At 43.4% G+C, this 72,089-nt stretch overlaps 1 protein-coding gene across 1 annotated transcript; it reads left to right on the forward strand.

Moving 5' to 3' along the window:
- Nucleotides 1-11,437: 11,437 nt before the first annotated feature.
- On the forward strand, nucleotides 11,438-55,178 carry TYRP1 (tyrosinase related protein 1). The gene is made up of 8 exons (XM_029605464.1): nucleotides 11,438-11,531; nucleotides 23,497-23,899; nucleotides 27,009-27,331; nucleotides 30,336-30,540; nucleotides 40,114-40,281; nucleotides 49,360-49,539; nucleotides 50,365-50,511; nucleotides 54,912-55,178. Exons 2-8 carry the CDS (start codon nucleotides 23,518-23,520, stop codon nucleotides 55,115-55,117), a joined length of 1,611 nt encoding a protein of 536 aa, XP_029461324.1. The 5' UTR covers nucleotides 11,438-11,531; nucleotides 23,497-23,517; the 3' UTR covers nucleotides 55,118-55,178.
- Nucleotides 55,179-72,089: the final 16,911 nt, after the last annotated feature.

Raw genomic sequence — 72,089 nt, forward strand, 5'->3', positions numbered from 1 at the left:
GAGGCCCATCTAGCTACTCAAGGTAAGGTTTAGGTATTAGAGTAGGGGTTAGGGGCCACTTTCACATGCAGAGTGCAACGTACCAACAGAATAGTGCACTCTTGTGAAGATTTAATGACCTTCAGAATGAGGAAACTCACCCAAAGATGAGATTTGTGCAATGTTCTCCCAACCTAGCATGTTGTTCATACATCTCACTCTGTATGTTAAACTGGCCCCAAAACCCTAGACCACCACCAAATCCTCACCTCGAGTTACTAGCTGACGCTCCTATAGCAGTTTAAATAGTTGACTACTATGAAAGCCTCTCCCACCCCACCCCCAGGGTGTGAAAACTTTAACACATGTTGCAATAGAAACTACCTACTCAAAGTGCTATGATAGTGCACAATGTGGTAAATCTGAAATTATCATTGCTAAACCACTTATCATGGGCATTATTCATGTGGAAATTATTGCATTTTGATAAATCTAGGCCATAAGTTGGTTAGCAAAGTTCCTGCTTTCTCCTAGTCTTGTCTCGGGCTCCCCCTCCTCTCTGGGACCTGCCCTTTTAATCGTCCCTTCAGGGGAAATATCCTGCTACCAGGATTTCCTTGTGGACCGTCTTATTTATTTTATATTTATATTCCACCTTTCAGCCACTTCAAAGTGGATTATGTTCAAGTACCGTGGGTAGTTCCTTGTCCCCAGAGGGCTCACAATCTAACAGGGTCATTCATCAGTTTGTAATAGGCCGTTATCACTCGCATTACGACAGTATCGCGTGCATTACTACCACGACGTGCATTAAAATGGGCTACTGCAAATTGCGTATGCAAATGCAAAAATTGATATTCAAGTGGGAGGAGTTGGGGCAGGATAAATGTAAACTGGGGGGGCGGCAGCGCCGCACGTTATCACATGATAAGCAAAGCATTTTGATGAATCTAGGGGTAAGTTTTTCACCTGAGGCAATAGAGGGTGAGCTGATTTGCCCAAGGACTCAAGGAGCAGAAGTGGAATTTGAACTATGGCTTCCCTGTTTGTGGCTTCCTGTTCTAAACTCTAGGCTACTCCTGTACTCCAGTATCTTTGATGTTGTGGTGGACAATCATCTGGGATCAAATTATAACCAAATGATGTAGTTCAATATTAGAACAAAAAAAAAAAAAAGAAGAGCTTAATCTTTCTCCATCCAATTACGCATGTATCCAAAAAATGAGGAAAAATGCCAACAATATTTTTTCACACTCGCTCGACCCCACTCAAAAAACTCTACACAAGATTTAAACTGTATCTATACCGCGTCAGCAAGCCTGAAGACGTGCTTCAGTTCCTTATTCATTTATAAAGGAAGCCGTCCAGTCTTTTAATCATCTGCGGTGCAAGGTCATTTGCAATGTTATTTTTCTATTCTTTTTTAAATCAATGTTTTCCATTTTTATATTTATTTTTTTTCCAAAAAATATGTGCATCCCAAAACTTCAGCAACACAGCAAAAGGTATCAGCTTGACACCCGGCCGATGTTTCGCTAGATAGCTTCTTCAGGAGCTGATGATATTCAAACTTCCCACCAATGTTTAAAGGGTGCTTGACTTCAACAATTCGCGCTAACATTCAATATGCGCTGTTATAACATCCTTCTTCAGGACGACTCTCGTCTCGACTAACTTGAATTCCACAGGATCGGGATACCCACTCCTTGGGGGTCTCTTTGCTTCTTTCAGGTCGCTATCAGGTAACCGGTACTCGCTCCTCGAGGGCCCATATTCCCTGACCCGCTGCCTGCATCTATCTCCTCTTCTACTTGGAAGAATTCGCTACAGACACCATCAGTGAGTACTACTATCATCCACTCCTCAGGGCTGTCTCCCTGGAACCAGATATTCGCTCCTTGAGGGCCTGTATCCATTCCAGCACCAGTGCCATCTCCTATGTGGAACCGCTGTGTGAGTACTTTGCCAACGAGTCTCTCTGCTTCCAAGGATCTGGTACTCGCTCCTCGAGGGGCAGCTCTCCCTATCTCGAGGCTTCACCATATTTGGGACTCTGTGATTGTTCTATTGTACTCACTTTCTCAGTTCTCTCCACTACAGCACTGCTACCGGAGGAACCACTATCCAGCACCCTGGGGAATACTAACCCAGCCGGGCTACATCTTCTACTCATTACTGCCACCTCTGGTGGCTTCTCAAACTGTCTAAATAAAGCAACATCTGTGTTTGTGTGTCCAGAGCTGAGCCTGACATGTGGCCCCTCACGAGACTTCCCTCGGTGGGCGTGGTCAGCTGCCACAGTGTCCAAGGGTCCACCCAAACCTCATTAATTATAACAGATTGCTAACTCCATGGATCCAGCACAGCTCAATACCCTGCAGGCCATTCCGGGCCTGGCCCTGCGCATTGCTGAACAACAAGACGCATTGGAGAAACTCACTTCTGTGTTCCATCAGCTGCCCGCACAGAAGAATCAAAGCGCTGCTTCCAGTAATAAAAGTCAGTTACCTGAAATAACTTTAAAGACTACGGTACCTATGGCTGCTCCAATTCGTTTCTCTGGAGAGATTCAAAGAACTAGAGGTTTCCTAAATCAGTGCTGCATGCATTTTGCATTACAGCCTTCTCACTTCCCCACAGCCTACGCCAAGACTACTTATATTCTATCTTATCTTGAAGGAAGGGCCTTGTCTTGGGCCTCAACGCTGTGGGAATGGAAGGATCCAATTCTGCAGGATATTGACAGATTTTTGGATTTGTTTAAATCCATTTTTGATGATCCTGCTCGAGTGACTGTTGCTGGCTCTGCTCTGGTGGACCTGAAGCAAGGCAACCGACTACTGGATGATTTTGCAATAGAGTTCAAGACTCTTGCTACAGAATTATGCTGAGATCCCAAATGTCTGAAAACCCTCTTCTTCAGAGGTCTGGATACTCGATTGAAAGACGAGCTGGCCGCTCATGAGACACCTGACTCACTGGATGAACTAGTGGCTTTGGCTACTAGAATTGACCACTCGCTTTGTGATAAGGTGAAGGAACTCAAGCCTAGTAGAGGACCGGTTCAGAAGGAGGTTCGTACTAATCCTGCACTTCAGATGGTTCCAGCAATACCTGTCGCCAGTGGAGAGGAACTGATGCAACTCGGTCGCAGTCACCTGACTTCAAAAGAGCGAAGACTTCAGAAGAGGCATGGCCTGGGTATGTACTGTGAACAAGCTGGTCACAATGTTCCAACATGCCCAATTCGTCCGGAAAATGGACAGGCCTAAGTCCTGCAGGAGGACTGTTCTTAGGCCTTACTATGCCCTCTCCTCCGCTCTCTCTTCCAGTCTCCCTGATCTGTGGACCATCTGAAATTCAAACTCTTGCCCTGGTGGATTCAGGGGCAGGAGGCAACTTTATACTTCGACGCCTAGTGGAACATTTGAGGATCCCTCTCGTCACTTTGAAGCTTCCACTGCTTTTATCATCTATCCATGGAGAGCCTTTGCCAGGTGACTTGAACTGTCGCACCGAACCGGTGATCCTTCACACTGGAGCCCTCCATACTGAGTCAATTCCCTTCTTTGTGTTAGAGAAGGCCATGCACCCTATTCTGGGGTTACCCTGGTTGCAGTTGCATCAGCCTCAATTCGACTGGGCCAACTTGGAACTCTCCCGCTGGGGCCCAGGTTGTCATGGCAATTGCCTTAAGGAGGTTTCTCTTGTCCTCTGCATGCCTACAACTCCAGTGATGCCAGGACTGCCGCCTCAATACGCATCATTCTGTGATGTGTTCTCCAAAGAAGCTGCTGACATCCTTCCTCCACATAGATCTTATGACTGTACCTAAAGGACGTGTCTATCCACTCTCTGTAATAGAGAATAAGGCTATGTCCGAATACATCGAGGAGAATTTACAGAAAGGATTCATTAGACCATCAAAGTCTCCAGCCGGCACAGGCTTCTTCTTTGTGGAGAAGAAGGAAGGTACTTTACGTCCTTGTATTGACTATTGAGGTCTGAACGAGATCACGATCAAAGACCAATATCCCCTGCCTTTAATCTCAGAGCTGTTTGATAGGCTTCAAGTTGCCAAGATATTCTCGAAACGTGACCTGAAGGGAGCCTATAACTTAGTTCGCATTTGCAGTGGCGACGAATGGAAAACAGCCTTCAACACTCGAGATGGTCATTTTGAGTACTTAGTAATGCCCTTCGGCCTGTGCAACACACCCACCATGTTCCAGAACATGATGAACAACATCTTGCGGGACCTGTGTACCTAGATGACATCCTGATATTTTCTCAGGACTTGTCTACTCATCTAGAGGACGTCAAACAAATACTATGAAGACTTTGAGAACATCGTCTCTATGCCAAGCTATCCAAGTGTGAATACCATAAGGACTCTGTGCCTTTTCTTGGCTATATTATGTCTAAAGATGGCTTCCAGATGGATCCCCAAAAATTAGTATTGAAAATTGGTCCCAACCTACCAGCCTGAAGGCCCTGAGATGATATTTGGGGTTCACTAATTACTATAGAAGCTTTATAAAGAATTAATCTTCTTTAACTGTGCCCTTGACTGCAATGACCCGGAAAGGGGCCAATGCTTCTAAATGGTCTGCGGAGGACATTTCCACGTTCAAGGATTTAAAGACTGCCTTTTCCACTGAACCATGCCTGCATCATCCAGACCCCAACAAGCCATTCATCGTGGAGGTCGATGCTTCTGATGTCGGTGTGGGGGCTGTATTGAGCCAAACCGGAGATTCCAAATCTTTATGTCCCTGCTCCTTCTTCTCCTGACGTTTCTCTCAGGCAGAGAAGAACTATGGAATCAGAGATAAAGAGCTCCTGGCTATTAAGTTGGCATTCGAGGAATGGCGACCTTGGCTCGAAGGAGCTCAACATCAAATTACCATGTTTACAGACAATAAGAATCTAGAGTATCTCCACCATGCGCAATGTCTTAACCATAGACAAGCCAGATGGTCCTTATTTTTTAACCGTTTTGACTTCGTGCTCAAATATCGCCCCAGAGACAAGAATACCAGAGGTGATGCCTTGTCATGCTCCTTTCTCTCGGAGGATGTTCCAGAAGAACCTCAGCATATTATCGACCCGAAGAAAGTCATCTTGGCGGCTACTCATACTGTGCCTGCTGGTAAAACCATCGTGCCTAAACACCTCAGGAAGAAAGTGCTCTATTGGGTGCACGATTCCAAGCTGGCTGGCCATCCTGGTCAACGCCGTACCCTGCTGAAGCTACAGAAGTTTTATTGGTGGCCAAATATCAAGAAAGATAAACACTCTCCTACTTAGCATCTTGTACCAACTGTGCCAAGCACAAATCTACTTCTGGCCAACCGTAGGGATTGCTGCAACTGCTTCCAGCTCCGGAGCAGCCCTGGATGCATATCGCTACTGTCTTTTTTAGTCGATCTTCCACTTTTTGGAGGTCTGAATACCATTTGAGTCACAGTCGACCGCTTCAGCAAGATGGCCCATTTTGTGGCGCTGCCTGGCTTACCTTCAGCCTTGGAGCTTGCGAAGCTCTTCATAACCCACATCTTTCATCTTCACGGCCTACCGAAGCAATTAGTCTTGGATCAAGGATCACAGTTCACGACACGATTCTGGAAGGCTTTATGCAAGCTTTTCAACATCTCTCTAGATTATACATCAGCCTATCATCCTCAATCAAATGGCCAAACAGAATGGATGAATAGGACCTTGAAACAGTTCCTTCGGGCATATGTGAGTTGCCATCAGAATAACTGGGCCGAACTGTTACCATGGGCTGAATTTGCCATTAATTCTCATCCACATTCATCAACTGGATCAACACTTTTTGAAGTAGTATATGGATGTTCACCATCTCCGCCACTTCCACTGAAGCTCTCAGTGACGTCCCCAGCAGTTCAATTCACTGCTGATGATATCCATCAATTATGGACTCAGACGAAAGAAATGCTACTCAAAGCGAGTGATCGAGCCAAAAGGTTTTATGATGCTCACCATTCCAAAGCACCTGTCTTTCAACCTGGTGACAAAGTCTGGCTGTTGCGTCCGTCACTGCTCGACGCCCTCACTCCACCCTCCTTACCACTGTGGCGACTCCCTCCGGGCCTGATGGACGGCTTGCTGCTGTGGCATATTTTGCCGTCTTCCTCCGGCATCCCCAGAGCGGCAGGACGCTGTGGATCCACCATGTTCCTGATGACGTAGGGCGTGTGCTCCGAATGATGTACCAACAAGGGTGTGAACTGACACCATCCACTTCCAATATAAAAGGTCTCAGAAATTGCTAACGGATTGAGTTAGCAATGGGTTTCGTTACCTATGCTACTCTGCCTCCTCGGACTTACCAGGGGTTCCCGCTCCTCGGGGGCCTCACTCTCTTTTCTCTATTTCAGATTGCCGATAGGAATCGGTACTCGCTCCTCGAACGCCCATGTTCCTGAACACTTTGAGGATTCTCTACTGCCTGGAAACTATCACAGATACAGACAATTGTGGGTTACCATCGCTCTCTCTGAAGCTTTCCCTGGAGCCAGGTACTCGCTCCTCGAGGGCCTAACCCTTTCCAGCTACTGAGCCTTCTAAAGACCTTATGTGAGATATGTCATCTAGTTCTACTCACTATCTATAGTTTCTTTACAGCTCAGCTACCCTGAGATAGTGGTTCTAGTACCTGAGGGATTTCAGCCTGTCGGGTGTAGCAGCTCACTACTGCCACCTCTGGTGGTTCTACTAACTGTCTAATAAAATAATTCTGTGTCTGTCTCCATACTCAAGCCTAGCCGGTGTTCTCTCTCAGGATATCCTCCTGGAGGCGCAGCCTGAGAGCAGGAGATCACTCCTGGACCACCAGGGACTTTTGGCAAGTCTTGGGGACCCTCCTGACCCCCACAAGACTTGCCAAAAGTCCAGCGGGTGTCCGGGAGCGACCTCCTGCACTCGGGCCATTGGATGCCAGTATTCAAAATGGGACCGATCGCCTTTGCCCTCACTATGTCACAGGGGCCGACCATCGGTCCCTGTGACATAGTGAGGGCAAAGGTGATCGGCTGCCAGTATTCAAAATGGCCCCGATTGCCTTTGCCCTCACTATGTCACAGGACCCCTGCTGGACATTTGGCAAGTCTTGTGGGGGTCAGGAGGGTCCCCCAAGACTTGCCAAAAGTCCCTGGTGGTCCAGCAGGGGTCCAGGAGCGATCTCCTGCACTTGGGCCGTCGGCTGCCAGTAATCAAAATGGCGCCGATAGCCTTTGCTCTTACTATGTCACAGGGTTTACCGGTGCCATTGGTCAGCCCCTGTCACATGGTAGTAGCACAAGATGGTGCCGATGGCCATATGACAGAGGCTGACCAATGGCACCGGTAGCCCCTGTGACATAGTAGGTCAAAGGCTATTGGCGCCATTTTGAAACCGGCAGCCGAAGGTGTGAGTGCAGGGGATGGCTCCCGGACCCCCCGCTGGACCACCAGGGAGTTTTGGTAAGTCTTGGGGGGGTCAGGAGGGTGGGGGGTTGTAGTTAATTTAATTTTAGTGGGGAAACGAATAGGAATTAATGGATAAATGTATCGGGGGGCCCCCTTGCTGAATACAACGTATCTGCCCCCCGACGAATATGAATCCCGAAGGCAACATATTGGGTCACTCTGCACATCCCTAGCCTCTGTCACTACATCAGAGACTTGACTCTGCACTCCCCCGCTCCCCGGGGCAGCCCCTAGTCATCACACCAGAGACTCAGTTGCTATAATGTCCCACCCCTCGGGACAGTCTCTGCATCACTTCTCCAGAAGATCCTGTCTTCATGCTCCCCACTCCTCGGGGCCTGCCTAGCGCTCCTCTGTCTTGGAGGTTCCTGCTCTGGCACTTGTATCTCCAGTCCTGCCTAAGCCTCTGAACTGTGTCTCTTTGCCCCGCTCCTCGGAACGCCTCACAGCAATCTCAGTGCAGGTACCTGCGATCACATGGCAGTGACGCAGGACGTTCTCACTCTACTGAACTAAAGTCGTGTCCCATGTTGCAGCTGACCTCACCTCCCGATGGTGAGGACCTGTGGGACTCCTCCCCTCAGGTAGTATCAACCTCCACCTCGGGCCAAGGGTCCATGAAATCCACAAATCCTAACAGAAGAAAGTAGATGGTAATAGCAGTCTTATTAGAAAGTAAACATTCCATGGCAGAGAGTTATTAAAGAAAAATCAGTCAATGGTAATCCTTGGAGGACCTGTTTACTGAAGGCAGCACTAGATTGTTCTAGAATTTAATCAGCACTGATTAAATACACAAGTACTTACAGACACACATAGACACAGTATTCATCGCAATCCTAAAAATGATATTAAATTATGCAGGATATATATTTAGAAAGAGAGGGAGAGAGAGAGAATCTTGAATATCATCTTTTATCACAGTTTCAATACAGGTTTTCTGATAATTATTTTTCCCCTATCTCTAAAGATTTGGAGTAAATCAAACCCAAGCAAAGTAGAATATCCAGTGTCATGCCTTTGTCATTTTGTTTACTGAGAGGAAAGCTACTGCAACTGAAACCTGCAAAACAGTGTAGAAACAGTCCATGCAGGCTATAAATGATAACACATTCTCAGTAGAGTTAGGACCACTTAGCCAGTTCAATGTAACTCTTTGTCCACTAAAGCTCTCTATCATGTGCTTTAATAAAATGTCTTTGTGGCCTATTTTCAGAGGAATTGTGCCATAGGCAAAAAATAGGCAGAATTTCTGCAAAAATAGGGCCCTGCATCTGCTGAAAAAAAGAATGCAAAGAGATTCAAACAGTGATATTGTTTTAAAGATAAAACACATCCCTTTCAGTCCTATTTTATTAAAAAAGAATTTCTACTAGTCTGCATCCTCTTTAAATTCAAGCACTATATTGCCAGTAACATATTTTTGTTTTAATCTTGATCTGATATGTCTGGTTTTCAAACTCATCCAAGATATTCCCATTTTATTCCTTCATACTAAATCTAGTAAATTTCCATCCCCCTTTTTTTTTGGAGTGTTATTGTGGACATTGATTCCTTTTCATTTAATTTGTTCTAACATTCCTTATGTTGGAAAGCAAAAAAGGATATGGTTAGTGTTGGTCTGGGCACTCGGTCTTGAAAACTGGTAAATGTTAGAGGTGTGCATTCGTTTTCGACGTATTGGCAATCCGCAATGTATATGTCCCTATTAGTTGTATTCGTGGGGTCACAAAACTTATGACGAACCCCCACGAATACAACTTATCTAACGAATAAAACCCCCCACCCTCCTGACCCCCCCAAGACTTACCAAAAGTCCCTGGTGGTCCAGTGGGGATCCTGGTGCGATCTCCTGTACTCAGACTGTCGGCTGCCAGTATTCAAAATGGTGCCGATAGCCTTTGCCCTCTCTATGTCACAGGGGCCACCGGTGCCATTGGTCAGCCCCTGTCACATGGTAGGAGCAATGGATGGCTGGTGCCATCTTGTGCTCCTACCATGTGACAGGGGTCTACCAATTGCACCGTCTGCCCCGGAAGAGGAGGAGTCGGGGTGGATGCCGCAAAGACAGCATGGACAGTGAAAAAGAAAGGAGTCTTTTCGCTGCCAATTTCGCGCCCAATAGCACCACCTGTTACGATGGCGCTATTGGGTGCAAAAGCGGCAGCGATCACACCGCGGAGGTGCGATCGCTGCCGGCTAACACAGGCCCGCCCCCTGCTTCCCCCCCCCCCCATACTGTGCGATTCACGATGCCGCAGTATGTTAGAAAATCTAGGCCAAAGTAACTATGTTGCATGCAAAAGTTATTATAGCACCCGACATGCATTATATAAGAATTAATAAATGTAACTGATTATAGTTTATATTTTACGAGTGGGTTCTGTTCATGGATTCAAATGTTTGCTCTCTCTGATCATGCTGTGCTTTAATGTGTTTTATACAGTCAGTGTAAACTAGAGTACTGTAGATCTTTCTCTCTTACTTCTCTTGCTTGCCAGCTTCCTCCTATACTTCTAGCAGTTGATTCACTTTTGAGTAGGGAATTTCCATTAAGAGGCAGTTTCTACAAAACCATTTAGCGGCACTTTAGTGAATTTTTAAAGAAACTATGTTTCTTTAAAAATTCTTATATATCTCTTCTTCCTGATCAAAGACCAATCAAAGCAGTGTACAAGTAAGCACACATAAAATCACAACTTAAAATAACATAAAAATTACTATAATAAATATCAACATAAAATAATGCATGGTGTCAACTTGATTAGTATATTCTTCATCCACTAAATATATATGTGGCTCTATACTAGAAATATTGTTAAAAGTTAAAAGTTGAAGCCTATTGCCTTCAATATATTAGTGATACAAAAAATAAATATATTTCTCTTCTGTTAAATCAGTCAGATAATCAATATCATGAGTAAAACCTGCATGGATTTTCTGGAGATTTAATAGCACTCTTGACCTGTTTCTCAATTTGCACGAGTACTTGATTCTCATGCTTTTGCCTCAGCTGCTTTTCTATTGTTTACGATCTTCTGCTAGATTTGATTCTTCCAAATCATTCCAGTGAATTTTTTAAGTCAGTGCCTATTTGATATACCAGGATCATGAGAGCTATTGTTTTCTTTAATCTGTCCTTTCCTTTAATGTTACCAACATCATTGATTTTTTTACAGGTGGATATTGGATAAGGCCTCAACTAAAATATCCAGCTTGTCTTCAGGAAATCCATCAGTTTTCTTTCTCACATATTTCACCTGTTTTGGCCCACCTTGTTAATCAGGTGTGTTGGATTGTATGTGGTTTTAGCAATCAGTGGCATCCTGTGCTTTGTCTCAGAAATCCACAATTAGCCCCATTAAAGCCAGTGGACTCCTAATAAATCTGCTATAGCATGACAGTGGTTTGCAGATAGAGTTTTGCCCATTCTTCCCTGGCTGTCTACATGTCAAGCTGACCTCTAAACATTTCTAAACACAGGTGCAGGATTGCATAATGTAAATAAAAAAAAAATGTCTTGCAATGTAGCAGAGCACATCTTCTAAAATAAATATGGAACATTCTGCTTTTTTATTAGATTTTAGTCTTACAGCTCAACAAGCCCATCAGGGCTTTTTATTACTATGTAATCAAAAGGTACCATATAATTAGTGTTCTAATGAAATACACTTAATAATCTTCTTTTTTTATTAAGGAAAGAATTGATGCTTTATATTACAAAGGGCGTTTTATTAAATAACCCTTCCAACAGTTCTTTGCCTGCTTTGTTTAGTAATTACCACAACCCCTGCTTAAATCTTAAAATCACAAGGAGGTCAGTATGAAAGCAGTCATGTGCTGGCAGTCTTTACAAGCAGGACTCATTGAAGTATAAAGCGACTGGGGAGGGGAGTGGGGCCAAGCCCTTCTGACTGCAGAGCCAGGATTAGCAGAGCCCTAATGCATGGAACACATCAGTTGGAATGCTAGTTACATCTGGAGGAAGCCGCTAAACTCTGCCAGCAAGAAAACAGAGAGGAATCACTTGCCAGCATAGGATTAGCAGAGAGCAGCAGGTACTGTATCTGGAACAAATGAAGTCCAACTAGCAATTCGATTTGGATAGGGTTGTAAAGTAACTAATTTGTCACATGCTGTAGTGTAATATAGATACTTTAAATGTGCAATTAACCGCCTTCTATCATGCAATGTGATGTTGGTTAATCGTTTTCTATAAAAACACTAAATGCCTTGTGAGCCACTCTTTGTAAAAAGGGGAATGTTTGTGTTTGTGAATGGTGTTTATTAAAATATTTAAGAACTTCTTTAGCACCCAAGAGCTTGCATAGACGATGCACTCTGTAATTGCCTGTATATAGAACATGCATAGATCATTTGCTTTGTAAAGTTTTAGCTGACACAAGGTGATATTATTTTCAGGCCAGTCCAAAGAGACTAAAAAAAGCTCTATACCTTTCATTTCAGTAATGAGAATAGATATTTTCCATAAATTAACTCCACCGCAGGATGCAGATTGTTTGAACACCTCTATGGAGTTCTCCTAGATTTGTAATGAGGATACTTTGAGGTCATGCCATCTTCTATTAGTTACAAAGTTCAAAGAAGCAGCTCAATTGAATAAACCAATTGAAATATTAACTTTTTTTTTGACAATGTTTCTAGAAATAAAATCCAGTAATTTGGAAACGGTTCATAAAGGTTCAACCAAAAACAATGCCCATCCAATGTTCATTCATGCACAAACAACATCCAATGTTTTAATTGATTTGTTTCTCAGAGCTGCCACTTTGAATATTGTGATTTGTGGATTCTACACCGTTGTGAACTAGTGATTCTCACATGGAATGACGGTATATAAATCACTCAAATAAATAAATAAATAAATAAATAAATAGATTGCTTAAATAAGCTCTATTAAGGGACTTATGCATTACTGCACCAAGCGATTCTCCTGTAGTCACAAAATGGGCAAGCACAATCCTTTACTACATCAGGCCCTCAGTCGCTCTGCTAAGTTTTGTCTCTCTTTTACTGAGCCAGCAAAAATATATACATAGATGAAATTGTACAAAGAGAAAGTGAATGTGACTGCTCTCTTCGGCTTCATGCCTCTTCAGCATGCAGACTGAGAATTGCAGTACCTTCCATGATTTAAAATTGAAAAAAAGGTGAAGTAGAACTCCTCACAAAAAATACAATGAAGAAAATGGGGCATTATGGCAATAAAGAATATGTAAGTGGACGCAAATACTAATGAATACATCCAATTAATTTTTGTGTGTGTCCTCTTACATAATCTTTGCTATTGTAATGGCCACTGTTAATTGATTGCAACAATTTTTAACTGAAAAAATGGGAGACTACTTTGAAGATTTTGATACCTTTTATTAGAGCAACAAAAATATATACAGATTGAACCAAATGTTTTCATCAATTCATTAAAAGAAAAAAACCCTCATAACTTCTAACACTCCCTGTTTTTCTTAAGACCAATAGAACAACAAGCATTGCAGTTTAGAGATTGTTAATTGAAATTTTGGGAAAATTCATTATATATTTGCAAAAAAAAGGGATTCCTTTTTAAGTAATACTGGACAAGTCCCAGTTGACATTAATATGAGCCTGCGTTGTGCATGTGTTTTACAAACTGTAAATCGGCATAAATTACTGCAAGTTTAGGAAGGTTGATCAAATAGTGATTAATTCTTCTCCTCCAAATAACTTAACCAGCTTTTCTTCAAAAGTCTGGAATAAATCTGTCATATAATGCATGCCAATATTTGAAAGCTTACAGTATGTAAGGGATATTTAGAGTTAGGAATAGGAATTGTATTTTTCATTTCTTCTCCATTTTGAATTATATTATTCTATGTCATTTATATCATCACAGACACAGCAGCTTTTTAATTGCAATAGAGTTTACATTAGTTATCTACACACATTACAGGATATGTCTGTGGTGGAATGCAAAGATATGAGAAAAACGTACATAATCAAGTTAAAAGAATACTACATTAAGACAAGCAAGCATGGTCTACAGACTGCCTTCAGTGGACTTTGTTAATGGAGGATGTACCTACATTCTTATACTACTCCCTAATCAGAGAATGCTTGTATAAATAAAGTAGTAATACCCAAGCGTTTTGCAAAAATGCCATGGCAACCTACTGCTGTTCCAGTAACATAGATCATGCTTGTTGATTGGTAGCTCAAGATGAGTTAATTTCAAGTTCTGTAGATATTTCCTTATCTCCAGAGGGCTTAAATTCTAAAGACTTGAATTCCAGGGATGGTAACTTTCAAACAGGCACTCAGGGAGGTGGCCATTTTATAACATATGCACATGTTAGAAAATAGCCTGGTGGCATGCACATGTTTACCAACTGTTATATGGGTGAACACGAGTGCATGAAAATGCTGCTTCTACCATGTAAATCAGGGGATTTTAAAGGGGGCGCAAGCTGATGCTATTCCCAGTTTTACCAGTTCAGCCCTGGTTCGCCCAGAAGAGATAGGTCCTCCAAAACCCCCTTGTTTAATAGCCTTCACACCTTCCAGTTATATTTGACCCTTACAACCTGCAGCTCTGCCTATTTGTCTTTATTTTCTAACTTTATTTTTTAACGGCATCCATAGCAGAAATAAAGTTATGCAGCAGGGGGTCTCAGAACATGCCAGGTTGCTTCAGTATTTGTGCACACATCTCTGGTTCATGCCCCTAAATGCCAATGGCCCACCCAGACAACACTCACTCTCCATCCATTTTTGAAAACTATCAGGATGTGTGCACTGGGGGAGATATATGCATATCTAGCCGGCTTTTAAAATCTGCTCGTTGTGCATGAGCCTGACTTATTTGCACATCCTCTAATTAATGCACCTTTAAGGCTTTTCCCATTCTGTGTCTATGGGAAAAAGGCTTAGAAAATCAGACCCTACCTAAAGAGCGAATTTTAAAAGCCCTACAAGTGGCAAAAACGGGAGATATGCGTGAGACTGAGATATGTGCGGCAGACACGGATTTTAAGAGGCCCGCAGCCACGCACATATCTCCCAGTACACGAATTAGAAAGGATTTCGCAAAAAGGGGTGGGCTAGGGATGGGGTCTGGGTGGGGCCTTGTTGGGTCAGGACAGCACCATTAAGTCCGAGTCATATACAAGCACAAGCCGGAATCCGACGACCGATTAAGTTGCTACTGCTATGGACTGCAGGTAAGTAGTCAAATATGCACCCTCCTCCTAGACACCATGTCCGCAATGGGTTTCAAACAAATTGTCAACTCACCTACCCAGAGATCAGGCCACACATTTGACCTCATATTCATCAATAACAAAGCTACATCCACAAACAAACCACCAACGACAACCAGCATTCCATGGTCAGACCACAAATTAATCCAGACCACACTTCTACTGAAAACCCTACACGCTGAAACTGACCAATCCAAAAAATACATTGAATTCCACAAACCATGTCCCAGCAAAGAGCTGATAGAAACACTTCCCAATGCCCTGACCTCCCTCGACCTCAACGATGCAAACACCGCCATCAACTCGTGGATCTCCATCAATGCAGAAGTTGCCAAATCCAAATGCCCGATGATCTCCAAAATTATCAATATGGACAACCCACATAAAATTCCTTGGTACACCTCAGAACTAAAAATCACCAAACGACGTCTCAGACAAGCGGAGAAAAGTTGGCAAAGACATCCTACTGCTCTCCACCATGACAGATCCAAAACATTGCTCCACATATACAGAACAGACAACAACAAAGCCAAAAGAGAATACTACTCAAAGAAAATCCACCAACACCAATACAATCCCAGAAACCTTTTCAACTTTGTCTCCAACCTAACCAAACCAAGCCTCAACCCATTGTCAAAGAAAGAATCAATGAAGGCTTGTGAGAAACTCGCCCAATTCTTCATGGACAAAATATCAAAATTAATACCAACCAACCCCCCAGCAAGCCCGGATAGGCCGAATCCTCACAACACAGCATCTCTTACCTGGACCACATTCGACCTCATTGCCTCAACAGAAGTCGAAAAGATTATTCAAAAAATCAACCCAGCAGCCCATCCCCTGGATCCCATCCCAGTAAAAACTCTCAAGCTAATCCCTGAAGTTATCGCTAAACCAATAGCCAACATAATAAATACATCCCTCGACCAAGACCTCTATCCTGAAGCCCTCAAATGCACCTTAATTAAACCCATTCTAAAAAAAACTACAACTGAATCCCTCCGGCCCTGCTAACTACAGACCTATCTTGAACCTATCCTTCATATCAAAGATCCTAGAAAAAATTGTCAACCGCCAACTCTCGGAACACCTTGAAACACACAAAATTCTCTTCCCCACTCAACACTGATTCAGGAAATCACTCAGCACTGAAACCCTACTACTATCCCTCACAGACACTGCTCTGAGAAGTCTTGATTCTGGTCACTCCTACCTCCTAATACTACTGGACATCTCTGCCGCATTCGATACCATCAACCACAACCATCTACTATCACAATTAACAGAAATCGGACTTGGCAACAAAACCCTTAAATGGTTTGAATCCTACTTATCTAACAGATCCGATAAAGTGCTACTAAACAACAGCAAATTGAAACACTACTCACTCCCTCATGGCTTCCCACAAGGCTCCTCCCTTTCCTCCACCCTATTCAATTTATACATGCTCCCCCTCTGCAAACTCCTCTCCAGCCTAAACCTCCACTACTTCGTCTGTGCAGATGATGTTCAAATACTATTCCCCATGAAAGAAAACTTACAATGTACCCTACTGCTATGAGAAACCTACTCAGCCCAAATAAATAACCTCCTCACGCAGCTTTGCCTCACACTCAATCACTAAGAAACTGAAATACTATACATAGCAAACAAGAACCACACAAAGAACATCCAAGTTCCCACACCCACCCAACCACCCAGCCAATGCATTACCGAAGTAAAAGACCTAGGCATTACATTGGACTCCGAGCTCAACCTAAAAAAACACATCATTGCAACAATAAAATACGGCTACTTCAAGCTACAAGTCCTCAAGAAAATCAAACCCCTCCTCTTCAATCAAGACTACAGAACAGTACTTCAATCCCTCCTATTCTCCAAACTGGACTGCTGCAACTCCCTTCTACTTGGACTCCCTTCATCCACCCTCAAAACCCTGCAACTACTCCAAAATGCAGCAGCCAGATCCCTAACAAACAGCAGTCTCTCCGCCCACATCACACCCATCCTCAAAGACCTTCACTGGCTCCCAATATCCCAAAGAATCTAATACAAGGCCCTCACCCTACTACACAAATCAATACACAATAAAAGCACAGAATGGCTAAAAGACGCCCTCCACCACCATCACACCCAAAAAAACCTCAGATCTAAAAACACCAGCCTGCTAAACATACCCTCCGCAAAACAAGCTCACCTCACCGCAACCAGAAAACTCGCCATATCAATAGCTGGCCCCTCTTTGTGGAACATACTCCCTGAACAACTCAGATTGGAGACTTCCACCCAGTCTTTCAAAAAAAATCTAAAAACCTGGCCATTCCAAAAAGCCTTTCAGCCCTATAGCCTAACTCCCCCCCCCCCCCCATCCCCACCCCAACTTCACAATAAAATGGAAACGTCACAATCCCAATTAACCTTTAGATATGCCCGCGTACCTCACTAAGCCCCTCTCTGCCTCCTATGTACAGATTTCCCCTATGTAAATAACTAGGGATGCCTACCTCCCTATATAACTATAGTTATTGCCCTGTTGAGCTGTTTGAATCAAATTACCCTGTTGAGCTGTTTGAACCAACTCTTTTTCAATGTTTACCACTGCTAAAACGTAATTGTATTAACTGTTATTTTGCCTCAATTCCATGTAAAAATGGTAAGACACGTTTGTTCTACTATTTCTCCACGCTCACATGTAAACCGATGTGATATATCCCACTGAATGTCGGTATATAAAAGCAAATAAAATAAATAAATAAATAAATTTTGGGTAGTCAGCGGGGTTTTAGGAGTTGGGGCTAGTAGGATAAAAGGGAGGCAGTTTAGGTAGGGGATTTAGGAAATCCGTTCCTTTACAGGGGCGAACTGGGAGGTAACAGGGAAATAGACCTAATGCATTGCCACCGCATCTACTAAAATCCCCCCACTTACGCGCATGAGACAGCATTCGCGCGCACATGCACGTGTTGATATAAAATTGTGTGTGCATGTGCGCACAAGAAGCAGATTTTATAGCATGCGTGCATATACGCACGCATGTTATTAAATCGGTGCATCCATGTGCGCCTGTGCGAGATTCTTAAAATCTACTTTTAAGTTTCTACCTGAATCAAAGGAAGGTGAAATGATTTTCTCAAGATCACAAGTTCAGCTGATGCAAATTTTCTCCAAAAGGTCATAGTAAGCCAGTCGCTTGGTGCTTAGCAGTAAAAGTAAAGGAGGCCAACTCTCAAGAAACCATTAATAAATCAAATGTTTATTTGAATACATGAATTAACTTTCCTTGAATATAGAGCCTGCAAAGATATCTTGATACAAAATAGATTGTGCAGCACAGTTTATTGAAATTGATTTCAAAGAAGATAGCGAACAAAAGAATCCCAGACGTCAGACAGGTCTCTTTCAGAGCCAAGTTCACAACTGGTGGTGAAAAGTTAATTAGAAAGGCAGCATTTTTGAATCAACACAATTACAATCCAAAGAAGATGGGCTCGATTTCTCCAATCTTGCTATACACAATATTGCCACAGTCAGACACATCCAGGGCAGATAGGGAGCTAGTCTGAATGGCATTCTGGGCCAATGGAGGAGTCAGAATTCTGGTGCCCCCTATGGATAAAAGCTTGATTTTCATGATGGGTAAACAGTTATTCCCTCCTCTTGGCTGCAGAACTCAGTATGCTAAAACCTTGAAAGAAATATGGGTTGTCTGGTTGTTCACCAAATAAAGTTGCTAACCCCTGTACTTGAATATTTGCAGTATCCTCTCTCAGTCAAGAGAAGAGTGGGATTAAAGAAAGGAATGTTTTCTGGTTAGAAATTATGGGCCGGATTTTAAAAGCCCTACGTGCGTAAATCCAGAGGCCCAGCGATGCGCGTAAAGCCCCGGGACGCATGTAAGTCCCGGGGCTTTACTAAAGGGGCAGTCTGAAGTGGGGTGGGGGTGGGGCCAGAGGCCTCCAACCACAGCGGCCATTGCCGCTGTGTCAGAGGACCGTGTGCCGGCAGGGTGCTGGTGCGCGCAAGTTGCGCCTGCCTCTGGGCAGGCGCAACTTGCGCAACTTGCGCCTGCCTCTGGGCAAAAGGTAAGATAAAAGTCAGGGGGGTTAGAGTATGGCTAGGGGGGGAAAGGTTAGGGGAAGGGGTGGGAAGGTTAGGCTAGGGGGGAGGGAATGAGGGAAGGCAGCACGGCTCAGCGCACAAAAGACGCACAATTGTGCACCCCCTTGCGCGTGCCAACCCCCGATTTTATAACATGCGCGCGCCAGGTAGCACGCACACATGGACGCGCTTATTCAGCTTTTAAAATCTACCCCTAAGTCATTTTAGATGTCCCTATTCAGCTGCTGTGTGGCTCTACTAGGTAGCCAGATAAACTTATCCGACTAAGTAGCACTATGTATTCAGCGGCACAACCACACCACTGAATACACCTGGCTATCTTAAAGTTAACTGTATACAGACTGACCAGATTTGCTGGATAAATCATCCCACTAATTCTGAATATCAAAGTTTGCCAGATAACTTATTTTTATTTTATTTTTTTTTTATTTATTTAAATCTTTTCTATACCGACATTCATGAACAGTGTCACATCATATCGGTTTACAAGGAACCAGGGGGTATAACTTAACAACCATTTAACAAGAGGCAAAGTTACAATAAACAAGGTGACATGAACCTGGGGGCTAAGGTAGCTGGAAAACAAAGGATAGAGAAGTTAAATAAAACATAATGAACTGTGGATTAGGCGGGGTGCCTAGCCAAGTAAAGCGAAGTTTGACTAGGAGGCATTTGCATGGTTTAGAAAGTTAAGGGAAGGCTTGAAGGAATAGCCAGGTCTTGAGATTTTTCATAAATGTTAGAGGGCAGGGTTCCAGTCTGAGATCAGGGGGCAAGGTATTCCAAATGGCAGGTCCCGCTGTTGAGAATCTTCGTTCTCTGGTGGCTGTAAGACGAGTGGCTTTGGTTGATTGGACTTGCAAGTTTCCTTTATACGCTTCTCTGATGGGTCTTGACAATGAGTATAGTTTGAGTGGGATCCGAAGGTCTAGCTGTAGTTGATGGTGGATAGTTTTGTGGATTATGGTGATGGACTTGTGTAAGATTCTGTGGTTTATTAGAAGCCAATGCAGGTTCCGGAGGATGGGGGTGATGTCTGCTCCACGGTTGGTGTTAGTTAAGATTCTAGCCACCGCGTTCTGGAGCATCTGAAGAGGTTTGGTGGAGGAAATGGGGAGACCAAGGAGGAGAACGTTGCAGTAGTCTATCTTGGCAAAGAGCGTGGTTTGGAGGACTGTCCTAAAATCTTGGAAGTGGAGGAAGGGTTTGAGCCTTTTCAGAACTTGTAGTTTATAGAAGCAGTCCTTGGTTGTGTTGTTAATGGATTTCTTTAGATTCAGACGGTTGTCGAGGATTACTCCAAGATCTCTTACTTGCGTGATTTGGGTGTTGGGGGGAGTCTGATAGGTTAGGTCCGTGTGGTCGGAGGAGATGAGAAGGAGTTCGGTCTTGGCAGCATTAAGGACCAGGTTTAGACTTGTGAGAAGGTGGTTAATGGATTGGAGGCAGTTTTCCCAGTAAATGAGTGTTTTTGAGAGGGATTCTGTTATTGGGATAAGGACCTGTACATTGTCTGCATAGAGATAATGTATTAATTTTAGGTTTGTGAGCAACTGGCAGAGGGGAAGAAGGTAAATGTTGAAGAGGCTGGGTGATAGTGAGGAGCCTTGGGGTACGCCTAATGATGACTTGATGTTGGGAGATTCTTTGTTGTTAATTTTGACTTTGAAGCTTCTGTTGCTAAGGAAGGAGTTGAACAATCTGTGGACCGATCCTGATAAGCCAATGTCTGAGAGGCGATTTAGAAGGATGGCATGGTTCACAGTATCGAACGCAGCAGAGATGTCTAGGAGAACTAGTAGGAATGAGTGCCCTTTGTCTAGGCCCATGATGATGTGATCTGAGAGGGATATAAGGAGAGTTTTCATGCTGAATGATTTACGGAAGCCGTATTGGGATGGATAGAGTATTTTGTGTTCTTCCAGATAATCGGAGAGCTGTGTATTGACGAATTTCTCTGTGAGTTTAGCAAGAAAAGGGAGAATAGAGATAGGGCGGAAGTTGGAGAGTTCTCTTGTGTCCAGGTTAGGTTTCTTCAGGAGGGGTTTGAGGGAGACAGTTTTTAGCCTGTCTGGGTAGATTCCTTGAGATAAGGAGCAGTTTATGATGTTGGCCAAAGGTTTGGAGATGGTATCTGGAATGAGTTGTAGAAGTTTTGTTGGAATGTGGTCTGAAAGGTGGCTGGATGGTTTCAATCTCTTGAGTAGGGACTCGATCTCCAGGGAGGTTGTGGGTTCGAAGGTGTCGAGGATAGCTCCAGGGTGAGTGGGGGTGTTAGAATTTAGTGGGGGAGGCATTGTGATGGTGGGGAGGAGAGCTAGTGTGTTTGAGATTTTTTTCTGGAAGAAGAGTGCTAGCTCGTTTGCTTTGGATTGAGCCTGGTCATCTGTGATAGCCGGGGCAGAGGATTTAGTGAGTTGGGAAACGTAGGAGAACAGGGCCCTAGCATCAAATTGGAGGTCATGGATTCTGCTGGCGTAGAAGTCTCTTTTTGTCCATAGGATGGCACTCTTGTAGAGGTGGAGCGTGCATTTATAGTCTGACAGTGTAGTCATGCTGGGGGTCTTACGCCACTTGCCTTCCTTGTGTCTGAGGTCTTGCTTCATCTGTTTGAGTTTGGGGGAAAACCAGGGATGTTTCCTTTTTTTCGTCGGGTTGATTATTTTGACCACTGAGGGGCATAGTTTATTAGCTGTTGACTCTGTGATATTGTGCCAGGATAGAAGGGCTGAGTTGGGGTTGATTGTATCCAAATTAGTGAGTTCTTTGGATAGGTATTCACTGAGCACGTCGGATGCGCATGATTTCCTGAAGTGGATGGTAGAGTGGGGTTGGGGGAGGTTTGGACTTCCTTTAGTTGTGAGGGTTGAGGATATCAGTGAGTGGTCTGACCAGGGGACTGGGGTGCAGTCTGGAGTGGTAGCATATGACAGGCTGGAATTTATGAAGATGAGGTCAAGTGTATGTCCCGCTTTATGGGTAGGTTTGTCTATGATTTGTTCAAAGCCCATGGCTCTGAGTGTGGTGAGGAAGGCTTCACAATTGGGCGAGGGTGGTGAGGCGTCGACGTGGAGGTTGAAGTCCCCTAGAATCATAGCTGGGGAGTCTGTGTTGATGTGTTTGGCTATGACATTATATGAGGGGGGAGGCATCAGTATCTAGTAATCCTGGTGGGGCATATACTAGTAAAATTTGCAGCTGATTAGATTTGAATAGACCTAGTTCGAGTTTGGTGGAAGTCTTGACTGGTTGTGGGATGAGTCTGAGCTCTTTTTTGGCTATTTGGCTAATTTAACTCCTCCCAGTTACTTCCCTGGAATGCCCCTAACTTATCCGGCATATTTTTTATTCACTAAAATTCCACTTAACAGGCTATGAACTACATTTTAGCTTGCACATGTTATTCATTAACTTAATAATCAAAAATGATTTGCATGCACACAATAGCTTGCAAAATCTCCTGTACAAACTAGCCCAAAGTGAACGTAATGTTGCAAAGAAGCAATCCCCCCCCCCCCCCCCCCCCGCGCATGAATGAACAATTCCAAGGGTATGATCCATCACCCAAGATTGAAGATAACCCCTCCAGGGTCTAGGCTAGATCTCCCCATCCCATCCTAACATTACATATTGATCACTTACTACTTCAGAGGCCCCCTGTTCTTCACCAGTAGGAGGGACTGCAGAACTTTACAGGGGGGATATATAGAGAGTGTCAGATTGGCCCTTTAAAAGAGTCACTCTCTCTCTTTTTCTCTCTCTCTCTCTCTCACCTTGTCAGGACCAGTTACCTGCATAACTTGGCAGGGATTACACATGTACATCTTGGCCCCACACTGGAACACCCATCTCCTTTTTCTTAACATGTGCACCCGTACTTCCCGGTTTCTTAAAATTTGTGCATGGCCCACATTCTGCATGTATGGGGCTGTTTTTGCACAAACAACGCTTTTAAAATCTGCCTGTAATGCCTCACGGTCAAACTTAGGGCCTGATTTGCTAAGGCTTTTTTTCTCATTATAGTGTCTATGGGAATAATGCTTAGTAAAGGACCTCCTTAGAATATAAGCCCTCTAGGGATAGCAAAATATCTACAGTGCCTGAATGTAATCCACTTTGAAGTCTCATGAAAAGCAGAATGTAAATGGTACAAATTAAATAATGATTAGAAAGATTAATTTTAGTGTCAACCCAATAACTGCCTCTGACCCTGGTTTAACATTCATGCTATAGCCTAATTGCTCAGCCTGCTTTTCCAGATACACACATTAAAGCACATACCCTTTAATGAGTATTCTTTATAAACGCTCTTTGGTTAAATATGCTCTATAAGTCGCAAGAGTTGCAGTGTGTTCCTCATTTACCTTTATAGTCTCCCTCTTCAAAGTTTTCAAAAATTGTCAGTTCTGCATTAACAAGAAGGAAAGCAGACAAGCGATCAATTATTTGTTCTCACACTGGAACACATGCAGTTGATAACTCTGATATGTTTTTGAATAAACGAGTATCTTTTAAAGTTTTGCATCACTTTACTTTTTTTTCTTTTCTCTCCAGTGTCGCTTTAGCTTTATTTGTGAAACTCACTATGCAGAGTCCAACTGTTCTGGGGACTGGGTGAAAGAAGTTGTTGCTTTCTGTCTTTTCTTAGGCTTTGCTCTTTGCTCTCACCATGCTGCAGGGGGTTAACGCCTTGCCTGGTCTCCCAGTGCTGCTGCTACTGCTGCTGTGTTTGCCTCAGGGGGGAGCACAGTTCCCACGGCAGTGCGTCGCCCCTGAGATCCTGCGCAGCAGAATGTGCTGCCCATCGCTAATCCCGGAGACCATTGATCCCTGTGGCGTGTCTCAGGGAAGAGGCCAGTGTGTGCCAGTAACCATAGACTCACGACCACACGGCCCCCAGTATCCACATGATGGCCGGGATGACCGGGAGCGTTGGCCCGCCCGCTTCTTTAGCTGGACCTGCCGCTGCAATGGCAACTTCTCTGGATACAACTGTGGGACATGCAAGCCGGGTCGGACAGGGGACAATTGTGACCAACCAGTCCTGGCAGGTAACTGTAACTAAGGGCTGCACCTTGCATAACAGGTATTGTGATACTGAAAATATAGACAGCAGATATATGAAGGTAAGTGTGGAGGTTTAGACTAGAGCAGTTCAGGACATAGGACACCTTTATCACTGGTCATATAGTCTTTTTTGTGAATTTCTTTCTTGGTTGTGTATGTATGAGTATGAGTGAGAGAGAGTGTGTGTGTGAGTGTGTGTGTGTGTGTGTGTGTGTAGAGAAGGAAAACTATTGAAATGAGCTCTGGAGAGTAGCTACAAATCTTTATAGGCACCCATAGATTTTTTTTTTCCATAACTATAGGGTCTGTTATTAAGCTGTATTAAGGCTTTACCATGCAGTAAATGCCTCAATGCAGTGCTAAAACATAATATTTCAAATACCATGCATTATCTTCCCTCTCAAAAATCTTGTGCAATGCAGGTACAGATTCTGTGCTGCTAATCTAATTGCAGTTTTATTTTGCTATACCAGGTTTTTATTTTTATTTATTTATTTTTTTTATTATCAAATGTTTCAGTTATGTTTTAATGTTCTTTTATGTCATATTTGTTTTATTAGTTAATGTAATTGTAACAGTTTTTGTCATTTTATCGTAAATTGCTTTGACTAACTTGAAATGAAAGGCGATTCATAATTATGAATAAATTAATCTAATGATCTCAGGCAAATAAAATAAGGTGGTCTGCATCAAATTTTGCAAGCTGTGTTATTTTAAGGAAAGTTAGCTACTCCTCCTTGGAGTTTTGGGATGGTAATGCGCATCCCAGAATACTTAGGGCTCACCTTAAAGGGCCCAAGTGGCCCAAAAGTGCACCCTTCCCCCAGTCTTGTGAAAACTCATGGAGGTCTCGAGAGACACTCAATCCCACAGATTCCTCTGCCCTTTCAAGTGGCCTTAGTAGTAAAAATGTTAAAAAAAGAACTTTGTGTCCTTGCCCCTCCCCCTCTCTCCCATACCCAGCCCCCATTTTGCAAAACAAAATTAGCACCTGACCTCTCTAACTAACCCCCAAGCCAGTACCTTCCATTCCATGGTGGTGCTTTAATGGAGACTAGAGCATACCTATTTGTTTCAGACTTGTGTTTGTAATTTGTCAGTTGGCCGCATGATGATGACTTTTGCTCCTAAGGCAAATAAATAGTAAATAAACCTCTATGTGAGAAAGTCCTATTTTCTAAATGCTCTGTATGCAAATTTGACCACAATCAAATAGATGTCTTTTCTAATTATGTTCACAGAAGCAAGGACAAAAGCTGAAGAAAGTTTTCTGATAATATATGAATGTCATGTCTAGAGAAATAAGGATAAATTTGAACCTGGTAAATTTTAGCCTGCTTCAGCTTCAGCCAATACAGTAAACAGCGCGGGAGAGCTGGCGAGCGCCCGCTCTCCCAACGCGCGCCCAGGCCACTCTCCTGGGCACGCGATTCACTAAGGAAAGGTATGCAAATTAGGGCCCGCAGTAAAAATGAGGGACACTTTTTGACAGAAGCGGCGTCTGTCAGTGGGTTTGACAGCCGACGCTTAATTTTACCGGCATTTGTTGTCGAACCGCTGACAGTCACGGGTTCGGAAACCGGAAGCTGGCAAAATTGAGCATCCATTTTCCAACCCGCGGGCAGATTTTTTTTTTTTAAAGATTTTTTATTTGTTTTTATTTTTGGGGCCTCCAACTTAATATCACTATGATATTAAGTCAGAGGGTATACAGAAAAGCAGTTTTTTCTGCTTTTCTGTACACTTTCCCGGTGCCGGCTGAAATTAACTCCTGCCTTTGGGTAGGCGTTAATTTCTGAGAGTAAAATGCGCGGCTTGCCTGCACATTTTACTTTCTGTATCGCACAGGACTAACTAATGGGCTCATCCACATGCATTTGCAGTTGCGGACGCTATTAGTTTTGAGGGGTAAAAATAGCGCGTCGAAAACGCGCGGCCAAACGGGGGCTAATGGTGTCCTCGGCCGAGCGCACCATACTGAATCGGCCCAATTGTGAAGACCTGTTCTGACAGAATAACTATGGTTATTGTTTAGTCTAGAAGGATAAATGTTCTCTAGCCCTTGACCAGCAAAGGAACTTGGCCCCACAGCATGCCACCTGGGAGGTATGGTACAAAGTTGACAGAGTACCTGATATTCAAAGAGGATCCATCATATTTATGGCAATCTTTCTGATACATGTTGGAAAGATTATGGAAATGTTTGTGATTTTAAATTTTCTTAGAGGAGTTGTCCACAATTTTGCAAAGCTTTAATATTCAGCACAAGACACTATAACAAAAATACAGAAATAATCCATCCAGATTTATCTCCTCAAATGATCTTCCTGCATTTATGGCCCAATATTACTCTCATTAGTTATCCTAAGAAATGTTTTTTGCACTTACTTATGGTCACTATGTACATCATTGCTAGGATATGGAAGGTAGGAAAAAGCTCTTAGTAAATTCATGTGACTGCAAAAATGTAGGTCATTATTGAAATGGAAAAGTTAGCTGCTTCATTTCATATGAGAATTGCTGAATATTTATGAAGAGGACTAGAAAAAAAGAGACTCCCATTCTCTGTTACATGCTTCTCATATATACTAATACTGTGACCTTTATATGGTAGAGTAGCTATATTTTGGCCTGGTCAAGATTTATAGTATTGATGTATGTTCATGTGTGACCTACAACAAAGAAAACCTCTTAGTGTTTGTATAATGCAAAATGATATTAGTTAGGTATTCTTATACATTTAAGTTTAGAACGAATGTAAAATAGGATGACATGTTGAGAAAAAGAATCCAGTCTACATTGATTACAAATATATGCACTTTATTGTAAGGTACCCAATTTAACAAATGTAGTTTAAATAACAAAATAGGTGAAAATTGGATGGGAATGATGTTTGCCACTAGGCAAACATTATACCTTTTGATTGAGATTTAAAACAAACAAACAAACAAAAAAAGTAGAAAGGTATAGTCTACCTACAAATGGTCAGAAAGTATTCTTATCATTTAAGTTCATCCAGCTGTTTTGTTCATCCAGCATTTAAGCTCACTCAGCTTATTTGTTGCTCTCAAACTTTTTGTTTTGCATCTGTAGTCAGGAGGAACATTCTGGATCTAAGTGCAGAGGAAAAGCGTCGCTTTATCAATGCTCTAGACTTGGCCAAGAGAACAGTGCATCCTGTCTATGTCATAGCTACAAGGAGATACGAAGAAATAATGGGACCAGGTGGTAACATGACACAATTTGAAAACATATCGATTTACAATTACTTTGTATGGACCCATTATTATTCTGTCAGTAAGACGTTCCTAGGTGCTGGACAGCAGAGCTTTGGAGGTATAGATTTCTCTCATGAAGGACCTGCATTCCTTACTTGGCACAGGTACCATCTTCTGCAGCTGGAAAGAGATATGCAGGTAAGAAAATGTCACATTCCATTTCCTTTACCAATAGTTGAGAATTTGTTAATCTTTTCCAGTAGTTTTCTATTATCTGGTTAAGAGTTTCAGTAATCTTCAGAAAAAACTGGATTATTTACAGGCTGTTCTATCATTTACTGACCAAATCAAAAAATTCTTAAATATTGTGTATGAGAAGGAACGTACGTGGTCTCAATTTTTCATGTGCAATACCATTCTATTCTTATGAAAGTCCTATTACAGTACATATAACCTATGTATTAGAGATACTGAACCTTAGAAACCTATTTACTAAAATGTGATTGTTGAGTGTACATGGTACCACACATTTAGCATTTTTATATATCATTATATAGTACATTTAATATGCTATTCACCAAAGGATAGAAAATTTGTAGTAAACAATGTGTTAATTGCGCTACAATAGCGATATTAAAATTCATAATACCAGTCTTCTTCATGTTTTGTGTTAATGCCAGCATTAACATGGATGCATGTGTTAACATGGTCTGTGCAACACTTAAATGAGTCAATTTGCATAATGTTGCATATTAATGTGTGTTAAGACCCCAAACTCCATGTTATTATTAATGCAGTTTGGGGGAGGCAGCTATGAAAGGGGGGGAAAGGGAGAGGGGGGCTGCTCAGCAGCTTCCTCCTGCTCCTTTGTACTTCCATCTCAGTCAGAACCAAGACTTGGATTTGGCACTATGAGCCTTTATTGACAACTAGATTTTTTTTTTTTTACCCATATTTTATATCCCTCCACTCTCACCCAGTCTGGTCATTGCAGTGTTGGTTCTGGTCCAGAGGCCATGCACCAGGGCTCCTTCAGGAACCTTGCAATCACAGCCCTGAATCTGACCAGTATGTATCACCCTAAAAGCAATGACTATAATTCCCTCTCCACCCCTCGCACCCAGGGGCTGTGAGCACTGCCTATGCAACATCCCCAGCCCTGCTGACCAGGGTAGCAGAAGACCTGACTCTGGCATTAACCTGGGGACCTTTCAAGTGGCAAATATATTTAAATGCATTAACTTGCAACAGAAAATGCATCAAGGAAAAAAAATAAAATTAGCATATAAGACCACAACTAGATACAGGGGCCCCAGCAAACGAGGGAGAGGTAAAAGAGGTGAAAAAAAAAGAAAAGGAAATCCAAGTGGATAATTCTCCCTCACCGTATATATTAAAGGATCATAATCATGGCCATAGCACAGCAGTCTAAATCTCCTCTACAAACAGAATCCTCGCTCAACATTAGAAATTCTTGAATCAAACATATGAAGGTACGAAAGCTCAGGAATTACACATTTTTCAGTTGGAAGAACAATTATGCCTTTATAGGGAAAATGTAAAAAGAAACAAGCCCCCAAAGCCTTGACCTCTGGGTGCATAGCTCAACCTTTTTTCCTCCGCTCCTATGCGACCCTACAAAAACCAGGACAAATTCAAACCTTAGAATCCATGAGAAGAATATGCATTGAGTGAAAGTATAATCGAAGGATCAAATTACAATCTTGAAATGAGACAAACACCACTAAAGAGTGTGGCTCTATGTGTTTCGTCCACCATAGTAGCAGAAATATCTATTATGACCCTATTCTGATTTAATATAGCCTGGCCAACGTTTCTACCCTCTGACCCATCACTACTGGGAGGTAGAAGGTAAAACAGACTGAAATATGTCAAGCACTTGCCACATATATGTCTTCAATAATTCAGAAGGCGGCATAATACATTCCTCCCTCGTTAGATTCTGAGAATGCCGATGGTAAATAGTAGATTTGTCTATCTGGGCCAGATCTCTTCCAACCAATTCCAAAAAAGTAGATTAACAGGTCCATAGTAAATTCCTCCATCTGATGTTTAAGAAGAGCTTGTAGTTTACCAAATGCATTACCTGATTAAACAGTCTGAGTAGTGGTTAGGGTTGTCTTTAGCTCACTTTTAATCTGAACCAAAACAATTTTAGCTTTTTTTATTATCAATAACATTAAATGTAATGCACACTTATTTAAAATTGTATTCCAATCTTCTACAAATTCTGAATCTTCTCTCTATATGCAGGGTTCTTTTTGAATTCTTAAACCTCCGGGGAGTGGGTGATTCCGACAATATTCTATTAGTGTTCCAGCATGTAAATCTGTGCAAATCAAATGCTTGTTAAGCTGCACAAATTTGTTCACAGATGGGGTACTGACACCTAATGACCTGAATAAAGAACTAGATTGGGTTGTTTTTATTAGACGTACGGGGTGGGTCTTCAATTGATGTAAGTCTGTACTAAATAAAAGATTAGATGGACAGGTCAAAAATTCCAGGAATAAATGGATTACAGTGGGTTCTAGTGGAATAAGGCTTGTAATGAAGAGGCATCCACTCTCCCCGATGATACACTTACATAATGCCTTTTCTTCATTGGTAAATGAAGCTGCTGTTGCACTTGGCAGATTGCAGGATGGGCCTTTAGTCCGCTCTCTTTATATTTCTCCCCTTCATCTCTGAGTCTCACAATACTACATTTGCAATTCCTTCTAACATTAACATATTTAAAAAAAAAAAGTCTTATACTCCCATTTTACCATATTTGCTATTTTTTTCTTCCATTCGCATTCTGGACTACTTTCCCAGCTTCTCTTAACTTTTCCAGTTATTGTCACCTGTCTTCCTCGTTCTGTGATCTCTTGTAGTTTATCAATGCTAACCATTTTCTCCTTTCCTTTTCAGCTACTTCTTTAAAAAACTATAACAGCTTCTTTCCCTCTTTTCTTTATTTACTTTCCAAAAACATGAGTTGCCTTTGTAATATTTTACTTTCAGTTTTGCCTACTGCTCGTCCACTTCCCCTAGATCTTTCCATCCAGCTAACGATTACTTGAGGTAATCCCCCATTTTAACAAAGTTAGTTTTCCTGATGTCTAGGATCCTACCTTTGAATGAATCTTCATATCCTGAAATCTAATACCAAATCACATTGATATGCTTCAATGTTCAGGAAATGCTACAGGATCCATCATTTGCTCTTCCCTACTGGAATTTTGCTATTGGAGGAAACAAGTGTGATATCTGCAATGATGAATTGATGGGAGAAAGAAGCAACTTTGATTCTACTCTGATAAGTCCAAACTCTGTCTTTGCACAATGGCAAATTGTATGTGAAAACGTAGAAGACTATGATACCCTGGGAACCATTTGCAACAGTAAGTCTCACTTAGTATAATAGGTCTTTTTGCACATTAAAGTGACCTATTTGTGAAGAACTTAAATAATATGAAACATCAAGTCCATATAAGTTTAATAACTTTCAAGTCTTTTTACTTTTGTCATGGCACAATGCTAAAGTTTATCCAGATTATTTGCCATATGTTTTAGTTTTAAGAATTGCAGTGGCAGTAGATAAATCATTGACTCAAAACAGGATACTTTACACAATGGCTAATATGATTATATCTTTTTTTACTTGTGCTATCCAATTCTGCTTTCTACTGACCTTTCTTGCAGGATCTCCACAGGCGTTTCCCTGATTTTGTGATCAATTCTAAATTTCAAGGAGCAAATTGCTATCATGGCTAAATTTCCCCACAGTAAGTTCCCTACTGGGTAAAACTTATGCCACCTAGTCTAGGCTTGCACTAAACCTCAGTAAGGCCTGGATTAATGCACAGACTTATGAGGCCTATGTATAGGGCAGGAAAATTTGAGGAAGAACAGCAAAATTCCCAGTCTGTACCACCTCATTGACTGCCAATACTGCATTAGTCCTTTAAAAGTCATTTGTCAGCACTGCCACAATCCCTCCATTCACGTGACAGTGAGTGCAGGGACTAAGCCTTATGCATCAGAACTAGCCAGCCCCTGAGGCTGCCACTTGGGTAGTGGCGAAACTCGGCCTGAGTCGGGCAATTTTACGTCTCCATCACAATAAATACGTACAAAAGACATTTGGCATCTATCTTCTTTGTTGATACCACTATGGTTAAGTATGCAACACCTACATCACTGCGTACTTTCTATCTGACTGGCACCTCACTTTATAGGTTTTTTCACAGTCTTATGGAAAATTGGACCAGTAATGCATCAACGTAAACTTCCTGCCACCTTGGGGATAAACAATGTGCTCCATATGTCCTTATTAAAGACACTAGTTCTTTCCTGGCCATCCAGTTGGCCTCTGAAACCTACAGAGCTTAACCGCTAGTAGTTCATGATCACCAATGGTATAGTTTTTTTCTACCAGAGAGAATTTTTTTGAAAAATAAGCGCAAGTCACCAGGGTTCCCTTAGAGTTGTGCTGCAGAAGGACAGCACCTACTCCGAGGGTGGACGCATTTACCTCCAGAATGAATGACTTGGACAGATTTGGGTGGTGTAGGCACAGATTAAAAGTAAACTCCTCTTTGAGATGTTCAAAAGCTTGGATAGCATTCCTGGTCCAGTTTTTGGTGTCTGAGCCCTTTCTAGTTAGGGCTGTGAGCAGGGCTCTCAAGGAGGAGTAATCATGAATAAATTATCTATAGTAATTTGTGAACTCCAGAAATCGCTACAGCGCCTTGAGGTTCACAGGCCTGGGGCACTTCAGTATGGCTTTTAACTTGTCTGGCTTCATATGCAGGCCTCGGCAAAAGATGATATATCCCAAGAAGGAAAGTTCTTCCTGTTTGAAGTTACATTTATGTAACTTGGCATAGAGTTGGTGCTCACGGATTCTCTGGAGGACCTGCTTCATGTAACATTGATGCTCCATCAAGAGCTATATAATTCAGATAAATTATCACATGGGAGTAGAGAAGATCCAAGAAGATCTCGTTGATCATAAATATAGAATATTACACACGTTGATCATAAATATAGAATATTACACAAGGCTCTCACTATAATCCACAAAGTCATTCACAACCAACAACAACTAGACCTCCAGATTCCCCTCAAATTATACTCATCAGACAGACCGATTCGAGAAGCATATAAAGGCACCCTGCAACCCCCTACAACAAAATCTACTCGCCTATCATCAACCAAAGAACGAACCTTCTCTACAGCTGGCCCAGCCATCTGGAACAAGATGCCCACAGAACTCAGATTAGAACCATGCCCGCTTACCTTCCGTAAAAAACTTAAGACATGGCTCTTCATCCAGGCCTTCACTTAACCTACAGATCCAGCAATTCCTCACTAATTCAGACACTGACTCCTACCTAAACTCTCTGACAAGTGTAGCCTATACACTTATGCCTCTTCTCATCATATTATTGTATTATCTAACTTGTTCAGTTATGCCTTCTATCGCTCCGGCTATCCTAGCCCTCCAGGTTAATACCCCTTGTTATATGTAACTTTCATTTCTTGTTATATGGTTGACTTTGTTATTCCCCTCATGTTATTTGTAAACCGATCTGATATGAATTTCTTTCATGAAGGTCGGTATATAAAAATGTTAAATAAATAAAAATAAATAAATTGAAAGACTGCAGGAATATTGTATAACCTGAAGTGCATCACTAGATATTCATAGTCTCTGTCATGGTTGTTAAAGGCGGTCTTCCATTTATCACTTTCTCGGATTCTTATCAGGTTGTATGCTCCCTGAAGGTCTAGTATGGTAAATATCTGCATGCCCCAAAGACAGTCAAAGAGCTCGGAGATCTGGGGAAGAGGATAGCGTTTCTTCTTGACAATGGAGCTAAGTTCACAATAGTCAATACAGGGCCATAATGATCCATCCTTCTTCCCTACAAAGAAGAATCTAGCCCCATCAGATGAAAATTAGGGGCAGATAAAGCCTCTGTCCAAATTCTCTTTAATATATTTGGTCATAGCCTCTATTTCTGAGACAGAGAGCAGGTATACTCTGCCTCTGGCTGTAACCTTGCCGAAAACCAAGTCTATGGAGAGCATGATGAGGCAGCAGGACCTCTGCTTGCTGTTTATTGAACACATCTGCAAACTCCGTATATTGGGATGGCAGTCCCAGGAGCTCTGAAGTAGCTGTCTGAGCCAAGGGTACCACAGGCAAAACTTTGTTGAGGCATTGCTCATGACAGCTGGGGTCCCTTTCGGCAACTTGTAACATGGTCCAATCAATGTGGGGCTGATGGAGCCTGTACCACAGCAGGTCAAAGAAGACTGCATTGGCTGCTTTAAGCAACATGTAGGGACTGATTTGTTGTCCATGCAGAATACCTGTTTGCATGTAAATGATACAGTGGCTCTTATAACCTGTCCAGGCAGGGGTGATCCATATAAAGATGAGATTGAGAGGGGAATATTGAAAGAAATTTTGGTATCTGGTAATGATGGACCAGAGCCTCATGGAAGAAGCTGCCACCAGCATTGAATCCAGGAAGGCAAGAGCAACAACAAGAATGTTCCCAAGATAGAGATGCACTGGTACTAGCAGCTGTGGAGAGGTGCAAGGGTGACCTAGGGTGTTCTCTCAGCTTATTTGGGGAGGGACCTGTGAAATGCCCAAAAGCAGCACAATATAAGCATAGATTTATGTTACGACTAGAGATGTGAATCGGAACCGGTATCGGTTCTGATTCCGGTTCCGATTCACATCGTGAAATTTGTTTCTTGCAGTCCGATCGGGTTTTTTTTTATCGGCTGTGCCCGAGCCGATAACCAAAAAATACAGCCGACTCTTTAAAATGAGTTTGTTAGTATCCCCCCACCCTCCGGACCCCCCCACTCCCACGCTCGGGCCGTCGGCTGCCAGTAAACAAAATGGCGCCGATGGCCTTTTGCCCTTAGCATGTGACAGGGTATCCGTGCCATTGGCCAGTCCCTGTCACATGGTAGGAGCAATGGACAGCCGGCGCCATCTTTAAAAATGGTGCGGGCCATCCAGTGCACCTACCATGTGACAGGGGCCGACCAATGGCACCGATAGCCCCTGTCACATGGTAAGAGCAAAGGGCCATCGGTGCCATTTTGATTAGTGGCAGCCGACAGCCCGAGTGCGGGAGAATGCTCCCGGGACCCCCGCTGAACCACCAGGTATTTACAAATTTTTTTGGGGGGTCCGGAGGGTGGGGGATACTAACAAACTCATTTTAAAGGGTCAGGTTATGTTTTTAGGTTGTGTCCTTTCTTCCCGCCCCCCCCCCCCCCCATAATGATAAGAAAACCCACTAAATTAATTGTGGGGTTTCCTATCGCTATCGGGGACCCCCCCGATATCTGACGATATTGAAAATATTGGATGATATTTTCCATCGTCAGATAAACAATTCACATCCCTAGTTATGACGCCTCTGCTTCTTCTCACCTGACAGCTTGATGTGGTCCACCTGCATGGCCTCTATTGCTGCTCATCCCAATTTTGGAGGAGAGCAGAAGGTCACCAGGTGCTGGAAATTAACTGAAAATGTGGATGGTACAGCGAGCTGAGCTCTTCTCTCTCTGGCCCTTTCCTGGAACCCAGGTCTAACCGTATGCTAGGCTAATTAAGATCTCCAAGGTATCTGGCAGGTCCTGGGCAGACATCTCATCTTTAATGCTGTTGCAACCATCGCTGCTCGACATCCTCACTCCGCCCTCTTTACCTCTGTGGCGACTCCCTCTGGGTCTGATGGTCGGCTGGCTGCCGCGGCGTCTCCATGCCGTTTCCCTCTGGCGTCCCCGGACCAGCTCGACATTGCAGATCCACCATGTTGCCTGAAGACCTAGAGTGCGCGTGCTGATTGAAGTACCAGCAAGGGCGCGAACCTCAGGGGCATCCCCCTGAGAAGATGTCATCCGCTTCCAATATTTAAAGGTCTCTATTTCGCTATCTAACTGAGTTAGCAAGGGGTTGGATTGGGAATGTGTCTCGCTACCTACGGACTACTCCCCCCATGCTACTCTGCCTCCTCGGACTTACCTGGGGGCCTCGCTCTTTTCTTTACTTTCAGATTACAGATAGGAACTGGTACTCGCTCCTTGAGGGCCTAAATCTTTCCAGCACCTGAGCTTCCTTGAGACCTTATGTGAGTTTTGTCATCTAGCTCTGTTCATGAACTCTGCCTACTCTGTCTACTCACTTTTCTACAGTTTCTCGACAGCTCAGCCATCCTGGATCGCTGTTCCAGTACCTGAGGGACTACAGCCCTGCCGGGCATATCAGCTCACTACTGCCACCTCTGGTGGTTTCAAAAACCTGTTTAATAAAAGAACTAATGTGTGTCTGTCTCCATACTCAAGCCTAGCTGGTGGTCCCTCTCGGGATATCCTCCCGGGGGCGTGGTCATCTACCACCGGCCCAGGGATCCACCCACAACTACATCAGATTGCTAAACTCCTCATGGAGATTCATTACAGATTGTTAACTCCCAGATCTAACACAGAGCTTTCCTAACAGATTGCTAACTCCTATCTGATTGCTCCTCCCATCAGATAGCAGAATACTGCAAATGCACTCCAAGGGTCCTTGCCTGAAAATTGCAACTAAGCTGTCACTGCCCCTACTGAAGTTCGGAAGCCAGGGTATGGAATTGCACTGTGTACTCCCCCATAGACTGAGAGCCTTGTCTAATCTGCTGGAGTTTGGATGCCTTGAAAGCCGTGCGACCAGGCTTATTGAAAATTTGCCAGAATTCTTGCAGGAAGCGCATCAGATTTCCCAAGAGTGGATCATCCCTTTCCCAAAAGGGTGAGGTCCAGGCCAGGGCAAAACCGCCCAACAACAAGAGAATATAAGTCATCTTTACTCAATCTTTTGGAAACAGGGGTGCCTGAAATTCGAAATGTATCCAGCATTGTTTTAGAAAGCCTCTACATTTAATTAGATCTCCACTGTACCTTGGAGGTGAAGGCATATAATGTGTATTACAGGTGAGTCTGGGCCACCATGCCCTCAAAGTACCCAGCCATATTATTCAGCTGATTCTGCTACTGTTGGAGCTGGTGTATTAAGCCAGCGATAGCATAGACTGGTGGCGAGTCTGCCAAGCTCATGTACTCAACAAAATGTGATGGGTAGTGAGGGTGTGAGTCCTTTGTGCTGCCTTTACACAACCTCATAGGCATACCTCCTAAGCAACTGGAGAATGTGCCTGTAGTGGGACAGTCTTGAGTTTCACATATACCAGTTGCCTCCTCCACAGGTTGAGCCCTTGAGTTCTGGTGGCTGGCAAGACTTAGGCGGGTCCCTAGGGTAGTGAAGAGAGTCAGAGTCCAAAGGGCACACTGGAGTCAGGACAGGCAGCATACAAATGGAATTGGAGTCAGGCCAAGGTCAGGGAAGGTGGCAGGTAATAGTGGTCAGGCCTAGGAAAGTGGTCAAGTACAGAGAGTCAGGCCAACGGTGGATAAAGACACACAGAAGATACTGGACAAGATGGACAGGATGAGGCTGGACAAGGAAGGGTAGAAAAGACAAAACTGGATGAGGCAAGGCTGGAGAGACAAGGCTGGAGAGAGGTAATGGTGGCGGGGCACTTGGCAATAGTGATCATAACATGATCAAATTTGAACTAATGACTGGAAGGGGGTAATATGTAAACCTATAGATGTAACACTACATTTTCTAAAAGGAAACTTTGATAAAATGAGGAAAATAGTTAGAAAAAACTGAAAGGTGCAGCTGCAAAGGTTAAAAGTGTACAACAGGTGTGGACATTGTTTAAAAATACAATCTTAGAAGCAGAAGTATTCCACACATTAAGAAAGGTGGAATGAAGGCAAAGGGGTAGATTTTATAATTTTGCCTGCGTACTTTTGCCTGCGTACTTTTGTTCAAAGTGAACAAAAGTACGCTGGATTTTATAAGATACGCGCGTAGCTGCGCGTATCTTATAAAATCCGGGGTCGGCACGAGCAAGGGGGTGCACATTTGTGCAACCTGCGCGCGCTGAGCCCAGCGCGCGCTGCCTGTTCCCTCCGAGGCCGCTCCGAATTCGGAGCAGCCTCGGAGGGAACTTTCCTTCGCCCTCCCCCTACCTTCCCCTCCCCTCCAATCCCCTACCTAACCCCCCCCCCCCCCCGGCCCTATCTAAACCCCCCCTTACCTTTGTTGGCAGATTTACGCCTGCTGAAAGCAGATGTAAATCTGCGCGCGCCAGCGAGCTGCTGGCGCACCATCACCTGACCCGGGGGCTGGTCCGGAGGCCTCGACCACACCCCTGGGCCAGCACCACGCCCCCGGGCCCGCCCCCAAAATGCCACGTCACGCCCCCGAAATGCCACGTCATTTTCAGAATGCTCCCAACACGCCCCTTTTACGAAGCCCTGGGACTTACGCGCGTCCCAGGGCTCTGCACGCGCCGGCAGCCTATGCAAAATAGGCATGCCGGCGCACGAGGGCCCTGCGCACATAAATCAGGCTGGATTTACACACACAGGGCATTTAAAATCTGGCCCAATATGATTACCAGCATAGTTAAAAGTTGAACTGAAAGAGAATATTTTAGCCAAAAAAAAAATCTTTCAAACACTGGAAGAAAGATCCATCTGAAGAAAACACGAAAAAGCATAAGCATTGTCAAGTTAAGTGTAAAACATTGATAAGGCAGGCTAAGAGAGAATTTGAAATGAAGTTGGCCCGTTAGATGACTGAGGGGTTAAAGGGGCTCTTAGGGAAGATAAAGCCATTGCAAAAAGACTAAATTAATTCTTTGCTTCTGTGTTTACTTATGAGAATGCTGGGGAGATACCAGTTTCAGAGATAGTTTTCAAGGTTGATGAGTTAGATGAACTGAACCAAATCACTGTGAACCTGGAAGATGTAGTAGGCCAGATTGACAAACTAAAGAGTAGCAAATCACCTAGACCTGATGGTACGCACCCCAGGATTCTGAAGAAACTAAAAAATGAAATTGCAGATCTATTAGTTAATATTTGTAACCTATCATTAAAATCATCCATTGTACCTGAAGACTGGAGGATAGCCAATGTAACCCCAATATTTAAAAAGGGATCCAGGGGCGATCCAGGAAACTATAGACCAGAGATCCTGACTTCAGTACCAGGAAAAAAGAGTGGAAACTATTCAAAAGATCAAAATCACAGAACATATAGAAAGACATGGTTTAATGGAACACAGTCAGCATGGATTTGCCCAAAGGAAGTCTTGCCTCACAAATCTGCTTCATTTTTTTGAAGGGTTAAAAGCATGTGGATATAGATGAACTGGTAGATGTTGTGTATTTGGAATTTCAGAAGGCATTTGACAAATTCCCTCATAAGAGGCTTCTATGAAAATTAAAATAAATGGGATAGGAGGCTATGTCCTTTCATAGATTACAAACTGTTTAAAAGTCAGGAAAGAGTGAGTAGGATTAAATGGAAAGTTTTATCAGTAGAAAAGGGCAAAAAGTGGAGTGTCTCAGGGATCTGTACTTGGACCGCTGCTTTTCAATATATTTAAAAATGATCTGGAAAGGAATACAATGAGTGAGGTAATCTAATTCCCAGATGATACAAAATTATTCAGAGTAGTTAAAACACAAGAGGATTGTGATAAATTGCAGGAGGACCTTGCAAGACTGGAAGATTGGGCATCCAAATGGCAGATGAAATTAAATGTGGACAAGTGCAAGGTGTTGCATATAGGGAAAAATAACCTATGCTGTAGTTACACGATGTTAGGTTCCATATTAGGAGCTACCACCCAGGAAAGAGATCTAGGCGTCATAGTGATTAATACTTTGAAATTGTTAGCTCCGAGTCCTGCAGCAGTCAAAGAAGCAAACAGAATATTAGGAATTATTAGGAAGGAAATGGTGAATAAAATGGAAAATGTCATAATGTCTCTGTATAACTCCATGGTGAGACTGCACCTTGAGTACTGTGTACAATTCTGGTCGCCACATCTCAAAAAAGATATAGTTGCACTGGAGAAGGTACGGAGAAGGGCAACCAAAATGTTAAAGAGGATGGAACCTTATCATAGTAATGACAGCAGAAAAAGACCAAAATGGTCCATCTAGTCTGCCCAGCAAGCTTCCCAAGGTAGTAACTGCCACTCCATGCAGATTGCCCCCATGTTTCTCTTAAGGGTAGTAACTGTGACTCTGTGCTGGTTTAGCTTTTTTATTTATTCCCATCCTCTAGCCTTTTAGGGAACAGCTCCCCTATGAGAAAAGCCTATAGAGGTTAAGGCTGTTCAGCTTGGAGAAGAGATGGCTGAGGGAAGGATATGAAGGGTCTTTAAAATCATGAGAGATCAAGAAAGGGTAAATGTTAATTGGTTATTTACTCTTTCGGATAATTGAAGGACCAGGGGGCACTCCATGAAGTTAACAAGTATCTCTTTTAAAACTAATTGGAGAAAATTATTTTTCTCTCAATGCTCAATTAAGCTCTGGAATTTGTTGCCAGAGGATGTGGTTAGTGCAGTTAGTGTAGCTGGGTTTAAAAAATGTTTGGATAAATTCAAGTTGACTTATGGAATAGCCAGCAACTGCTATTACTGGCATCAGTAGCATGGGATCTATTCAGTTTGGGTACCTGCCAGGTACTTGAGGCCTGGATTTGCCACTGTTAGAAACAGGATGCTGGGTTTGATGGACCCTTGGTCTGACCCAGTATAGCACTTTCTTATGTTTTTATGTTCTTAACTCCAAACAGAAACTGAAGTGAGCTAACATGGCAAATACATTTCCTTTTAGTAACCTAGACTAACAAAGCAAGTCCACTATTTTATCTAGGTATAAATGATGAATTTGATTTAGCATCTCTGTTACATTGCCTCTTTAAATTATCACCTCTGTACATAAAGCTTTTTAAAAAAAAAAAAAAATCAATTTTTTCTGTTTTCATTGACATTTACATCCTTTAAATTTATTCTCTATCAGGTACAGAGGGTGGACCCATTCGACGAAATCCTGCTGGAAACACAGCTAGACCAATGGTCCAGCGTCTCCCTGAGCCACAGGATATTGCTATCTGCTTAGAAGTTGGTTTATTTGACACACCACCATATTATTCCAATTCTTCAGAAAGTTTTCGTAACACAGTTGAAGGTAATTAAACTCAAATTAAAAATAAGACAGAGGTCAGAAATCAGAGCAGAGTTTTATTGTGATATACAAACAGACCAAAGGAAGAAGTGGGGGGGGGGGGGGGTGAACAGTACTTACAAATAGTTCCCAATTAATACATTTGGCACGGAATAGTAAATATAATGGCTTTGATCTATACAATTAACAATGCAAGAGGCTCATCAGGTTGGGCAAAAATGTGCTAAAAGTCTACAAATTCTTTTGCTTTGACAATTTTATAGTAGCACATCTTTTCCCCAAATGTTTAATTTGCTGCAAATTAGTAGAGAAAATTCCACAGTAAAATTATGCAATCAGAAACGTCTATAAAAGGGGAGGGTAATCCAAGATGGTGTCCTAGGAAGACATGCTGTGAGGAGCTTTTTGTCACTGTTAATTCTATTTTCTTTTTACCCGATTTCCTGATGATCAAACAAAAAGGAAAACTGTAGGTGTTTCCCCCTTCTCACCCACAGTAAACACAGCTTTGACAAACAGTGATATTCAGCTCTTTCAGCCTGCTCTAATGTTGGGTGCTGTTCTCTTTGCCTTTGACTCTGTGAAAGGAGTTTCACAGCCTGAGATTGACATGGATGTTGCGCTCGGGGGTGGACCCTTGTCCTGGGGCAGTGGAGAACGGCTTCCTGGTAGGGACCAGGAAGTAACTGCCCCCAGGAGACGGAGCAATGGAGGAAACAGAGGGTAGGATGAATTTCACCACTGGAAGCCCAGCTTTGGAGTGTTCATGCCACTGTTGGTGCCCTTTGCCCCTCTTTTTGTGCCACGGGGTATTCATGTCACTGTTTGTGCAGCTTTGATACTCTCATGGTACCTAGGGATATTCCTGTCACTGTTACTTTGATCCTCTTTTGCTGCCTTAGGGTGTTGATGCCAGTATTGTTAGTGCACTTTGCCCCTGTTTTGAAGCCTTGAAATGTTCTTGTCACTATTGGGTGCTGCTTTGCCCCTCTCACAGTACCTTGGGGTGTGCATATCTCTGTTTGGTCTCCTTCATCCCATTCCTATTTCCCCCTCAGATCAGTCCAGATGCATGGGTTTTTCTTCTCAACCAGCAGATAGAGACAGGAAGAAAAGCTTTACAGACACTGAGCCACTTAAATTAGTGTGTCACCTGAAGTCCCTCAGTATTTCTCTGTCTCCAACAAATGGTAGAGCTGTAAAACCTGTAGTCTGGAGTTGAAAAAAAAAAAGGAAATTGAAGACAACAGGAAAATTGCTCCCAGGGGTGTTAGGTCCATGAAAGGCCATCTTCTTGTTTCAGTAGAGCATGCAGGGGGTTGGTAACCCTTATGTGGTCGGCACCTGGTGACTGTGGTCTGACTCCTTCTTTTTTTCCATGTGGCTCTCTCTCTCACACACTATTTTCCCTGGCTGGACAAAGACAGCATCGGCATCAGGAAAGCAGCCATTTTTTTTTGCCATTATTTCTCTTAAGTTGATCAGTACTAGGAAGTACTATATCTTTAAAAAAGAAAAAAAGATAACAAGGGAAAGACAATGCTGGGGAGGCAGATGTGAGAGACTTGGGGAGCCATCCTGCTGGGCAGCAAGTCAGCTGCTGCGGTATTGGGAGGGGGGGGGCCAGAGTTCTTCTGAATCTACCACGGATCTGGGCACTGACATCGGGAGAGTTCTCCACGACCCAATAGCATGGACTACTGAGCGCAGGAAACACTGCCAATCCTATGCTGTCACTAAATCACGTTTAAGTGCAGCAGGCTTGTGCAGTCATTGCGTGACCAGTGGGGAAAGCACCTCGGGCTTAAGATTGCTTCTTTGGAGGGGAAGAGGTCTCAGTCATCTGAGTTGGTGAAGACTGCTTTCTCCTGCAGCACAGAAACCGTGGCGATTTTGGAATTGGTTCCCATGGTGCAGGGCCTGCTTCTCCACCTTCATTGTCTCCGGCTGTACCTGACCTCAACAGTGACCAGGATCAGTCTGAAGGCTAAAGGATCTTCGGAAGATGAGTCTGATTCAGCAGAGGCCTTTTCCTCCTGTGCTGTTAATGCAGAGGAAGACTAAGAAAATTTTCCTCCTCATGGGTTCCTCGGGGGGTCCAGAGCTCCCCTACGTACTCCCAGTCAGCAACAGCATACTGGGGGAGCACTGGAGGGTTCTGAGGGTTACAAAGATCTGGCATCGGTGCCTCTGGCTGATGAGGAGGAGGACAGTGATTTCTTAGGTCAGGGAGAAGTCCCTGTGGCAGATGGGGATGACCCCAGGGTGTTCAGGCTATTCCAAAAAAAGGAATTGTTTCCTCTCATTCCCCAGATGTTGAAGGAATTTGGGATTAAGGAGACACAGGAAGAGTTTGATCATGAAGGACTAGACCCTGTCATGGAAGGTCTGTGGGGTCAGATGAAAGTCCTTCTCTTCCATGAGACAGTCAAGAAGCTGGTCGTCAGGGAGTGGGATACTCCAGAGGCTGGCCTAAGCTTTGGTAGAGCTATGGCAAAGTCTCTCACATCTACCTCACCAGCATTGTCTTTCCCTTGTTATCTTTTTTCTTTTTTAAAGATATAGTTCTTCCTAGTACTGATCAACCCAAGAGAAATAATTTACCCAATGCCAGAGGATGCATTTGAGCTTTTAAAGCTACCTAAGATAGGTGCAACAGTCTTGGTGGTGACCAAGAAGACTTCCATTCCGGTGGTGGGGTCAGCTGCTCTCAAGGATGCTCAAGACTGGAAGTTGGAGATACATCTCAAGAGAATGGCTGAGGTTTTAGTGTTGGGCATATAGGCAGTAGTATGCAGTAGTTTCATTATACGAGCCTGCTTGTGCTGGTTGCAGCAACTGCAAGTGAAGGGAGTGGACCCTTCTTTTTCAGCCAAGTAGACGAAATGTTTAGATGCTGGGTAGCCTATATTGTGGATGCCTTATATGATTTGCTGCACACATCAGCCCAGAATATGGTGTCAGCGGTTTCATATAGGAGGCTCCTATGATTACATAATTGGTTAGCGGATGTCTGGTCCAAGTCCCAGCTGGGCAAACTTCAATTTAATTAAAGGCAATGTTTTGTTTGGTGAGGATCTGGAAAAGCTGGTGAAACATTTAGGCAAGTCAAAAGGGGAATAAATTTGCCCAGGACAAGATGAAAAGGAGAAGGCTTTCCAGCCCCAGCAAAAATACAGGGATATGAGGAGATATCACCCAGGTAGGGGTTTCTTCTTTCAGAAGCAAGGGTTTAACAAGGCACAGTCCTTCAGTCAAGGAACCAGAGGTAGTAAGGGCCCATAATGAAACATGGCTGGTCCACTCTTCCCCAGTGGCCTCTTCCCCAGTGCCCATCGGGGGATGTTTGGGCCTGTTTTATGAGGAGTGGACCAAGATAACTACAGACTAGTGGGTACTGATGGTCATAAGAGAAAGTTATGCCTTATTGCTCAGCCAATACTCAAAGATTTTCTGATCTCACCCTGTGCATCAGGCGCAAAACAAGATTATTCATTCCACTTTCATTCAGCTGCATCAGCTAGAAATAATAGTACTTGACCCTCCAGAAGAATGGGACAAAGGAAGATATTCCATGTATTTCATGATTCTGAAGAAGGAAGGTACCTATCAGCCCATTCTAGATCTAAAGAAGATAAATTCAGCCCTCAAGGTTCTGTGGTTTTGGATGTATACTCTTCCTTTGGTCTTTGCAGCAGTCCACAAAGGGGAGTTCCTGGCTTCTCTCGATCTTATGGATGTATAGCTACATATTCTCATTTGGGAAGAGCATCAGAAATTCCTATGCTTTGTTGTGTTGGTCAAGCATTTTCAATTCTGTGCCCTGCTGTTCGGTCTGATGACAGCGCCTCAGACATTTAACAGGGTGATGGTAGTGTTAACTGCCAATATTCAGAGAGAAGGCATCTTGGTACATCCCTATCTGGATGACTGGCTGGTTCAGGCAAAATCAAAGGACTTCTGTCACTACTCAATTCAATGTGTCATGCAGCAGTTGCAGATTCTGGGCTGGATTGTGAATCTGGCAAAGAGCAACTTAATGCTGGGCAGACTAGATGGGCCGATTGGTCTTTTTCTGCCATCATTTCTATGTTTCTATGTAATTTCAACCCAATTATTGGAGTATCTGAGGGCCTAGTTCGACACCATCCTAGGCAAGGTGTTTTCTATGAAAGAGAGAGTGCTGAAATTGCAGATGTAAATCCAGAGGTTGTTGCGGCTTCTGGTACTCAGAGTCTATGTTTATTTGCAGGTCCTGGATTCTATGGCATCTATGCTAAATCTAGCTCCCTGGGTGTTTGCAAATATATAACCTCTTCATAAATTACTCCTGCCCATTTGAACCCTCAGTCATAAGACTTTCAGCTCCGCCCACCACTACAGGGGAAATCCAGGTCCTGACTCTCCAGATGGCTTTCTCAGGTCAAATTGGAGTGAGAAATAGAACTGGAGATCCAGGATTGGATGGTAGTGACACCGATGGCAGTCTGAAAGGTTGGGGGTGCCATCTATCAGGCGTGAATGACACATGGAATGTGGTCACCGGAAGAGGAATTGTGGTCTACCAATTGTTTGGAAATGAGAGCAGTTCACAGCGGTGAGAGTTCTGTCAGACAATGGGCAAAACAGCATCTGGTGGCCCTGGCAACTTCTCATGTAGCTGGAGTAGACAATGTTCATGTGAATTTTCTAAGCAGACAAATGTTGGAACACGAGGAATGGGAGCTCACAGAAGAGGCTATGGTTCTAATTTGCTCCAGGTGAGGACATCCCCAGCTGCATTTGATGATGTCAAAGTAAAACATCAAAAACCGTCACTATTTCAGTCTCAGGAGGCAAATTAGAGCAGAAAGCCTGCATGTTCTGTTTCACCCATTGTCGTGCAAGCTCCTTTTGTACGTGTTTCCTCCCTGGCCACTAATAGGCAGGGTATCAAGACTCATCTAGGAAAGGTGATTCTCATCCCTCTGGAGTGACCATGCCAACTGTATTTTGTAGATTTAATCAATCTGGAAATGGACGGTCCTCTTCGTAACAAGCAACTTCCCAGGCTGTTTCATTAGAGGCTAATTTTCCTGGAACAAGTGGCTAATTTTTGCCTCACAGCTTGGCTTTTGAAAGTAATCACTTGAAATTGAAGGGATTTTTGGAGGAAGTCATCTCTACAATGCTTCAGGCTCATAGACCTTCCACGTCCTTGGCGTATGTAAGATTTTGGAAGGTATTTGAGGTCTGGTACGTGGCAGAAGGAATTGCTCCTCTTTGTGCATCGATTCCTCACATTCTGGTGTTTTTACAGGAGAGCTAGCTTTCAATTTTCTACAAGTCCAGGTGGCAGCTTTGGCCTATTTTAGAGGAAAAGTGCAAGGGTTTTCCCTGGCATTTCATCTGGATGTGGTGCCATTTCTTAAAGGGGTGAATCATTTGAGGCCTCTGGTGAGGCGAATATTTCCATCATGGATTCTTAATTTGGTTTTGCAGGTTCTCTGTCTTCCTCCTTTTGAGCCAATTAGTAAAGTGTCGCTGAAGGACCTTATGCTAACGGTAGTCTTCTGGGTTGAAATTTGTTTATCCAGGTGTATTTTGGAGCTTCAGACCTTCCCTTGTAGGGATCCCTTTCTTCAGGTTTCTGTGGATGGAGTATCTCTTTGCATGGTACCTTCATTTTTGACAAAAGTGGTATCTTTGTTTTACCTAAGTCAAATGGTGGAGCTTCCTACCTTTCCAAATTTGGATCCTTGTTTTCCTCTCTGGAAACACTGCTCTAATACAGTTGTATATATGATTATGTTTGTTGTTACTGTGAGTTTTCAAAGTCCTTTATAGTTTAGGTGCTTGGTATGCTGAGCGTACCTTCCTTCTGTTCTTTTGAAAGTGTGTGTGTGTTGGGGGGGTGGGGGGGGGAGGTTATTAATAGGATTATTGTATCTTCACTTGGGTACAGAGTAATACTGAGGGACTGCAGATGGAACACTAACTTAAGTGGCTCAGTGTCAGTAAATCTTTTCTTCTGTGACTCCATCTGCTGGTAGGGGAGAAAAACCTATGCACCTGGACTGATCTGTGGGACTTTAGGAACAAAAAATTAGCAGGTAAGAACCAATCATCCTTTAAGATGACTTGGACTATTCATGCCACTCTTGGTGTAACTTTGTTCCACTCTCTCAGAATGCTGTTCTTTCTGCTGATGATGCCTGCTTGCAAGTTTTCCTAAATTTTATTGAAAACCCAACTCAAGAGTGAAAAATAGAAGGTATTGCTTCCCCCATTGACTTTAAAGGAAAATGAATAACTAATAATGAAGATCATATTCAAAAGCATTTAGCTCGATAATTCAGAAATTATTGAGATAAATTAAGATTTAGGCACTTCTCTGGCTAAATTCTAGCCAGATATAATAAGTGTTCCAGGGGTGTAACTGGGAATAGTTAAATGAAATAAGTTGTGCTGCTAACTCTGGTCAGTCCTTAGCCCTATCCTAAAGTTAGCTAGATAAACTTATCCAGCTAACTTTGAGATAGCCAGATATATTCAGTGGCATGGCCTTAGGGTTTTTACTAGGGATGTGCAATTGTTTAGGACGAATTAGGACATTTTAACAAAATTGCCTAATTCGTCCTGCTCTCGGGAAAATTTGGTTTTTGAGTTAGTGTGCACTAACCCGAAATTCAGGTCCCCCGAATTACAAAGGCCCGAACCGCGAGAAATACGAAATTTCCTGTGGCGGGCCGAAAACATATCTCTAGTTTTTACCTCTCTGAGGTTGTACTGCACATTAGCTTCTAACACACCACAAACCATGCTTCACTCCAATGGGTGTTCAAAATATAATCTTTACTGAAGAAAACTGGTGCCTTGAAAACCAATTCAAAAGAGTCAACCACTTCATAGTGAACCACAGTAACAGAAAGTCCCAAAAGGATCATAATAATCCAAATTCAATCTCTTCATTTTCTCATATCCTTGTCCTTTTCCTGGACCCTCCCAGTACCTTTATGTGATGGAAATCATATTCTTAAAGGTTCCTCTCTTTCTCCCCCTCTCTCTCCCTCTCTCTCTCTCTGGAGTCTGGTTAATATTTGTGGGATCAGTCTTTGACTCTGTGAATTTTCCCAATTATGCTGCCCCTCCTCTGGCACCTTTCCTTTATGTTCATCCACAGCTCTGATTCCTTATCTCCCTTGGGTCTCCTCAGATTCTGATTCTTATCAGAAGCCTTCTTCCTTTCAAACTTTGAGCTCCTAGGTCCTCCACTCCTAGAATCCTTCTTTTCAGTCTCCTCTAAATCTTCCCCTCTTCACTCTGTGAAGAAGTGGCCCTCAAACACCAGATTTTAGAATCCTCTATTACCTACCCATTAGTTCTCCTTCCCACATTTCATGGGGCATGGGTTTTATACCCTCACAATACCCCTCCCATTGGGTAGTGGAATTCCTCCTTATCACTCTGACATCACATGATGAGAAAGGACTAGTAAGACTTCTCTCACAACTGGAGGCACTCAGACAACTGAAGCCAATGTTGACATTTTTATAAAGGGCAGGGCTACCATTTTAGAAGCAAAAATGGGCACCCCTCAACACTTAAATTCTGTAAAATCCAATAAATTGACCAATGCAGTTGGTTTTTTTTATTATTATTATTATTTTATCACCCTGCACAAAAGATAGTAAAGCTATTCTTAGAAATGTGTGTCTCATTCTATAGAAATGTATCCTTTTACCTGATTTAATGCAAAGCTCTGAATTTTACAGAACTGAAGTCAAAATTAATAGAGAACAAATCTCTAACAATCTTTTACCAGTTATAATGGCACATTTCTTACTAAATTACAGGGGGAAATGTATTACTGCCCATATTGGTACAAAATCTGCAAGTAATTTTTTCCTGGTAAATTTGCAGTTTCAAAGGGAAAGTACACATTTATATTTTCTTTGAAAGTTATCCTAGGAAAACTATCTGCATACATTTATGTCTGCTAATGTATTTAGATAGCTTTTTTTCAGAGAAAAATTATGCACATGCTTTGGAAATTGTTTTTAACTTTTATTTTTAATTTAAATAAATAAAGCATTACAAGAACTTCTTGATTTAAGACAATCTTATAAATTTACAAAAAAAACAATAAAGATATTCTTCAAACAAATACTGGGAATATCAATCTTCATATTTAGACCACTTCTTGAGGAGAGAGAAAGCTAAGAGAAAATCATTCTTGTGAGAAATTCACACCACTAACATCAGTAGCCCATCCTAGCTTGTTGGAACAGCTTCCCCAATTACCACAGGAACAGTCTTATTTTGTAGAAAAGCTTCTAACTGATCTGGATGAGTGAAAACATATTGAACGCTCTGAAATTTAATTAAACATTTGCATGGAAAATTCAATATGAAAGAAGCTCCAGGTGCAAGTACCCTTGATTTTTTTTTAAAGAAAAACTCTTCTCCTGGCCTGCATCTCTTTCACCACATCTGGAACATTAGAAATGGTTAGCGCTCTCCTTAGCATGAGTGACCAATAAAGCTGATCTCCCCACAGTCTGGGCGACTGACCCAGACTGTTCTGAGAAAGCAGAGAAATCAACCTCAAAAGAAAGTGCATGACTCTCTGACACTTAAGCCGGCTAATTATTTAGGCAGATAACGAGTTATCCAGCAAAATTGCAGGCATTTAGCAGGGCTGGAGAGTCAGCTACCGCTACTTAGTCAGATAAGTCTTAACTCACCTGGCTAAATAACATTGAATATCACCCTTAACCTGTCTACATTTGAAATATAATAATAATCTGTATGTGTGTTATTACCTTCCCTCTACCTTAAACACGCACCTGGGACTGCCTGCGTCTTATGTGTTCTTTATCCCCCATGCATGCTTTTAGGAGGGTCAGGTCTGGTGAGCAATTCGTAAACAACCAATTTATTGGGGTAAAATGACTTGTAAAAATTAGTCTGAAGTATTAAAAATTGCAAGCTTTTTATGACCCACAGAGGCTCAAAATTCAAATCATGTACTAAAGTAATGACATTACCCTGCTTTTTTCTGTCATACGAATGCTATAAATGTTTTGTTCTTTTTCCTAGGATACAGTAACCCTTCTGGGAAGTATAACCCTTCAGTTCGAAGTCTTCATAATTTGGCTCATCTGTTTCTGAATGGAACTGGAGGACAAACTCATTTGTCTCCCAACGATCCTATTTTTGTCCTTTTGCACTCTTTCACTGATGCAGTCTTTGATGAATGGCTGAGAAGGTATAATGCTGGTAAGACTGAGATTCCTACCGAGTGCATTGTTAGCTTGCTCAAAGCATGGCTGCTGGGAATGCAGAGCAGGTGAGGCGGTGATGTAAATCTGATGTGGGATAGATGAAGCCCCAGTGCTTTGTGCCCCAGCCCTGCTGTTTTCTGTAGGAGGGGGGATTTGTGAAACTGAGACCATGACAGCAATGCGGAGGTTAACGATTGCATGATGAGTCAGGGGAAAGGCATGTGGTTAGTGCCTTGTGAATTGTGACACTTCATGGAGAGGACAGCTGTGAAGGAGGAATGCAGAATAAAGATTGTTTAGATGGGAAAAAGTGTTTTGTTTTTTATTTGGACACATGCTGGCCAATAGTATAACATGCGCAACCATAGAAATAAATACCATAAAATTTTGAATCATAAAACCATTATAAAGCTGAGAGCTTTATTTGCGGTCTATTTACCATCCCCCACCTCCTGTTGCATCTAAGTTCCATTATTTTCTATAAGCTGCGCTGGTGGACAAATGATGAAACCTCTTCTCACTCTTCATCAAACTGTTCTCACAATACCGGTGTTTGTACAGCCTGTGTCTGTCTGCTGGATTGCTATTTCCTTTAACGAGTCATTATACTTATAAGTTGCTTGCTAGTAGGATTTTTTAAATCCTGGGAAGAGTATTTGTATTCACACATCTTCTGAAGTTTTACGAGAATTTACTTCAAATGAGAATTTTTCTGCACTTCAAGGGCAGTCTGAAACATGTTTACATTATTACTAGAATAAGGAAATGCAAATAAATAGGACAGAAACGTAATCTATTTTATTTATGTGTGTATAAACAGATATATCACTTTATCCATTGGAAAATGCCCCAATTGGACATAACCGACAGTATAATATGGTGCCATTCTGGCCCCCAGTTACCAATAATGAAATGTTTGTAACTGCACCAGAAAATTTGGGATATATGTATGAAGTTCAGTGGCCAGGTAAGTATTTATAAAATTAAAGCAGGTTACCTACTATATTCCTTTTAAGTGAGTACAACTGTAAATGAATCATAGTATAGTATTTATTAACTGTAGTACCCACGCAAACACAGTGTGAACACTATAAGAGAGGGAAATAGTATCTTAACTATTTACCACAACCATATATTAAACTAGACTGGAGAGAATATCATAGGCAAAGTGCTCACAATCAGTTCTCGATCTGCTGTCTCTCGCCCTCAATGGGCCGCAGGCAGTAATCAGCCTGTGAGCTTCAAACAATTTTTAATCATTTATTGTCTCCTGTCTACCCAACCCTCACTCCAAAGAACATGTTTAAATCAAATAATCTATTAAACCATGAATGTGCAATTTTTATCAAAACAGTTCATATGTCACTCAAAATCTGTAACTTGCTACCGGTTAGTAACCCACTAATAATCAACAAATATTTAGCCACGTAAGTGGTCATTCAAATATCAAAAAGGTATACTTCCATTATCCACCCCGACATGGTCCATGTTTCGACTCACAAGGAGTCTTTTTCAAGGGGAATAAAGATGACAGATCACTGTGTCACCGGTATATTATTTTTGTTCAGTTCCTGTGAAACAATATGAAAAATGTGTATGAGAATTAATAAAACCAAGATCCAAACCCTCACGCACACACTAGCAAAATACTCACAGATGACATTTAAATGATAAACTCCGTATAAGCTTAAAGGCTCACAAGTTGATACAGACATCATACTTAAACACCATCCAATCTGGAAAATGACAAATAATTCAATGTATCCTCAATATACAAAATGTAAAAGACTCACCGGACCGCCAGAATCATTAAGCTCAGCTACACAATATGGCGATAAACGCCTTTGTTCAACCGGGCGAACTCGCCTGTTTTAAATAGACCGCTGAAAAATGCAAAACCGGAAAGCCCAGAAACACCTGGTTTCCGGTATGGTTGTGGTGAATAGTTAAGATACTATTTCCCTCTCTTATAGTGTTCACACTGTGTTTGCGTGAGTTAACTACTGAGAGGTGTTGCTTCTGTTGAGTGATTTTAACTGTAGTACCTACATCTGTTATGATTTCACCTGCTAAGCAGCCTCATCGAACCCTGACTATGACGCCTCTCTGCCAGCAGAGGTCTCCTCGGAGCTTCGTTTCATGCTATTTACATCATTGTCTCATAGCTCATGCAATTCTGCCTGAGGTGCAGCCTCCTAGCCACAAGACATCATTGGCAAACCTGGTCTCCTGCCTTGCCAAACTCCTCATCCTTGCCTTCACCACATCCAAGCCTCAGCCCTACATAACCCTGTCTCTTCCCTGCCTCGATGCCTTCGCATCGAGTTTGCCTTGGCTGTTTGTCCTGACCCCTTGCCTTGCCTTATGACCTCCGGGTCTTCTTTCTTCTTGCCCTGTGGCCTTCTCAGGCCTTCTACCTTGCCTTAGCCCTGTGGCCTTCTCAGGCCTCCTGCCCAGATTTAGCCTTGTGGCCTTCTCAGGTCTTCTGCCTAGCCTAACTCTGTGGCCTTCTCAGGCCTTCTCTCTTCCCTATGCCTTTGTCTAGCTAGCCTTTGGACCTTTATGTTCAGTGTTCCTTGTTCTGTGCATCCTGTCCTTGTCAGTCCTGTCCTTCTTCTGTCTTGTCAGCATTCAAGCCACAGTTCCAGTTCTGGCCTGCACTCAAGATTTTGTTCCTGTCCTTACCAGTACTGTACGCCAGTGTTAGCTCCTGCCCTTGCCAGCACTCACTACAATGCACCATTGCCATTGCAAAACCTGAAACTTAGATAGCTTGCAGTGTTATCTGGAGTCCTCTGCTTGGAGGAGTATTCAAATGTGCATTCAGGTTCTTTTCTGTTAGAATGAGTGCAGAGGCTGTAAACGTTGAAACCTGCATGGCTTGCAGTGTCCTCTGGAGTCCTCTGATTGGGCTGCCAGGAAAAGTAGGTAAATGAATCTTCCATTTCTGTGCTGATGGAAACAGAGTGGAAGCTGTGAAAGCTGAAACCTAGGCAGCTCACAGTATCCTCTAGAATCCTCTGCTAGGAAAAGTATGCAAATGAGCCTTCAAGTTTTCTGCTGCTGGAAACATTGTTGGAGCTGTAAAAGTTGAAATCTAGATGGCTCACAATGTTCTCTGGAGTTCTCAACTGCTGGGAAACATGCAAATAAGCCTTCAAGGTCTCTACCACCGGAAACAGTGTGGAGGCTCTTGAAGCTGAAGCCTAGACTGCTCATGGTGTCCTCTGGAGCCCTCTGCTGGGGCTGCTGGGAGAAATATGCAGATGAGCCTTCCGGTTCTCTGCTGCAGACAGACAGTCATGATTTCCTGCTAAGCACATGATTGAATCAAATTACATGATATGGGTGTGCAGGTCAAATAATATTGTTTCATGTTGTATTGTTTTGTGGTTGATTTTCATATTTGTTAATGTTTTCTCATCTTTTTTATTTAATGCACACTAAATTGACAGAAGAAAAAACAAAATTTCATGGGCCTGATATTGAAAGCACATTTAGCGCAGGATAGCCAGATAAATAGGGCTAACAAACCAAATCAAATATGTTTTCCTTGCGCATCCTTAGAAAATGTGATCTGCTCGTTATGTACTCAGAGGTTCTGTTGGCAAATTAGCCAATTTAGAACCAGAGGGAGTGATAGAGAGCAAAAGAGCTAGAGAAATGACAGAAATTGTCAAGGTCTGGAAACATGGGTAAAAGAAAGAGGAAAGCTGAGCGTACATGGCTTTTGAAGAGAAATGAGAGAGGCAAAAGAGAGCAGTGTGGGAAAAAATAAGAGGTGAAACAGGGGGTCGGAGAAAGGAAAGGTGGAGGGGAGAAAGAAGGAAAGGATGCCACGGAAAAAGAAGAGAAGGAGGGATATGGAGAACTGGGAATCTAAAAAGAACTGAGACATGAAAATAAAGGAAAAAGAGGGATGTTAGATAGGAACATCTACCTTATAAACGGGCTCTGACCGACGGCCCGCAAATGCGCAGTAGAGAGCAGCTCTACCGCGCATGTGCAGGCCAGCACGTTGGTCAGAGCCGTGCGTGCCCGAAACAAAAAACATGGCGGTGGGGCCGCAGGAGCGGGAGGAGGAGCAGAGGCGCCGCGCGCGAGTGACACACCCCCCCCCCCCCCCGAGATCTGCCGGCAGGAGAAGCAGCGCCGTGCGCGCGTGAGTGACCCCCCCCGAGATCTGCCGGCAGGAGTGGCAGGAGAAGCAGCGCCGCGCGCGGGAGTGACACCCCCCCCCCCCGAGATCTGCCGGCAGGAGCGGGAGGAGAAGGTGGTGAGAGGGAAGGTGAGAGAGAGATAGAGAGGGAGGGAGGTGACAGAGGGAGGTGAGAGGGAGGGAGGGAAGGTGAGAGAGAGGGAGGGAGAGAGGGAGGTGAGAGAGAGGGGAAGGGAGGTGAGGGAGGGTGAGAGGGGGATGAGAGGAGGGGGAGGGAGTGGGAAGGAAACGGACCAAGCCCGTTGTTACGGGCTTAACGGCAAGTAGAGAAATAAAGGAGCTAGGAGGGGCAGTATTGGTGAGTAAAGGAATAAGTATCTTATAAAGGATTTGGGAAAGAGGAAAAGAAGAGAGGGCTTAAAAAAGAAGAAAGAAAGATGAGAAGAGATAAATGGAGATGAGAGATATACACAAGACTGACAGCAGAGAGCTAGATGGAAAGGGAGGGAGAAATGCAGAAAAGTTCAACATAGAAAGAAAGATAAAATGGAAAAAATATCAAGAGAGGAATGAGGAGAGGACATACAAGATGAAAACATAAATGAGGATGGAACAAAATAAGGAAAAAAGCAAAGACAAGATGTTATAATTTAGCAGATTACATGATTCTTGAAAGTTTTTCATTATGTATTGTTCCTAATTTTTATACGGTATGTGAAATAATTGACTTGTAGCACTGCTGTACTCATTGTCATCATCCTGTAAATGTAATACCAGACCAAACTCATTGATGTTGCCTAACCCCTCTGGTCTCTCTTCCTGAGATGACTAGACTGGAATCATAGTCTTTTTACAAACAAAAGTAGGGATTTGTGTTGGGGGCTCAAGAGCATCTCTGTTCACTTTGTGTTGAATTCAAGCTTATGCCATACTTTAAGATGTTTTCTTACTCCTTCATAATGCCAGAGGGATTCAAATGACCTTCCTCTGTAACCTACAGCTATTATTACTATTAATTGAAAGCCGATTGCGGACAGGGAATACCTTTTGTACCTGAATATAACTCGCTTTCAGCTACTAATGAAAAGGCATAAGAGAAAAATAAATAAATAATGTCTACTATTTTGAAATGTGATAACAACAGTGTGTTATGCTACAGTCAATCAGATGAAGCCCTGAAACCTAATTTCTTTTTATTCTTCTAATAGGACGTGCCCTCAATGTCACAGAGATCGTTACGCTCACAGTAGTGGCAGCATTGGTTCTGGCTGCACTGGTGTTTGCCGGTACTTCGTGTGCTATTCAAAGCAAAAGAAACAGAGAAGAGTTGAATCAGCCCCTTCTTGGTGAGCAATATGCTCACTATTCTGAAGAATACGAAAAGATCCAAAATGCAACTTATTCTGTTGTTTGAAAGGGATTTCTTGGTAATATTTCCTTTTGATATCAGAAGTTAATTGGTTTCTAAATAAAGGACATTGAGTGTTGACTGATTTAGACTTGGATTTCTCCTTATGACTAGAGAGCATGAGTTCTGCATGATATACACTTCCTAATGATAACCTGTGATTCACTTGCTGTGCTATTACTTCTTTAAAAAGGAAGATGTCCATATTCAAAACCAGGTTATATATTAAAGTGCACCCTCTGTTAATCTCATTGTATTATTACAACCCAGAGGAACTCGGCTCAATTTAAAGCCAACCATATACTTTATATATATTTATTTCAAAACAACATCTCATACAGTTTAACAAAAAGTGCTGAGTGCAATACATAATATCCCCGTTAAAAAACATACTCACATACACACCATACATACCCTCACATACCACCACATACTAAAAAACCCCACTAATACATAAATATTGCTAATGCCCCCCACTATATAACCCTAATGTTGCAATACATCCTTTATATTAAACATACACTGTTATTGCCGATACCAAGTATCTGTAATTGATTAACATGTATCAATCAACATATATTACAATGTACCAAATATCAGTTATTCATTAACATCTATTACATTGTATTATTTATAAAACACAGCTCTTAAATATCATATCAGATACAAAGTATCTACCATATTAACTCCATATTAACACAATAATTAATTCAATTTGTCCCAGATATCATATGGGACAAATTGAATTAATTATTGTGTTAATATGGAGTTAATATGGTAGATACTTTGTATCTGATATGATATTTAAGAGCTGTGTTTTATAAATAATACAATGTAATAGATGTTAATGAATAACTGATATTTGGTACATTGTAATATATGTTGATTGATACATGTTAATCAATTACAGATACTTGGTATCGGCAATAACAGTGTATGTTTAATATAAAGGATGTATTGCAACATTAGGGTTATATAGTGGGGGGCATTAGCAATATTTATGTATTAGTGGGGTTTTTTAGTATGTGGTGGTATGTGAGGGTATGTATGGTGTGTATGTGAGTATGTTTTTTAACGGGGATATTATGTATTGCACTCAGCACTTTTTGTTAAACTGTATGAGATGTTGTTTTGAAATAAATATATATAAAGTATATGGTTGGCTTTAAATTGAGCCGAGTTCCTCTGGGTTGTAATAATACATATTCAAAACCATTCAGCTGGTTAACTTAGAAGTTAGCCAGTTATTGAATATTTGGGCAGATATCTGGCTAAATTATAGCCAGCTAATGATAGGGGCTTTCCAGGGTTATCAGAGTTAGCTGGATGACTCTTCACAAGAGAGCACTGTTCTGTTCGTATGTCTCACTTTGAATGTCAAAGTGGCCCCTAACCCCTACACTAATACCTAAACCTCACCTCGAGTTACTAGGTGGGCCTCCCATAAAGATATTAATACCTATCTAGTGTGAGGGCTTTATGGCTAGGTGTGCTCTCTCTCTCTCTCTCTCCCTCCCTCCTCTCTCTCAGTGGTGGTTGGAGGCTCTCCAGGAGCTTAAAACTACTAAACATGGTCCCCCTCACTGGTTGTATGTAGGAAATACAACAATTCTGCTACGTATCACAAAGTGCAAAAATGTTATTGCACTTTGCATAGGTATTAGCACAAATTGTGATAAACTGCCTATTACCTTAAAGCACACCCCGTTTCCTATCACTTGCAATATTTAGTGCATTTTGATAAATCCAGTTCTAACTTTGCTATCTGTATTATGTCTGAATATGGACCTCAAATATTTTATTCATTATGCTCACTATGATCTCTAACCCAACAAAATGAGGACTTTGGTGGCTCCAATTAGAGATTGATTTAATTCCTTAAAAACAAACAGGTGACTTTTCAAAGAAGTTACACGTGTAAATGTTAAGATACTATCATAGCAAATTTCAAAATCCATTTACCAGCATTAAGTGCACTTAGGCCTGGATTCACTATTCTCTGCGAGAATAGTGAATCGCGCGGTACCGGGGGACGGGGGGGCGCAAAGCGGGGGGGGGGGGGGGGGGGCGGGCCTGTGAAAGCCGGCAGCCATCGCACCACTGCGGTGCACTGGCTGCCGGCTTTCACACCGAATAACTACACTTATTTGGCACGAAACTGGCAGCGATAAGGGTCCTTACCTTTCGCCACCAGCGATGTCTCCGAGCGTCGGCCCCGGTGCCACCCCGACTCCTCTTCCAGGGCCGATCACCCTATCGCACATGAGAAGGGACTTTTCGCGTGCGAAAGCTATTGAAAATGACCCACTTAATGCAGGTAAAACCAACTGACAATTCAATGGCATCTTTTGTAGCAATTTTCAAAAGCTCACTTTCACAGTTAAATTGCACTTATACTTGTAAAACTTGGATTTAAGCATTTAAATGATTTTGAAAATGAAGCCCAAAGTGAACTTCTTTTGATTTAGTGTTGTGTCAAATGCTCATAATTCAGAAGTAATCCAGGGGGATGAGATTTCTGAAAATTTGAACCACAAACAGATTAGGGTTCTGGTTCATACTGAACTACTGTTAAAAAAAATAGCGGCAGATTTTAAAACCTACGCGCGCTACCTACATTGGTGAGCGCTACCCGGTGCGCACAAATGTACGCCCAATTTTATAACATGGGCGAGCAGCCGCACGCAAGTTATAAAATCTGTGGTCGGCGCACGCAAGGGGGTGTACACCTGTGCACCTGGTGTGAGCCGAGCCCTAGGGGAGCCCCGATGGCTTTCCCCGTTCTCTCCGAGGCCGCTCCAAAATCGGAGCGGCCTCGGAGGGAACTTTCCTTCGGGCCTCTGGCAGGCGTAACTTGCGTGCACTGGCCGACTGCCAGCACATGATCCCCCGGCACAGCAGCAAATGTCTGCTGTGCTAGAGGCCTCGGTCTCACCCCCACTCCACCCCGCCCTGCCCCCAGACCAGCACCCCACCTACGCCCCACCCCTGTCTCACCCCTTTCACAAAGCCCCCGGGAAATACACACGCCAGGCCTATTTTGTATAGGCCTGGCGACGCACTCAAAGCCCCGGGAAGCGCATATGTCCCGGGGCTTTGTGAAAGGAGTGGGGTGGGGGCGGGGCGACGGTCTGGGGGTGGTCCGGGGGTGGAGCGGGGGTGGGACCAAGGCCTCCAGCACAGCGGAGGTAGAGGGGATTTAGGTAGGGCTGGGGGATGGGTTAGATAGGGGAGGGGAAGGTGGGGGGGGGGCGAAGGAAAGTTTGGGGCTCTCTTAGGGCTCGGCGCACTCAAGATGCACTAGTGTGCACCCCCTTGTGCGCGCCGACCCCGGATTTTATAATGTGCGCGCGGCTGTGCACGCATGTTATAAATTCGGGCGTCTCTTTGTGTGGGTAGCACACAGCAATGTCGGCCGCCCGTGTAGGTTTTAAAATCTGCCCCAATAGGCTCGGCGCGCGCAGGAGCAGCTCCATGCATAAATCCTCAGGATTTACCCGCCTAACCCTTTTACTATCCGCCCCATAGCCTTTTCTGGTTATTCTTATGATATTTTAGTTTTCCAGTTTAATCTCTGCTTCGATTTTAAGTGAGAAGTTCAGGCTATGCAGCAATGTATGATGAAAAGAACTAGGAAGAGAGAAAATTCAACTTCGGTTGCCATCTTCTGCTACCTTACAATATTTAAGGCTGCAAAGTAGGCCAGAAACTAAAAAAGGGGGACATTCAGAAAAGAATGCCTTCAGTTAAAGTTTTTCAGCAACAGCAAGACCAGGATAGCTTTAATGTTACAACTGGATATCCTAGCAGTCTTGAGGTCAATATACAAAAGCCATTCAGACGGATAACTCACCAGTTACTCCTTTAAATAGCTAATGCATTATATTCAGCTGCTTATCCAGCAAAATTATAGCCTGATAACTACTTTACCCGACTATAATTTAGCCGTATAAAAAAGAGGTGTTCTGAGGAGGGGCTGAGATAACGGGCTAGCCTAGCACAATTGCGGGTATATCCACTTAGGTTGGCCGGATAACTTTAGATCTGCTTCAGAGCGGGTCTAACGTTCTGCGGCCTTACGTGTCCGGACAATGTGCTACTTAACTGGATATCTTGAAAAGATATCTGTCTAAATAGCGCTGTCATCTACTAATGTAAAAGGACAAAATAAGCTGCCCCATCTCCTCCCTCCCTCCCCCCCCCCCCCACCCAAAGCATAATATAAGTGATACAGGGTATCCTAACCCCTCCCCCCCCCCCCGCCCCCACCACCTAAACCTTTTAATATAATAGCAATTTGTCCGGTATTGGAAACTGAGCCCCCGTCCCACTTTTACCTTCAGAGGGAGCTCAGCCTGCCTCCCCTCACCCTCAAGGAAAAAGTGTCTCACCCCTGCACCCCATCCCCTGCACCCCTGCCCCTTCCCATCCCCTCTGGCAGAGCAGCGCTGGAGGCCCCTCGCTCCTGGCAGAGAAGAAGAACAAGGTATCAGCGGGGATGGGGATGGGGTCCAGGAGCGACACTTTTCCCTCGTGGGTGGGAGGGTGGGAAGGTAAAAATGAGACAGGGGCCCAGTTTCCAATACCGGGCTAACTCGCTACCATTTTATAAATGCTTAGGGAGTGGGGGGTGGGCTTTAGGATACCCTATATCACTTGTATTATGCTTTTGGGGGGAAGAGAGGGAGGGATTGGGGCAGCTTATGTTGTCCTTTTCTTTAGTAGATGACAGCAATACTTAGCCAGATATCTTTCCAAGATATCCAGTTAAGTAGCACGTTATCATGTGGCCCGATTACTAAAAAAAAACCTAGCCAGCTACATTCAAACGTAGACAGTTAGGTTTTTTAGTTATCCTGCTATATGCAAGTTTAAGCAAGTTTGTTCAGCAAGACGTTTCTCCCACTGAATATATGGGACCAGTTATCCTGCTAACTTTAGCCGGATAACTTGTCCACTTACCGGCCTACTGAATATAGACCTCCTTGTTCTCATCACAGTACAATACATCTCATTCTCCTTATGTTATTATTCTTAGCAGTTATGCTGCTGATGCTATTGGTTCTTCTCTTCCAATTCAGCTAGTATGATATTTATAGGGGGAGAGTTCTGTTGAGAATCATTTGGATTTAATATTATTTGAAGGGTGGTGGTGACAGTAAGAAAAGACAGCAACATTCATTTTAGCAATAGTAAATTAACTAGAAAGGTAGTTTCAGTGCAACCCACATCTAGACTATTCTGTTCTCTTGGGTGACTAATAGTATAGATAATTTGGAACATGTATTACAGAGGAGCAGCATTACGCTTGCACAAAAACAAGATCATAAAGCCAACTACAGCAATTGTAGTCCTACTGCATAAGTCATGGTTAATGTAGCACCAATTTAACATTATTTTCTGCTATTGCTTGCATAACACTAGGTTATGCACTATGATGCCAAATGTTGGCAAAATGGTTAGCAGGAGCATTAAAAAGAAAATAAATTGGGTTAAAAAACCCTCTGATCTAAATTATCCTCAGATACTAGAATGGCCGCAAGTGATTAATACCAGATCACCCACCCACTCTTAAAACCATGGTCCTCACTATCAAATCAACAAGAATTGCAGTCTGGCACACTTTCCTGTTTCTCCTGGTTACACATACGCAAAAGCAAGCAGTGCTTATACTGGCAGCACTGATTTTTTTTTAAAAAAGGCAAAAAAAATTGTCAGTGTCTCAATGTCTGTCACTGAAATGAGAAAAAAAAAAACCCTGTCCCACTGTTGCCAAGGTAGCACCACTATTACCTGCTTCAGGATGCAGATCATCTTCATAGTCCCCTAATCATAGGGAAGGATTTTTTTTTTTTTTTAAAGCATCTCTGTAAAAAAACTGTTTACCTGTGGAAATGGAGTTTTATAAAATTGCCTGCTCAAAATTCTGGCCGAATTATGCGTCTATGTCCCATTTGTGAGTACGTTTACCTGGACCGAGTGGAGGTTTTTCCCAGAGTTCAGGAGAAGCTGGCACTTATGTGTGCACACATTTGGATTTTCAAAAGTATGCACTTTCCCAAGAAATTAGTGCAGACATTTTAGCAGGTGTAAGTGTGTGTGTGGTTAGACTTGGTGGATAATTTTCATGTTGGACGTGTGCTTACATATGCTTAGAAAAATGATACAACTTATTATGCATGCATTTGCTTGCTTAGCTAGGTGTGATGTTACAAGATTACCATCTCAGTTATTTTCTCAGGGACTTCAGGATGGTGGTTGTGGGAGGATGCACTCATCATTGAGATGACAGATAATATGGGCATCCAGGACCTCACTTACTCGCATCCGCCCTCTTTCACAAAAATCAAACACTAACAACAGGAATTTTGGGTTAAACAGGGCCTCAGCTTTATTAACCATGGAGGCCCGAGCCTTACAACAATAGCATTCATAACATTAAACGACCGCCCCCTAGCCGTCCGCCGCCTCTCCAGCAAGACAGTCAGCACCAGCCATGCGGCTCGTCCCTCCTGCCCTGTCACCGCGTTCAGACCCCCGCCACCTTCTAGCAAGAGGCCAACACGGTGGACCCCCGCCGCTGGCAAGCAAGGAGTCAGGCCAAAATGGGCCCCCGCCTCCTCCTAGCAAGGAGCCCGCACCTGACAACAGCCCCAGTTGTCACAAACTTATCAGGCAACCAACCTGCCCATTACAATTGAAAACTGTAGCGGCTCGGGCCATCCGCCACAACTCCCTCCCCCAGCTGCGAGAAACGTGCACCCCCGAACACTCCAGTACAGAACACAACGGCATGAATAACAGGGCGGGTGGGAGGGAAAGCCCAGCCTGCCGCTCAGACGCCGAGAACGACTGAGCAAGCAGGCTTCCCCGCGCTCCCCCCACCCTCCGGAGACTCGCGCTGGCTGGCCAATCACCGCCAGCCAGCGCCTCTCCTGCTCATTTCACCAGCCAATTATGGCTGCTCCTACGGCCCGCTCGTGCGCTCCCCTCACCCCCTCCACCTCCCTTTGCATCCGCGCCTGCTTGCGACCTCCCGCTGACACCCCCGCCCCAGCGGACTTTACTGAATTGGCCCGTAAGTACATAAGAAGTGTCATGCAGGGCCAGACCCAGCATCCTGTCTCCAACAGGGGCCAGTCTGGGTTACAAATTCTCGGCAGATTCCAAATACTTGATCTATTTCACTCACAAGGATTAGCGATGATGTTCCCAAGCTTATCTATTAACTGTTTACTGACTTTTCCTACAGTATACAGGAACTTGTTACTTGCCTTGACCAGGTCCTCTGGCAACAGATTCCATAGCTTGATTGTTAGTGGAGTGAAAAAATTCTTTCTACCGTTTGTTTTAAAACTGATGGTTGCTAGCTTCATGGAGTGTCCCCTAGTCCTAGTGTTGTTTGAAAGGATAAACAACATTTATGTCAATGTACATGCAAGTGAAACCGAATATAAATTCTGTACCTCCAGTTCTGTAAATATATACTCTTTGTATCCACACCACCCTCTTCTTCCCCTCCCCCCACATATACATCTCTAACTGGTAGCAAATGAGGATATTTTCCCCTACACCTCACCCTGCAAAACCATTCAGGGGTCATCTAAGATAAAGTGACATATACTCCCTCCACTACCAAGCACATAATGCAAAATATTTTAGCACATACAGTATGTAGCAAAACCTGCCATACCATAGCACTAAATCATAGGACTCAAGCATAAACAATCCTACCTATAAGAATATAGCATTACAAATATTACACTGTGTTCAAGAACATCAATATACCTCCTGTTTGGAAAACACAATGAACAAGACTACTACAGATTCCTACACATTAACAGAATACCTCAGCTAGGTCACAGATGTAAAAGGCAGACATTCAACAAATGCAAAATAGTTGACCACAAATTAAAAACTTACAGACAAAAACTGAAATGCAAATCCCAAGAAGCCTAGACATTAGCCCTAAACCAAGCCCATACCCTAAACCTAAATTTAAACTTAACTCTAGTCTTTGCCCTAGACCTAGGTCCTAACATTTTAACTAGCCCTAGCCATAACCTAATCCTAACTCTAACCCTAATCCTAAATGAACCCTAGTCCAAGTCCTGAGCCTAATTCTAACTCTAGTCATAGCCCATGTTCTAACCCTAACCATAGACGTAGCCCTCACTGTAGCCCTAACCTTAAGTCTAATACTAAACCTAGCTATAAAACTAACCCTAATACCAGACCAAGCCTTAACAAAAACCCTAAACATAACCCTAAATGTTAAACTACACCTAGATCTCTCCATAAGCCTAACAGTACCTCTAGCCCTAGTCATAACAAAGCCTTAATTCTAACCCTAAGATTAGCCCTAGCCATGGCCCTAACTGTAACCTTAAAACTGTAAGCATAAAACTAACTTTAGCCTTAACCCTGTCACTATCCTTAACCTTTACCCTAAACCTAACCCAAAACTTAGCCATAAACCTAAACCTAACCCTGACCCTGAACCTTGCACTAACCTTGAATCTGGTACAGATGCTGACCCTAACATTAGCACTAAATCTAACTTTGACCATAAAGTTAACACTAAATCTAACTTTGACTCTAACACTAACACTAAAACTAGTCATAAAAATAGCAATAACCCTAAATCTACTCTAACACTGATCCCAGAGCTAAACCTAACCCAAACTATTATCCCAGCCCTAACAATAACCTTAACCATAACACTAAACCAGACCCTAGCCCTAACTCTGACTCTGACATTAAACCTGACCCTAATCCTTAACATGACCCTAAACCTAACCTAATTCTAAACCTAACCCTAGAATTAGATCTAAACTTTATCCTAACCCAGAGCTCACCCTAGCCCTGACTATTAACTAAAACTAACACTAGCCATAATGCTATCCTAAATCCTTAACCTAGCCCTAGCACTAAACCTAGCACTATCCCAAACCATGACTTTTGCCCAAGCACTAGCCATAGTACTAGCCTAATCCATTAACCAAATCTTATCCACAAAGATAACCCTAGAACTATCCCAATATCTATCCATAAATGTAGTCCTGGCCATTGCCCTAACCCTGGCCCTAGCTTTAGCCAAAGGCCTAACTATAACCATAACCCTAACCCTAGTCCTAACCATTACCCTAGCCCCTTCCACAGTCCTAACACTGAAACACACTAAACCTAACCCTATTCCTAGCATTAGTCTTGCCCTATCCTTGATCCAACCCTAATCTTAACAATTACTCTAAAACTAGGCTTAGACCTAGCCTTTGCCTTTGTCTAATACCTAACTGTAACCCTAAAGCTAACCCTAGCTCTATCTCTAACCTTATTCCTATCCTTAACATGAGCCCTAGCTCTTGACCTAACTTTAAATATTACCCTAAACCTATATTAAATTTTGCCATAGAATTAGCGTTATCCATTGCTCTAGCCCTAGCACTAATCCTCACCCTAACTCTGGCCCTGACTATATCCCTAACCCTAAATCTACACTAACCCTACCCTATCCCTATCCCTAACAGGAGCACTAACCCTAATAAGGGAACTAACCCTAACTCTAGCCTTACCCAGATCCTAACACTAAGCCTAACATTATACCTACCCCTTGCTCTAACCCTCACCCTAAACATATCTCTAAACATAGCCATAAAGATAATAACTGGAACCCTGAAATATGTACTAATGCAGATTCAGAAACTGACCCTGATGTTAACCTTAAACCAAACACTGAATCTCACTCTAATATTAAAATTAGTCATAAACACAGCAAAACTCTAAACCTAAAGCTCGTGGCGCTGCGGCGAGTAGTTGCCGCCTGCGCGTCGCCTAAGCCGCACGCGCCGAATGGGCGCACGCGGCTTAGATCAGCTTTGATCGCCTTTATCGCTTTTGAGCTGGCTTTATTGTAAATTTATAGGGTGGAAAAGAAAGGCGAAGCTTGTGACTTCATCCCCGGCACCACAGGTAACAGGCCCTATGGACTCACACCTACATATAATAAATATGCCGCAGAAGGACTTGGACAGAGATATCTCTGATGTCTCTTTAAGTCCTGGCACAGGACCGACACCTCTACAGCCCATAGGAAGAAGATCAGGAGCAACATCTGACGTTGAAGAAGTCGCAAAAGTGGCTTTGAATGTATGTCTCAGTCACCGAAAACTGCGATTCCTCCCTGCCCAGGGCTAGAACAGCATGAAGCAGGTGAAGGATCTTTAACGATTAAAATAGATAGTCTACGGTCAAATACCGTAGACGAATCTAAAATTACCATGGGAGATCTGTGGAGGATGCTGTTAAAGGTGGATTCTAATGTTTCCATGATGAATTCTTCCCTTTCAGCTGTTGTGAATGGGAATAAACTTGCTATACAAGAACAAGGAAAGAAATTGAGCGAAGTAGAAATATCAATGGAAAATACAAATTTGGAATTGCAAAATGTTAAATTAATGGAAAATTTACATACATCTGATTATATATTGCTGCATAATGAGTTGGAAAATATAGAAAACATTATAAGAATTAGGAATTTGCGATTTGTGAATTTTCCTATTACCAGATTGCTTGCACCTTATGAGATGTTCCAGAAGTATTTGAGGGAGAATTTGGCCTATGAAGAAATGCCCTTAATCTCTAAAATATATTATTTTCCGGTCCCAATTGGTAATGCAAATGGGAGGGAGGCAGAGGACACCTTGGGTGTATCTACCTTTTTGGAGGAATCCATGTATATAATTATTAAAAGAGCAACATTATTTGTGTCATTTGTACTGGAAAGGGATAAAGAATTTATATTAGAGAAATTCTTTAAAAATAAAGATATTCCATTCTGTGGGCAGAAGGTTTTTTTATTTCCAGATGTATCCAGGCCTACGCAGGCAAGGAGAAAGAAATTTTTACTCCTGAAAAATAAAACCTTGGAAATAGGTGCAACCTTTTATTTGAAATATCCGAGCAAGTGTTTTATAAATTTTCAGGGGAAAAAATATATATTTATGGAACCTTCACACCTCGAAACTTTTTTAAGGGACAAAAGTGAGGTTAACATAGGAACACCTATACCAGCAATAGTACAGTCCAATAATATAGAATTAGGAACCCCTTCCCCTGAAGCTTAATATTTGATCTGAGTATTTTTTTTTTGTCAGGCTCCCAACTATTATTGTTTTCATTGTGAAGGCTGAAGTATATGGTTAAGCATGAAGGTAAATTGTTTATTTCTTTCACATTGAATTACCTATGTTATGCACAGAAATGTGATATCTACCTTATAAATGGGCCATGACCGACGGCCCGCAAATGCGCAAATGCGGGCAAGGACGTCGGTCTTAGCCAGCGTAAAAAAAAAAAAAAACATGGTGGCGTCGGGTGGCAGCGGCAGCAGCGATGGCGGCGTCGGGTGGCAGCGGCAGCGGCAATGGCGGCGTCGGGTGGCAGCGGTGGCGATGGCGGTGTCAGGTGGCAGTGGCAGCGGCAGCGGCGATGGCGGCGTTGGGTGGCAGCGGCGGCGATGGCGGCATCGGGTGGCAGTGGCGTCAAGCGGCGGCGGCAGCGATGGCAGCGAACGACGACGAAGAGCAGCGGTGGCCAGTAGCGAGGAAGGGAGGAGAGAGAGAGAGGGAGGGAGGAGAGAGAGAGAGAGGGAGGGAGGACTGAGTGAGAGGAGGGAGGGAGGGACTGAGTGGGAGGGAGGGAGGGATTGAGTGAGGGGGAGGGACTGAGGGGGAGGGAGGGACTGAGTGAGAGGGAGGGAGGGATTGAGTGAGAGGGGGGAGGGACTGAGTGAGAGGGATGGACTGAGGGAGGGGGAGGGACTGAGTGAGAGGGAGGGAGGGGTGGGGAAGAGTGAGGGGAGAGGGAGAATGAGGGAGAGGTGAGAGACAGGGATGTGAGTAAGTGGAAGGGTAAGAAGTTGTGGAGCAGAGAAAAAGGGAGTGGAGGAGGGCTGAGGGAGAGGGGATGGGATTGAGACAGGGTGGGGAGTGACTGAGGGAAGGGGAGAGAGGTGGGAGTGACTGAGGGAAGGGGAGGGAGGTGAGAGTGAGGGGAAGGAGCCAGTGGGAGACAGAGAGTGAGTAAGACTGAGGGGTGGGAAGGGGGTGAGTGACTGAGGGGAAGGGGGAATGAGGGAGAAAAAGTGTAGGAGGGTGCTGTTTTCGAAAATGGACCGAAAACAAAAATGTAATGTAGCCCGTTGTGACGGGCTTAACGGCTTGTTGTATATAATTGAATAAATATTTCAATAAAGAGTAAATTTAAAAAAAAACAAAAAACTCTAAACCTATCCATAATTCAAGAGCTAATCTGAGCCCTAACCCTAACTTGATCCTAGCCCTAACTCTGACTCAGACACTAATACTAATCCTAATCTTTAAAATAACCCTAATCCTAATCCTGACCCTGAGTAAAACCATAAAATAGACCTAAATCCAACCTTCACACTAGATCTAAACGAAATCCTAACCCTAGATCTAAAGCTAGCCTTGACACTTAACCTAAAACTAATCCTAGCCCTAATGTTAATCCTAGCCCAAAACAAAACACTAACCCTAGTCTTGGCTTAAACTTAACACTAGCTTTGTTACCCTTCTCCAAGCACTAGCCTAAACCAAGAACCTAATCTTAACTTAAAGCTAGCCCTAGAACTAGTCCTATCCCTTTCCCTAAATCTAGCCCCATCCATAACCCTAACCATAGCCCTAGCTCTATCCATAACTGTAAGCAAAACCCTAACCCTAGACCAAATGATAACTATAGCCTCTGCCCTAACCATCGCACTAGCCATAGCCCTTGCCATACCCCTAAAATTAGCCCTAGCCTTAAAACAAACTCAGGCCATAAATATATCCCTAAAACTAACCTAACCTTAACACTATTCATAATCCTGAGCTCACTTTAGCACTAGACTTACCAATAAACCTACCCTAACCCTAGATCTACCACTGTCCCTAAAAATAACCCTAAATCTGGCCCTAACCCTAACTAGAGCCTTAGCCCTAACCCTAACATTAGTCCCTGACTAACTATATTCTTAATCCTAAACCTACCCTAACCCTAATGCTTGATTTAGCCCTAGCCATAAGCCTAATCCTAACCAGAGTCCTAGCCCTTAACTAACCCTAACACTAACCCTAATCATAACCCTAATCCAATAGCCTTTACTGAATGTGCACTCAGCAGCGGAACCAAAAGGTCTTACTGTGATTGAAAATAAAATGACCCTACCACCTGCAGGATAACTGAAAAGTTTAATCTGGTGCACACACTGAGATCAGTGGATCACCAGCCACTGTTAGTTAGCCAATGCAACAGTGGCCAAAAGACATGCAGAGAACCAAAATACACACATTATTGACACACCTTAGGAACTAGTAATATTAGAGTAGCAAGCAGTGGCACTACTAGAATGTTATATGTGAGTATAATAATCACTCAGACAATTAATGGCAATAAAAATAATTTTTCCACTAAGGTCAATTCACAACACTGCCACTGCCAGCCCAGTGATATTACTTAGTCAAATAATCATAGGAAGCAAAAGCAGCAGTGAGTGTAAGTGGCTGAACGCCTCTACCACTAGTGCATCACTTCCATACTACATGTATGAAAGAATTCTCAGCTCAGTGTTCACTGCTGCTCTTAGACTTAATTTAGAAATGCAAACTGGCACTGACCTGTGCTTTACGTGGCTACGCTATGTGTGTGAACCCACCTCCAGCATTACAACAGAGATAGTAGAAGAAAGTGGATCATTCACTTATTGCACCGGAGGTGGACCTTTAGCCTGAGGTGGGGTTGACGCAACCCATAGGAGGGATCTACGGGTCCCCACCATCGGCAGGCAGAATGGGCTAATGAATGGAGGCCAGCTGGCACATCACCAATACCAGCCCTCGTTCCCCGCAGGTTGAGCCTTTGGGTGCCAGGGCAGGCTGGACTTCGGTGGGCCTCCATATGTCGTCGTCAATGGAAAGATCGAGGTCAACCCAGAGACAGCAGGAGAGAGATGATATAGTCTACTACTGGACGAGGTAGTGTCCAGGAAACCCGGCTGCCAAAGGAACAAAGTCAGACGGGGGCGCCCGAGCAAGAGCAGGCCGAAGCCTGAATAGGCTAAGTCCAGGACGTAGGCTAAAAGCGTCATAGAACAAGCTTGAGTCAGAGCTGGCGGCAATCTCAAAGCAGTGGCAAGCAAGGATGAAGTCTGATCACGGAGATAATCAAACGTAGTCAAGCAAGGCAGAGGTCTGGGTCTGGAGAGAGGCAACGGAGTAGTCAGGCAATGCAGAGGTCTGGGTCTGGAGAGAGTCAATGGCGTGGTCAGGCAAAGCATAGGTCCGGGCTTGGAGAGAGTCAACGGCATGGTCAGGCAAAGCAGAGGTCCGGGCTTGGAGAGAGTCAATGGCATGGTCAGGCAAAGCAGAGGTTTGGCCTTGGAGAGAGTCAATGGCATGGTCAGGCGAAGCAGAGTCAAAGTTCGTGTAGGCAATCCGAGGAAGGGTGAAGGGCAGGAACGTAGGAGCAAAGGAATCAGGAACCAGGGTCAACGAGGAACAGGAACACAGGAACGAGACGAATCTCTCAGGAGGCAATGAGTACTCGACCAGCGAGGAGACCTGTTGCAAAGGCAAAGCTAGGGAGCGGAGCCTGGACTTAAGTAACAGTGCTCCGCTGACGTCATCATTCGGGGCTGCGGCTCGGTTCCCACCGCGGGCCTTACTTAAGGTTCAATAATGCGCGCGCTCCTACGGAGGGGCGCGGGTCCGAGTAGCAGCATCTCTCCGCGGGCCACGTAGAGAGGCCCGGTGAGGAACAGTAGCGGTGGTAGCTGGACTGGAGACACCAGGGTCTGTAGCTGAGCTGGAGACACCAGGGGTGGCCTGAGCACGGAGCTGGCGGCCCACCGTCACCAGAGATGAGGGACCAGGCACTGGAGTTACTGAAGACAGGTGAGGGGGGCCATGACGCGGGTCTGCCGCGGACGGCACGCGTAACAATAGCCCCCCCTTTACGCCCCCTCTTGGAGGTTTGGGTTTGCCCGGATGGGAAGCGGCTTGGGAAGCGGAGGTTTGTCTGTTCCCATAATGCCTTGAGGGCATCAGCAGTAGCCTGTGCAGTAGAGGAAGTTACTGATAACGATATGGGCAATGGTGGTCGCGGTTGCTTCCCATAGACAATGGAGAATGGTGATGTACCTGTAGCAGTGGCAATATGGGAGTTGTGGGAAAACTCTGCCCAATGAAGGAGTTCGGACCAGTTGTCTTGGCAGTCGTTTATGTAGACACGGAGAAAAGCCTCTAAAGAGCAATTCATACGCTTAGCTTGTCCATTGGCTTGAGGGTGGTAGGCTGTTTTCAGACTGATGTTAATGCTGAATTTTTGACAAAGAGCATGCCAATATCTGGCAACAAATTGTGGACCTCTATCAGAGACAATGTCCTTGGGTAGGCCATGCAATCTGAAGATGTGGCGAAAGAACAGGCGTACCAACTCGGGAGCAGATGGTAGGCTCGATAGGGGGACAAAATTGGTCATCTTTGAGAACCGATCTATTGTTACCCATATAACGGTATTGCCTTCGGATGATGGCAAATCCACAATGAAATCCGTAGGCAGGTGGGTCCACGGTTCCTCGGGAGCTGGAAGTGGCTGCAGTAAACTCCAAGGTCGACCGACCGGGGGTTTTTGTTGAGCACAAGTGTTACAGGATTCGACATACACTTTAGCATCAGAGACCATAGTGGGCCACCAGAAGAACTGCTGGAGCAGCGCCAAGGTTCACGTTTGTCCTGGGTGACTAGCAAACTTCGAATCATGTGCCCACTGGAGGATTCTTTCTTGGAGTCATTGAGGCACAAATGTCTTCCCAGAGGGGACTGGGTGAGTTGCAGACAAGCAGATATAGGCTGGATCTATTATGTAACTGAGTTCTTCTGGAGTATCTTCTGGCTCAAAAGAGCGTGATAGGGCATCTGCCCAGAGGTTTTTCTCAGTCGGACGGTAACAAAGTTCAAAGTTGAACCAGGAAAAGAATAATGCCAATTGGGCCTGGTGGATGTTGAGATGTTGGGTATGCCTCAAATGTTCCAGATTCTTGTGATCAGTGAAGATGACAAACTTGTGTTGAGCGCCCTCTAACCATGGTGCCATTCTTCAAGGGCCAGTTTAATGGCGAGCAACTCGCGATCTCCAATACTATAATTTTGTTCTGCAGATGAGAACTTGCAGAGTAGAATGAACATAGGACTACAGATCCAGAAATGGTGCATTGGCTCAAGACCACCCCGGCCCCAATTGCGGAGGCATCCACCTCAACCAAGAAGGGGTGGTTCGGGTCTGGGTGATGGAGACATGAACCAGCTAAAAAGGCTTCTTTAAGGTGATGAAAAGCTGTCACAGCCTGGAGTCCAATTTCGAGTATCTTGACCGTTGCGAGTCAATGCCGTCAGAGGGGCTGCCAAGGTTGAATAATGTGAAATAAAGTGACGATAATAATTTGAGAATCCTTAGAATTGTTGTAGTGCCTTAAGACCCATGGGCTGTGGCCAAACTTGGATTCCTCTGAGCTTGGCGGGATCCATAGAAAATCCTTGTTGCGAAATGATAAATCCGAGGAAAGGCAGACTGGATTTCTCAAATAAACACTTATCCAATTTTTCTAATAAGTGATTCTCTCAGAGGCATTGAAGGACTGTACGAACGTCATGTGTGGTACATAGCCGGATCTCTAGAAAAGACAAGGATGTCATCAAGGTATGCCACAACCTTGGTATACAGTTGATCTCTGAAAAATGTGTTCAGCATTCGTTAGAATACTGCGGGCGCGTTACAGAGGCCGAAGGGCATCACAAGATATTCGTAATGCCCGTCTCTGGTGTTGAAAGCTGTTTTCCAGATATCATCAGGACGAATTCACACCAAGTTGTAAGCCCCGCATAAGTCCAACTTGGTGAATATGGATGCCCCGTGC

Source organism: Rhinatrema bivittatum, chromosome 1, assembly GCF_901001135.1.
Source record: "Rhinatrema bivittatum chromosome 1, aRhiBiv1.1, whole genome shotgun sequence".
Lineage (NCBI taxonomy): Eukaryota > Metazoa > Chordata > Amphibia > Gymnophiona > Rhinatrematidae > Rhinatrema > Rhinatrema bivittatum.

Excerpts from the sequence above, each read along its gene's own strand:
- TYRP1 (XM_029605464.1), top strand. The coding sequence starts at position 23,518 with ATGCTGCAGGGGGTTAACGCCTTGCCTGGTCTCCCAGTGCTGCTGCTA. Across the intron at positions 23,900-27,008 it reads TGACCAACCAGTCCTGGCAG|TCAGGAGGAACATTCTGGAT; the intron begins GTAACTGTAACT and ends TTGCATCTGTAG. Across the intron at positions 27,332-30,335 it reads AGCTGGAAAGAGATATGCAG|GAAATGCTACAGGATCCATC; the intron begins GTAAGAAAATGT and ends TTCAATGTTCAG.